Genomic DNA, 60948 nt, shown 5'->3' with positions numbered 1-60948 from the left:
TAGCCCCTACGGTTTGGAAATTATGGTCATTTGTTTGAGGGGAGTCCTCACTATGAGAAATAGGCTGCAATAATCCTGTGCCTCTCTCTGCTGCGTGTGTAAAAAGAGGCACATGTTTTGGCGGGAAAAAGTACACAGGCTCTCTGATTGGTGGATTCAAATTCAGCAGCTCCCAGGCTGACCTAGAAACTTACTTCTCTCTCCCTGTGCATTTTTTTGCTGATTTTTTCATTTAACAAGTATATTTGAGGGACCCTCAGCATGTTCAGCATTTTTTCAGCTGTCCATTTTGCTTTTCCAATTTTTCTGTTTAACTTATTACTATTGTGCTAAATAATACTATTTCTGCTATTTTATAAGATTTGTGCCTAATATAGTATTTCTGCTAAATTACAATATTTCTGCTTTTTATACTATTTGTGCTAAAACATAGTATTTCTACTAAATGTAGTATTTATGCTTAATCATACTATTTCTGCTTTTTATGGGATTTGTGCCTAATATAGTATTTCTGCTTTTTATAGGATTTTTGCTCAAACATAGTATTTCTACTAAATGTAGTGTTTATGCTTAATCATCCTATTTCTGCTTTTTATAGGATTTGTGCTTAATATAGTATTTCTGCTAAATTATAGTATTTCTGCTTTTTATAGTATTTGTGCTAAAACATAGTATTTCTACTAAATGTAGTATTTATGCTTAACACTGGAATTCCCAGCTTCTACCGTTCTACCTTTAAAAGCCGGAGAGCAGTCAAGTCAAGAAGGCTTCTACCTGAGACCCCCGCGGAGTCATCATTTTGCGTTTCTACCTTTAAAAGCCGGAGAGCAGTCAAATGCTGGAAGTGGAAGCTAAATTGGCTAGTCATTCATATGTATATTGGGTCGTTACCTAGGAATTCTGGAGGGAGGGGATTGGGGGAGAAATCAACACACATGAGTCTAGGTCCTTTGTTGCTGACATTTATTGATAAAAACAGTAGTTTCATTTCATGTTATTTCCTTTTTCATTTCAAGCAAGGAAGTGGATGTAGTTAGTAAGTAAGATATTTCAGACATTATTCTGACACAGAGGAGGAGATACTGGAATTATAATTAGTATCTATGCATGCATTTGTGATTTTGTTTGACCTTCCCATTGCTCACAATTTGAATTTGTTCACACTGCAGATGAGTGTCTCAGTCCCCAAACAAGCTCTCTTTTTCGGTGGAGAAGCAGTCTCCTCATCCGCAGTGAGTGTGGAGAAATCAACACACATGAGTCTAGGTCCTTTGTTGCTGACATTTATTGATAAAAACAGTAGTTTCATTTCATGTTATTTCCTTTTTCATTTCAAGCAAGGAAGTGGATGTAGTTAGTAAGTAAGATATTTCAGACATTATTCTGACACAGAGGAGGAGATACTGGAATTATAATTAGTATCTATGCATGCATTTGTGATTTTGTTTGACCTTCCCATTGCTTACAGTACAAAAAACCAACCATTTGTACACATATGTACTAATAATAATAAAAAGTGAGTGCAACACTGCAACCCATCACCCCGTCGTTCAGTGGTCGTTGATCAGTGGTCCATTGTGGCACCATTCAGAGCACTGGTACAATAGTACCAGCAAGATATGGGAAGACATTGCAAATGTACTTGGATTTTAGGTTGCAAGCCACCCAAAACTTGATCCCAAACTTGTCAGGTTTACTTGCAATATACTGCAGGAAACCCGTCACCCCGTCGTTCTGTGGTCCATTGTGGCACCACTGATCAACGACCACTGAACGACGGGGGTGTGACCCCGCTGATCAGTGTGACCTGACCCCACTGATCAATTGTGATCAAGGGTATATATATGATACAATCTCACTGCACTTAGCCTAACCCTTCATTGCCCTGAAGAATCCTGTGGTGTACGGACCTCCTCTCCAAGGAAAGAAAATGCAGAGAAGACTCACCACCCAGCAGGCGTTGGAAATGATCCTGGCGGAAGTCGACCCTTGTGACTCGGATGGAGAAGACCTAGAAGTTCAGCCGGATTCGGACTCAGAGCTGTCTGATCAGTCTTCCGGTTAGTTTCATTTCATGTTATTTCCTTTTTCATTTCAAGCAAGGAAGTGGATGTAGTTAGTAAGTAAGATATTTCAGACATTATTCTGACACAGAGGAGGAGATACTGGAATTATAATTAGTATCTATGCATGCATTTGTGATTTTGTTTGACCTTCCCATTGCTCACAATTTGAATTTGTTCACACTGCAGATGAGGAGACTGCTTCTGCACCTAAAAAGAGAGCTTGTTTGGGGACTGAGACAGCGAAAGATGGCACAGTGTGGCGTGAAGAACATGTGGGGACCCGTCTCCCTTTCACCCCTATAGAACCGTACGCTGCAGATGGAGAGCCAACGGCTAAGGCCAGGAGAAGTATCTTGAGTCGCCTTCAGAGCTTCCTGTGTTTCATCACTCTTGACATGCTTCGTAGCATTCAAGAATGGACTATTCAACATGCACAGCAAACGGAGCATGTTTGTTGGTTCATGGACCTCCCTGAACTAATGGCATTTATTGCTATTGTCATCTTGCGGGGGGTTTACAGGGTTCCATCTGTAAATGACTGCTGGTCAGCAAACCTGGGAAACCCACAGATAATTGGAACTATGGCACGAAACCGCTTCCAAGACATCATGCAACACCTACGCTTTGATGACAAGTCCACCCGCTGTGATCGAGCAAAGACTGATAAGTTCGCAGCAATTTCCAGTGTGTGGGGATCATTTGTCACCAACTGCATCACGTGCTACAACCCTGGTCTACATATCACCATCAATGAACAGCTTTTCCCATCAAAAACTCGGTGCAGTTTCCTGCAGTATATTGCCAGTAAACCGGACAAGTTTGGGATCAAGTTTTGGGTGGCTTGCGACCTAAAATCCAAGTACATTTGCAATGTCTTCCCATATCTTGGCAAGGACCCCAATCGTCCCACTGGGGAGAGACTTTCCGAAAATGTAGTTATGAGGCTGATGGAACCATTCCTGGACAAGGGCAGAAATGTTACCACTGACAATTTTTTCACATCGCTTTCACTTGCGCAAAAACTTCTTAGACGGAAAACCACCATCCTCGGCACAGTCAACAAGATTCGCAGGGAAATTCCTCAATCCACTAGACAGACAGATCGCAATGAATTCACCACTCAGGTATGTTGCAGGTCTTTTGTGGTTCTATGTTTATGTGTTTCATTGTGTGTAAAAGGGCTATGGAATTAACAATTTATCTTATTTCTTAGGTGTTTTCAACCTCTGCTGCCACGCTGACGGCGTATGCGGCCAAACGGAAGAAGACAGTATATATTCTTAGCAGCATGCACAGCGTGGTTCAGACCGAAAACACTACCAAAAGGAAGCCAAACACTGTCACCCTTTACAACAAGACAAAGTGTGGCGTGGATGTGATGGACCAGATGGTTCGGGAGTACACTGTCCGCAAAGGAACACGGCGCTGGCCAGTTGCCGTGTTTTATAACATGATTGACATGGCAGCACTGAATGCACATGTGCTGTATCAAGAATGCACCGGGACGAAGGAAAGACGGGTGGACTTCCTGGTAGCCCTTGCAACCGAATTGGCTCACTCTCATGTAGCTGCGAAGAAGGAAAGAAAAGAACAGTTGCTTCGGACACAACCCTCCACACCGAGCCCTGGAAAAAGGGCCACGTGTCAGGTCAAACACAGATGCAAAAAAAATCAGGCCACTGTGCGATGTGTTCACTGCTACAGGTACACATGTGGTAAATGCAGGCGACAGATACCGTGGCAGTGCCAGGATTGTGAGTGATTGCTGAAAATGTTGTAATGTACTCACTCAATTTTTGTTATTATTTGTAAACATGTGTACAAACGGTTGGTTTTTTTTCTATTTTCATCAATAAATGTCAGCAACAAAGGACCTACATGTGTGTTGAGTTCTCCCTAAGATGGCATACTGAAACACTCCAAGTGTTTGCAAGTAAACCTGACAAGTTTGGGATCAAGTTTTGGGTGGCTTGCAACCTAAAATCCAAGTACATTTGCAATGTCTTCCCATATCTTGCTGGTACTATTGTACCAGTGCTCTGAATGGTGCCACAATGGACCACTGATCAACGACCACTGAACGACGGGGTGACGGGTTGCAGTGTTGCACTCACTTTTTATTATTATTAGTACATATGTGTACAAATGGTTGGTTTTTTGTACTGTAAGCAATGGGAAGGTCAAACAAAATCACAAATGCATGCATAGATACTAATTATAATTCCAGTATCTCCTCCTCTGTGTCAGAATAATGTCTGAAATATCTTACTTACTAACTACATCCACTTCCTTGCTTGAAATGAAAAAGGAAATAACATGAAATGAAACTACTGTTTTTATCAATAAATGTCAGCAACAAAGGACCTAGACTCATGTGTGTTGATTTCTCCACACTCACTGCGGATGAGGAGACTGCTTCTCCACCGAAAAAGAGAGCTTGTTTGGGGACTGAGACACTCATCTGCAGTGTGAACAAATTCAAATTGTGAGCAATGGGAAGGTCAAACAAAATCACAAATGCATGCATAGATACTAATTATAATTCCAGTATCTCCTCCTCTGTGTCAGAATAATGTCTGAAATATCTTACTTACTAACTACATCCACTTCCTTGCTTGAAATGAAAAAGGAAATAACATGAAATGAAACTACTGTTTTTATCAATAAATGTCAGCAACAAAGGACCTAGACTCATGTGTGTTGATTTCTCCCCCAATCCCCTCCCTCCAGAATTCCTAGGTAACGACCCAATATACATATGAATGACTAGCCAATTTAGCTTCCACTTCCAGCATTTGACTGCTCTCCGGCTTTTAAAGGTAGAAACGCAAAATGATGACTCCGCGGGGGTCTAAGGTACTACCCCGAAATGACTGCTCTCCGGGGGTGTAAGTGTTAATCATAGTATTTCTATATATTTCTGCCAGGTCCCCAGGCAGCCAATCCTCTGTGAGGACTGAGAAATTCAAATTTTCAAATCAGGGCCTGCACGGCTTCCCAGCCAATCATATATGTGTCCTGAGGCATTCAAATTTGCATATTGGGGCCTTCATGGCTTCTAAGCCAGCCAATCATATCTGAGGGCTGAGGAATTCAAATCCACAAATCAGGGCCTGCACGGCTTCCCAGCCAGCCAATCATATATGTGGTCTCAGGCATTCATATTTGCATATTGGGGAATTCGTGGCTTCTAAGTCAACAAGTCATCCATGTCATATATCTCTAAAAATTCACATTTTAATGATAAATTGTTAACACTGGAAGATTCCCCCATCTCTTCTGAACAAAACAGTGTAAGAATGACCGCTCTAGCCCCTACGGTTAGGAAATTATGGTCATTTGTTTGAGGGGAGTCCTCACTATGAGAAATAGGCTGCAATAATCCTGTGCCTCTCTGTGCTGCTGCGTGTGTAAAAAGATGCACCTGTTTTGGCGGGAAAACGTAAACAGCCACTCTGATTGGTGGATTCAAATTCGGCAGCTCTCTCCGTGTGTGTGTGTGTGTGTGTGTGTGTTTAGTGGGAGAGAGAGGACCCTGCCCTTATTTGGCAGCATGTCATTGTAGGATTTAAATTGAATATAGTTAGACTGGTTGACTGGATTAGAGCCTGTGTTTGTGTGTCCCTCTGTGCATTTGTGTTTCAATATGCCTCCATATGTGTAATTTTGTAAATTATTACTATTCGGCTAAATCATAGTATTTCTGGTACTTTTCGGTACTTGTGCTAAATACAGTATTTCTGCTAAATCATACTATTTCTGCTTTTCATAAGATTTGTGCCTAATATAGTATTTCTGCTAAATTATAGTATTTGTTCTTTTTATAGGATTTGTGCCTAACATAGTATTTCTGCTAAATTATAGTATTTCTGCTTTTTATACTATTTGTGACTAATATAGCATTTCTGCTTTTTATAGGATTTGTGCCTAATATAGTATTTCTGCTTTTTATAGGATTTGTACCTAATATAGTATTTATGCTTTTTATAGGATTTGTGCTTAATATAGTATTTCTGCTAAATTATAGTATTTCTGCTTTTTATAGTATTTGTGCTAAAACATAGTATTTCTACTAAATGTAGTATTTATGCTTAATCATAGTATTTCTATATATTTCTGCCAGGTCCCCAGGCAGCCAATTCTCTGTGAGGACTGAGAAATTCAAATTTTCAAATCAGGGCCTGCACGGCTTCCCAGCCAATCATATATGTGTCCTGAGGCATTCAAATTTGCATATTGGGGCCTTCATGGCTTCTAAGCCAGCCAATCATATCAGGGCTGAGGAATTCAAATCCACAAATCAGGGCCTGCACGGCTTCCCAGCCAGCCAATCATATATGTGGCCTCAGCCATTCAAATTTGCATATTGGGGAATTCGTGGCTTCTAAGTCAGTAAGTCATCCATGTCATATATCTCTAATAATTCATATTTTAATGATAAATTGTCAACACTTGAAGATTCCCCAATCACTTCTGAACAAAACCGTGTAAGAATGACCGCTCTAGCCCCTACAGTTAGGAAATTATGGTCATTTGTTTGAGGGGAGTCCTCACTATGAGAAATAGACTGCAATAATCCTGTGTCTCTCTGTGCTGCGTGTGTAAACAGAAGCACCTGTTTTGGCGGGAAAAAGTACACAGCCACTCTGATTGGTGGATTCAAATTCAGCAGCTCTCTCCCTCTTTGTGTTTGTGTGTGCGTGTGTGTGTGTGTGTGTGTGTGTGTGTGTGTGTGTGTGTGTGTGACAGAGAGAGAGAGAGAGAGAGAGAGAGAGAAAGCCTTTTAATGGGATGATCTCATTGTAAGATTCAAATTCAATATATTTAGACTGGTTGACTGAATTGGATCTTGTGTGTGTGTCTCTCTGTGCATGTGTGTTTCCTCATGTGTACATATTTGTAATTGTGTGGCTGTTATAGATTTTTTTGCAGATTTTTGTCATTTAACAAGTATATTTGAGGGACCCTCAGCATGTTCAGCATTTTTTCAGCTGTCCATTTTGCTTTTCCAATTTTTCTGTTTAACTTATTACTATTGTGCTAAATCATACTATTTCTGCTATTTTATAAGATTTGTGCTTAATATACTATTTCTGCTTTTATAAGATTTGTGCTTAATATAGTATTTCTGCTAAATGTAGTATTTATGCTTAATCATATTATTTCTGCTTTTCATAGGATTTGTGCTTAATATAGTATTTCTGCTAAATTTAGTATTTCTGATTAATTATAGTTTTTCTACTAAATCATAGTACAGTATTTCTGCTTTTTATAGGATTTGTGCTAAAACAAAGTATTTCTACTAAATGTAGTATTTATGCTTAATCATACCATTTCTGCTTTTTATAGGATTTGTGCTTAATATAGTATTTCTGCTAAATTATAGTATTTCTCCAAATTATAATATTTGTGCTAAAACATAGTCTTAATTTAAAATTACAATATTCATAGTTCATCACAGTGTCTCTGGTAAATCACAATATTTCTGCTCTGTTGTACTATTTTCCTAAATCATAGTGTTTCTGTAATGTTTAAGTATTTTTGGCTAAATATATTCTTTCTGTTATCTTATACTATTTCTCCTAAATTCTTGTATTTTTGAGAAGTTATCATGGTTCTGGTAAGTTACAATATTTCTGCTAAATTCTGCTATGCTATTGTATTTCTGCCAAGTATTATGTTTCCTCTAAGATATTGCAGTTCTGCTAAGTTATTCCATTTTAGCAAACTTCTTTTGCTTCTGCAAAGTTTTTACAATTTCTGCAACTTTTCAGCTTTTTCAGCTACTTTTTGCATACAGCTTCAGCTTTAAGCATCCACACTGCATTTTCGCAGGAAATGCAAATTTTTCTAGTTATTATTATTATTATATTTTATCTATTCCGTACGTTTTTTGTAATCCTACTCCTTCAAAACCGTTCAACTTAGAAAAACCATTCAAACACCGTTAGATTCCTATTCTTTTGGACAACACTGCTTCTATTTTTCATATTTTTAACATTTATATTTTTAATTTTATTCAACTTTATTCAACAAAAATTTCCCAAAATTTCCCATGTATTTCAATGGGGAGACCCTTCAAATTCTCATTCAACTTATTCATTTTTAAACTCTTACTACTTCCACATACATTGACATAGAGCCACCATTCAAACTTTAAAACGAAGACAAGACATTCAACTATTCAACTTGTATTTATCTTTTCAATATCTATTATACTTTTTCTTCAGTTCCAGTTTAAGTTTCATGATGTTTTTTCAGCCGTTTCAAAATTTATAATGGGTGTGTATGGGACGGAATGTTGGGGCTAGAGTGAGACAGCTCAACTGCTAGAGTGAGAGGAGCAAAAAAATTAATCTTAAAATCTTTTTTAAAACTGCTGCTGTGTCCACAGCGTTTGCTCTACAGGTATGATTTTACCCTCAAAACGTAGCCATGGCTGTCCTCTTTCATCCAATGTGTTTACTATTGTCCTAGGTGTTACGGTTCTTTCATAAATGTCACCAATGCACAGCCTCCTCCTTCCAACTCTTCCATAGACTCTAATGTTAAAATGGCTCAGAAGGTTCGTTTGAAAATCAGAAGAGCATGGTGTCTTTACACTGTCACCACGTCCATATAATAAACTCCACAGGCATGAAAACTGAGAATTTGGTAGACTAGAAGCTGCTGTCGCTCACGGTGAAAGAATTTTGTCAATACGACTTGTACTTTTAATTTGGGAACGATTTGTTTCGGCCTGACTTTTCTGTTCATTTTAAGCAGCAAAAGTGAGGCGCATGTCTGTGTCGTGTGTATGGAGCCATTGTCACTATAGCAACCAGGCTCACACCTGCCTGCTTAACGAGCTCTCTCTCACTCTGCCAAGGTTAAACCTAAAAATGTTAGATTGTAGTAAGATTAACTTTTTCAAAAGTACAATAAGACAGATTTGACAGGGTTTTGCCACAGATTAATAGTTTGTCACTAGTTAGTATATGCCAACTAAGTAGAGCATTGTGATTGGCACAAAGGTTTTTCAGATCTGGGCAGTTGGAGTCAGTTGATGACTTCAAAATCATCCTTTCTGACTGGATAATTAAAGCTCTCAGCATCTATCGGTCTGTAGTTAATTTCCCCACCTTTTAACTAACGTTTCACTAACCTAATCTCATTTAATGTCTCTGTTTATAGTCTGTATAGTTTATCTCCCCACGAATATACTCAAAGTAGTCTTAAAATAAAACCCACAAAACAGTTCAAGATTTAATACTTTTTATTTGCTCATTTAATGCCAGTTGCCCTGTTTTTCTGTATGTCACTCATTCGCTTATACTTGGGCAAAAAGGACCAATTTTTACACTAGTATAGTGTATTTTTTCCCTCTATCTCTCTATGTCTGTCACACACAGAGACCAACACACAGACATGTATATGCTCATTATTGCTGTTCAAACTGATGGTCAAATTTCCAAGCACCACCTGAACGCCTCATCTGTTTTTAACCTATCACTGGACCAACTGTCGTCATTCCGCTTTGCTCTCTGCTGTGGTAAGTACAGTACACTCAGTACTGCAGTGTTTTATTTTTATGATGGAAAAAATACATGTTTGACATTTAAACTCACATATCAAGTCCAACAGAGTTAAAAACAATTCAAAGAAGAAAGAAAGAAAAAAGAATAACCTTCGCTATCATTTATATACGTTTATTACGTTTTGCTGTTAGCAGCAGTGCTAACGCTAGCTTCAATGCTAATGCTAGCAACAATGCTAACGCTAGCTATAGTGCTAACACTAGCCTTAGCAGTTGTTAACTGACAAAAATAATATTCCTGTGATATTTCTTGCCGGTCAGTGAGACAAAAGTAAGAAATTAGCTTTATTATTGCCATTGTGGCTCAGTTTTAACAGTAAGAGTGCTAGCGCTAGCAGCATTGCTAGCGCTAGCAGCATTGCTAACGCTAGCTGCAATGCTAACGCTAGCTGCAATGCTAACGCTAGCTGCAATGCTAACACTAACTGAAGTGCTAATGCTAGCCGGAATGCTAGCGCTAGCAGCAATGCTAAGGCTAGTAACAGTCTAACAGTAGCCTTACATAAGTGGCAATACTTCAGTTAACTAGTTTGAATTGTAAAATGACTGCTGTATCAGTTGGTGTGCTATATTACTCTATAATTACCCTGCTGACTAGAAGTTCAGTGTATCATGTCGTGTGGGCTTTGTATTTCTGTTAGTCTGATAACACTGTACAGACAACTAACGTATTATTTCTCGTTTCTTTCAGGAACCTGACTGACACTGTGCTTTGCCTGGTAGGTGTGCACATACTGTAAGAGAAGTAGACCAAAATAAAAAAATTATATGACTAATATAAGCTGTAAAGTGATGGGTTCAAACTTTGTGCTAGACCTTTTAAACACAATTTTATAATAAATACACATAAGTGCAGCTTAACAATTGGGCTAAAATATTTTTTTCGTACATTTTTGTAGTCACACTACATGTGATTAATTAATGATTCACTCAATCATATTTGTATTTAAAAATATTATTGCTGAATTTAATTAAATATTTATTCTTTTAAAAAGTGCCCAATTATGCAACTTTTTGCACATGGCAGCCGACAACAGTTTAGCTTGAATATTTGTTTTGTCCTTTTGCAGTAGTCACATTTAGTTCATACAATTACCATGTGATATAATTTTAATAAAATTATTTTTTTTTCTTGTTTTTTGTTCAGAGTGTGTAGAAGAAGAAGAACAAGGACCAGATCTCCAGTCTTCTCTCTCACATCCCAACCCCCCAACCCCTCTATCCTCTGTCCTGCTCCACCTATTGTCTCTGCCTTCTTTCCATCTGTATTTCACTCTGTGGTTTGTGAGAAATTTTGCCAAACCAACAATCCTTTTGCGGTTTGATTTAAAGCCGTGTCTCTCCTGCTCTGTCTGTTCTCTCTGCTAAATTTTCTCTCTACCTGTTTTTCACTCTTGGCTTGCTGCTGAAAAACGCCAAGCCAACAAAGCAATAAAGAGTGCATATTTTGCCTCAACCTATGAACAAACTGAACAAACAAAGAAAAATCTGCGGTTTGATTTAAAGCCGTGTCTCTCCTGCTCTGTCTGTTCTCACTGCTAAATTTTCTCTCTACCTGTTTTTCACTCTTGGCTTGCTGCTGAAAAACGCCAAGCCATTAAAGCAATAAAGAGTGCATATATTGCCTCTACCTGAGAACAAACTGAACAAAGAAAACTAATTCACGGTTTGATTGTGATTTCCCAGCCGTGTCTCTCCTGCTCTGCCTGTTCTCTCTTCTAAATTTTCTCTCTACCTGTTTTTCACTCTTGGCTTGCTGCTGAAAAATGCCAAGCCAATAAAGAGAGTGCATAATATTCTCTCAACTGAAGAACAAACTGTCAAACGAAAGACAACTGTTTAAGACAAATAAAAACTGAAATATAAAAACAAAGACAACATCTCCTGGTGTGTGCCACTCTTATCTTGTGAACATATTTTCTAAAGACTAAGAAACACTTGCAGGTGTGTGAAAATGCCAAGGAAGCAGAAAAAGTCACAAGCTGCAAAACAACGCTGGAAAAAGTTTCATGAGTTTCACAAAGTACCAACATGTGAACAAGCTGAGTTTGATTTTCCTCAGAGCTCTGCAGAAGACAGTGTGTCTACAAAGACCAATTCTGACAGTGTCAAACAGGCAGGTCAACATGTTCCTGCACATGTACAACAGGTATCTTATGCTGATGCTGTAAAGAGTGGACTGCAGCATAAAGTTAATGAACAACATGAGGTGTCAAGTGCCCCACAGGTGGGTTATGCTGACTTTTTGAAAAGAGGCTGTCACAGTGATGTGGCAGGACCATCTCATGCAGAAAGAGTGAACCTTGAAAACCAGCCCTCTGTTATACATGTCTGTGCATCTCGCAGCCAGGCTCATCCTAAATATGGAGACTCCAGAAACAAGCAGTGCACATGTAACTCACTCACATTTCTTGCTTTCCTTCATGAGAATGAAAACATGACTACAGCTGACCTTAATCTGGTCTTGGATAAAGGTGATGTGATGTACAAAGAGGCCAAGAAAAGATTTCCTAAAAATATTCATTTGGCAACCGATGAGCTGCCAGACAAAGTTGATGCTCGCTGGTCTATGTATGATGTCGACATGACACAGCCTTCCCGGTATGGGACATTTGAAGAACCTCCAGAGGAAGCAGTAGATACCTTTCTCAGCTTAGAAGCAGGACTGAGCTGCCTGTTGTCAGATGTGCAGTATGCCTTATTGATTATGAGTGGATTGTGTATCGCAGTGTTCAGATCCACATCAGGCAAATATGGTTTCTTTGATCCACACTCCAGAACACCCAGTGGTCTTCCTCTATTACTACAGTCACGTAATCGTGGTACAGCTGTGATGCTGAAATTCACACTCCTCAGTGACATGATTAAGAGGATCCAAGATTCTTATGAAATGATGGAGATATCACCCTCTTGTAACTATGAACTGAAGCCTGTGCAGTTCTACAGTATGAGCACAGTCAACCTGAGTGATACTATCACAGACACAGTCTGCAGACCAACAGCTGCCACTGCTGTGGCATCTACTCACTCTGATACAACTGTTGATGAAGCAAACTCCTCTACTCCAAGGAGAAACACAACGACTGATCTGACTGAGAACATCTTTTGTCAAATGTCCATTTGTACGCCACCGGTGAAACAAAAAGAAGTTCACGTGACTCAGTTCACATCATATGAAGATCAGAATGAACCTCCTAATATACCAACTGAAGAACTATGCAGTGAATTAAGTTTCCTTCCATCAAGTGATGCTTTTTCATGTCAATCAAATGCTGCCATAACAAATGTTGCTGCCTGTGACCTTTCTGATATAGTTTTACAAAAACTGAAAAAAGTTAATAAACAACAAAGGCACAAAATGAAAAGAAGATTAATGGCATCAGAGAAACCCAGAAATCAGAGAAAAGAAAACCAAAAAAGGAGAGAACAACAAAAGTATGCTTCAAATAAAGATTACAAAGAAAAGAAAAAATCTTGCGCAAGCGAGACATAAAAAAACAATCCTGAAGTTAAACAAAAACAACAACAGTATATGAAAAGACGTTACTGTGAAAATGATGAATTCAGAAAGAAACAAAAACAATATGTTAAAAAACGTTTTTCTGAGAATGCTACAGTTAGAAAGAAACAACAACAATATATTAAAAGACGCTACTGTGAGAACGATGAATTCAGAAAGAAACAACAACAATATATTAAAAGACGCTACTGTGAGAACGATGAATTCAGAAAGAAACAACAACAATATATTAAAAGACGCTACTGTGAGAACGATGAATTCAGAAAGAAACAACAACAATATATTAAAAGACGCTACTGTGAGAACGATGAATTCAGAAAGAAACAACAACAATATATTAAAAGACGCTACTGTGACAATGCTGACTTTAGACAAAAACAAAAAAACTATATAACTAAAAGGTATCAAGAAAACCCTGAATTCAGAGAGAGACAGAGATCTCGAGTGACTCAGCGTTATGCACGTGACAATGCATTCAGAGTAAGACACAGACAACTAATGAAACAACTAATGCGAGACAGGTATCAAAGTAATCTTGCATTCAGGATTATGCACAACATGAGATGTGCAATGAAAATAAAAAGGAAATACAGATGGGTGAACAGACAAACCCAAGAGAGTGACAACAGTGTGATCAACGAGGCCATATCTGTGTTCAAATCACAAATCAAAGCTGGACCATCATACCCATGTACTGTATGCTTCAAGGCTTCATTTCCAAACCAAGTGCGACCCTGCACAAGGTCAAAGTATGTCAAAAACCCACATGTAGTTGCAACATGTTTGACAGGAAAGTTTGTTCATGTTTGTGATGAAAACTGCAGAAATGAGCAGTGCAAAGTGCCTGATGAGAGAAAGAGAGAGTGGATATGTCACACCTGCCACGATCATCTTAAAAATGGATCCATGCCAGCACTTGCTGTTGCCAATAAGTTGGATCTTGCTGATATTCCAGCTGAACTTTCTGATCTCAACATACTGGAGAGACATCTCATAGCCAAGTGCATACCATTTGCCAAGATCATTCCTCTTCCCAAAGGCAGACAAAGAGCAATTAGAGGAAATGTGGTCTGTGTCCCATCAGAGGTACAGGAAACTGTTGAAACACTACCTCGACTGAGAATTAATTCTCAGGTGATCAGAGTAAAATTGAAGAGACGCTTGTCTTACAAAGGTCATCAGCTGTTTCAGACTGTAAGCTGGTCTAAACTTGTGCAAGCACTGCATAAACTCAAGCAGATTCATCCACAGTATAAGGATGTGAGCATCAGAGATGATGCTGAGCTGTGTGATCCAACTCTTCCTGATGAAGATGATGAGGATGATGATGATGAAAACATGAATGAGGACGATTATGATGAGGCTGATTTAATGGAAATTGACAGCTGTGAGAAAAATGCACTGAGTGAAGCACAAAATATAAATGAACAGGACATTGACATGTTACCCTGTGATGGTGAACAATCGCATGAACAGATGAGAGATGATTCAGAGCAAGCAGATGGACTGACTAATGGTGGTTTTGCACTCGAGTCCTGTTTGCAGCCCCCTGATGTGGCTGAGGAGATATTATGTTTCAGTGAAGGAATCTACTCTGTTGCTCCTGCAGAGAGAAACAATCCAATAAGTTTTTTCAAAACACCTAAACTGGAGGCCATGGCCTTCCCTGTGCAGTTTCCTACAGGCCAAAACACACTTGATGAAAGAAGGCTGATCAAAGTATCCCCCAGTGGGTATTTCAAATCAAGACTTTTCTGCATTGATGATCGTTTTGCCAAAGACACAAACTATTTATTCTTTGCACAGTTTGTGACTGAAATACACTTGGCTACATCCAGCATGACAGTACAGTTAAGGAAGGCAAAGCCTCTGACCAGAGATGGTAGAAAAATAACCTCAGGCATGTTACAAGATAAACATGAGGTGGAGAAACTGGTGCGAAATAAAGATGCAGTGAGATTCATGCAGCCTCTGAGAGGAACCCCAGCCTATTGGGAGAAAACAACAAGAGATCTTTTTGCCATGATCAGACAGTTGGGAACTCCCACGTTCTTTTGCACATTTTCAGCTGCTGAAATGCGCTGGCCTGAAGTGATCGAGGCAATAACAAGGCAGCAAGGTGAACAAGTGAATTTTGAAGGACTCGACTGGTCAGCAAAGTGTGACATCCTGAGAAGCAATCCTGTCACAACAATGCGCATGTTTGACAAGAGAGTTGAAGCATTATTCAGAGATTTACTCTTATCTCCTGCAGAGCCACTTGGCAAAGTCATTGACTACTTTTACAGAGTTGAGTTTCAGCACAGAGGAAGCCCACACATACACTGCCTCCTGTGGGTAGAAGGTGCTCCTGTGTTTGAGGAGGATGATGAGCAAACTGTTCTTGATTTTATAAACAAATACATCACAGCTCAGCTGCCTGATCCACATAAACAACCTGAACTGTACAAAAAAGTAACAGAAGTGCAAAAACACAGTAAGAACCACACAAAGACGTGCTTTAGGAGTTTAAGCTCCGGGTGCCGTTTTGGTTTTCCCAAACCACCCTGCAATGAGACAATGATCACAAGACCCAGTGAGGATGATGCACTGGAAGTAGAAACGGCAAAGAACAAGCTCAGACCACTGAACCAGCTGCTGAATGAACCTGAAACTGCTTCCATGAGTTTAGAGCAGCTCTTGGAAAGATGCAAGTTGACACATGCAGAATATGAGAGATACCTGAATAAAATGAACATGAGGAGTACGATCATACTAAAGCGTGATCCAAAAGACTCTTGGATAAACGGCTATAATCCACATCTGCTTGAAGCCTGGAACAGTAATATCGACATAAGCTTTGTTTTAGATGCTTTTGGTGCTGCAAATTATTTAATGAAATATATATCAAAAAAAGAGGGCGGGCTATCTGAGTACCTGAAAACTGTCATTGAGAACTCCCATAAGGACAGTGTAAATGAGTGCGATGAAATGAGAGCCGTCATGCAGGCATATTCAAAGAAGCGAGAGATCAGTGCACAGGAGTGTGTTGCTCGTGCATGTGGTCTTCACATGAAGCAATGCTCACGTGCTGTAATATTCATTCCAACTGATGATAATCCTGTGAAAATGAGTCGTCCCCTGTCAGTTCTGGACAACACAACACCTGAGTCTTCCAATGTTTGGATGACATCTTTGAATGACAAATACAAAGCCAGACCTGAAACACCAGAGTATGAGGAGATGTGCATGGCAGACTTTGCTGCTACTTGCAGGATTGTCTATGGCCAACAGAAAAAAGGTAAAGATGTTTTGCCCCTTCTCAATGAGATGGGGTTTGTGCAAAGGCGCAAAAACAATAAGCCTGCTATCATCAGATTTCACCGCTGCTCACAAGAAAAACATCCAGAGCAATATTACGGAAGACTGCTTAAACTGTACCTTCCTCATCGTTCAGACCACGAACTGAAAACACCATCGTTGCCAACCTATCAGGCTTTCTATGGTGCTGGCTGTGTACAGCTACCAGGTACTGACCATCTTGAGTACGTGCAACACATTGTCAAAAGAAACAGAGAAAAATATGAGAAAAACAGTGAGGAGATCGAGAGCGCTGTTGAGGAATATGAGCAGAACAGAGGTGTGACTGACGAATGGTGTAATCTGGCACCTGAATCAGATCTCGTAAGGTTGCCACTTGTCGAACAAGAAAGAGAGCGAGACAATGAAAATGAACAGGAAGATGTGCCCGACTACAGCCGTCAGGCTGATGCTTCAACAGAAGTCAGAGCCATCAGGGAACCCCCTGCTATTGATCCCACATTGTTACGTCAGATGTTTCAGAATCTGAACAAGAAGCAAGCCTGCATATTTTATGCAGTTAGAGACTGGTGCATTAAAAGAGTCTGTGCTCTAAATCCAGAGCAGTTTTTCTTTTATATTAATGGTGGTGCTGGAACAGGAAAATCACATCTTATCAAATGCATCTACTCAGAAGCATCTAAGATACTGAGCAAAGTGCCCAGATATGCAGACGACGTTGACATATCAAAACCCACCGTCCTGTTAACTGCTTTCACTGGGACTGCAGCTTTTAACATTTCTGGAACAACACTGCATTCTCTTCTCAAGCTGCCTAGAAGCTTAAAACCTCCCATTCAGGGACTTGGCAATCAGCTGGATGAAGTCAGATCAGAACTTTTGAATGCTGAAATAATCGTCATTGACGAAGTGTCTATGGTGTCAAGACATCTGTTTGCATATGTAGATGCAAGACTCAAACAGATCAAAGGGACTCGGAGACTCTTTGGAGGCATGTCAGTCATTGCTGTCGGAGACTTCTATCAGCTACCCCCAGTGCGACAGTCTAAACCTCTCTGTGTGCACGACCCGTCTGAGATCGACCTGTGGCGGGAGCATTTTCAGATGATCACTCTGACTGAGATTATGCGTCAGAAAGATGATGTTGTCTTTGCTGAGATGCTGAACAGAATTCGTGTAAAAGGAAAGTTGGATGAGCTTTGCGAAGCAGATAGAAATTTGTTGTTACAGGCCATAACTGAACCAGCCCATTGTCCGACTGATGCATTGCACATTTTTGCAACTAATAAAGAAGTGGATGCACACAACTCTTCAACACTGGCTCTGCTCCACACTCATATCATTGACATCCATGCAGATGATTATAGAAAAGATCCTAGAACTGGCAGAATGGCACTTCAAGACAGACCATTGAAAGGAGGTAAAAACGAGTTACCAGACACACTGAAAGTTGCAGAAGGAGCTCGTGTCATGCTCACCAGAAACATTGACATACAAAATGGTTTGGTTAATGGAGCTTTTGGAAAACTACTTAGAGTAGTTCACTCTGAAAACGACCAACACATCATCAAACTTGGACTTAAAATGGATAATGAGACATCTGGAAAGAATAACCGCACACCAGCAGACGATATGGTGTACATTGAGAGAGCAGAGGAGAATCTGAAGCAGAAAGGAGTGGTACGAAGACAGTTCCCAGTGAAGCTGGCCTTTGCATGTACAATACATAAGGTACAGGGTATGACAACTACATCAGCTGTTGTCTCTCTTAAGAGCATTTTTGAGCCCGGCATGGCCTACGTAGCTGTCAGTAGAGTGACGTCTCTCAGTGGACTGTATCTTCTTGATATGGAGGAGAAAAAAATATTCACCAACCCAGAAATCACTGCAGCGCTTGAGAACATGAGACAAGCCAACCTTGATGACATGATGCCTCTTCTACACGTGAGGCAAACACTGAGCAGGTCAGAGGTTTTCACCATTGTTCATCATAATACAGAGGGACTGCCAGCTCACATTAATGACATCAAAAGTCACCATGAATTGTGTCTAGCAGATGTTTTGTGCCTAACAGAAACACACCTGCGGGGCTCTTTTGTCGCAGAGAGTCTCCACTTGGAAAATTACAATTTGTTCAAACGCAACAGACACCTGTCCTACACAAACTTTCCCCAGATGGCAAACAGAAGTGGTGGTGGAGTTGCTGTTTATGTGAAAAGTGACATTCAAGTGCATGAAAAACAGTACATCCATAATGTAACTGACCTTGAATTTCTGGCTTTAAAGGTTGAAGCACCAGTCAGTGCTCTGATTGCAGTTGTATACAGACCTCCAGACTACACTCTGAGGCCATTCCTGAAAAACCTGGTAAGCCTATTAGACTCATTGGAGATCATGGACTGTCATCCCATCATAGTTTGTGGTGATTTTAATGAGAATGTTTTATCCAGTGCAAACAAACTAATCCTGGAGCTGTTTGAGTCTAGGGGATACGCACAGGTCATCACTGCCCCTACCACAGAGAAGAACACACTGCTTGACCTAATTTTCATTTCTCAGTCAGATCGATGTCTCCATTCTGGAGTCATGAAGACATACCATAGTTACCATGACCCAGTATACTGTGTATTGTCCTGTGATGATTCATGATCTAGATCTTTGAATACAGTAAGTAATATCTATATTTTTGAATGACTTAAGAAAGTAGAGCGATATTTAAAAGTTGACGCCCTGCATTGCAGTATAATGTTTGAATTGTTTACATAAAATACAATTACATGAATTAAGTAATGATATCAGTAAAAGATGACAATTTTATTTATTACAGAAAATCTAAAATTCACTAACAGTAACCTATAAATGTCAGAAAAATCAAATATAGCAGTTTGAAACGAACAGTGTAGGCATATCCTCTCTGCAGCCAGGCTTCAACATCCTGCCAGGCTGCCCCAGTCTCACTGTGGCTGGGAGGGAGGGAGGGTGGACCAGAGGATTGCCTACACAACACATAAATGTTCAACAGCTTCTTCATTGTTTCTGAGAGAACAATAATGACTAAAGGTTGCTTTTTAAAAAAACAAACAAACAAACAAACAAACCTAATTACAGCAATAATGACAGTTAAGCCACTTTATGTGTGCCTCTATTTTGAAATAATATTTACAAAAATATTATTATTTTGGTTTGTTATAAACTTTAAACTTTTTCAAAAGTACACAATTATATTTTTGGACAAATTTTTCTATGAAACATAAATTTTTATGAGCTTTTATCATGTTTCTGGCCAGTGCAATCATCAGGGTGGGTCTGGGTTGATAACTGCACATTTCTGGCCAGAAATGTTTCAGCAGTGTTACATATGTAGTGCATATGTTACACTTGCTTTCTGTTACCAGCTGATACCCTACATTTGTATAGACATTTGATGGTGTGAGGTTGGGGAGTTGAGTGGGAGGGGGGGGGGGGGGGGAGGGTACGGTGGGAGTCGAGGGGGGGGGGGTTTCCTTTCCTGTTAGGTTTCCTTTGTTTTTCTTTTTTTTTCTTTTTAAGAGAGACACAGTCCTCCTGTGTCTTCTCCAAGCTTCACATGTAAAATCCAACAATGTGAAGCACATAGCAGCCAGAAACTGTAATGCCACAGATCAGAGAAACTTCATCATCACCATCTTCATCGCCATACGATCAGAGCGTGAGACTTCACATCTGGAGCACAGGAGAGATTCTGTGATAAGTCTTCCTTCTAGCTTGTCCCACAAGCAGTCGGTGAGATTTACTAACAACAAAAAGGGTTAATGACATTATTTCCATGAAAACATGTATTCATTCTTTGTGAAGTGTTTAAATTGTGTTTTCACTTGACCTTAGGAGTGTTAGAGTGTATTGTAATGTCTGTACTCAGGTGTTTCCCTCTGTGATCCATCCCCTTCAGAGCCGAGACACTCAGGACTGAACAGACTGCACAGTTTCTGTGACTGAGCCTCCAAAACACCTTCTTTGAAACCACTCATGATAGAAGGGCTTCATATTTGCAGCAGCACTACTACAGGTATTCAGTTTATTACAGGATGTGTTTGTTTCTTAGGACCAGCTCTGAGTGCACACTACCTAATATATACACCTTTCTGTTTATTACAAACCAACTACTCTGGATCATACGGCCAGTTGGCAGGAATGTTGCTGCAGGAAAACATCCCTGGAGATCACCATCATTGTCAGACTGACTGTGCCTCCTCTGTGCAGTGTCAAGATCCTCCCTAAATGAGTGTGTAAGTTAACATTTTCATTATTTTATTCCCTTTGACAAGACAAGTATCACTGATATTTACATTTACAACTACATATTCCTGTTTTCTGCTCTTCTTTTAAAGTCCTCAGCTATCCTGCTTCTGTGCTGCTTGCCACACATCAAACACTGGCCGGATGACAGGGAGGATCCACTCTGAAGTCACTGGACATGATGAGGATCATATGGGACTTCATAGTTTCACAGAAACGTTGTGCTCTGTGATTACAGGTTTTAAATGGACATAATGACTGCCTCTCTCTGATCAACAGGCTAAAGGATTGTTGTCATTGTTAGTGCTCTGTACAATGTATGCTTATTTAGTATTTCATCACAGAGCAAACCTTTTTTTCTTTAACATATTTTTATTTTTTTATTTGTGGGGATAGGTTAATTGATTAATCCAAATTGTCACTAGGTGTGAATGTGCGAGTGAATGTGAGTGTGAATGGTTGTCTGTCCCTGTGTGTTGGCCCTGTGACAGACTGGCGACCTGTCCAGGGTGTACCCTGCCTTTCGCCCTATGACAGCTGGGATAGGCTCCAGCGCCCCCCGCGACCCTGGAAAGGATAAGCGGAAGCGAATGGATGGATGGATGGATATTTTTATTTTGTTCTAATGTTGAATTAACTGTGGGGATTTTTTTTAAGTGGGCACTCGGGATGTCATATGACCAGAAATGTGGTAACTGGAATTCAACAGTATGGAAGAAAAAATCTGCTAAGAACAAAACACACACAAAACCCCCCAAGAAAATTCAAATTCATTCCATGTAATCCAATCTAAAACATTTTAAACTGCTGAACAGCAACACAAACAGCGTTAAAAAACAGTGTTAACAGAATGATTATGATGATTTTGTACCAAAGTTTCAGGTCACATGGCACACCTAGTGTGTAGTGTGGGGTATCAGCTGGTAAGTATAGGTTTTTTTTTTTCATATTTGTGTCCTTAGAGTTCAGATAGATAAAGCCTTGTGTATAATAATTAGTCATAATCACAACTCAAAGTCAGGGACTAACTAATTTTGGGACTTTGTGTCTGAGCCCAGGTTAAAACAATGTGTAAAAAAGCATTTAGTGGCATGGCTGAACAATGCTGTATTGATACTTATTTATCCATGTTCACAAAAAGGACTAATGTGTTTATTTGATTATTTGCATGTGTTAAACTGTGTCACCACCTTACGCTTTCATTTGACTTTACTCAAAAATCTCTATACAGTTCTCTTTTACCACTGTGTGGACTCTGTTTACATTAAAACATAAAGAAGAATGAGTAATAAAAAGATGTGTAGACAGATTAAGTAGGACGATAGAAACAGCTGTTTAGCCATGTTCTAAGAAACCAACACAATTTAAAGGTTCAGGATTGTGGTTTTAAAAGTTGAATTTTCATGTATTTCATATCTTGCTTATTATTTTTTATTTAGTTATTTAATTTAGTTATTTTTATTTATTCTACTAGTCCTTTTCAGAAAGAAGCTGTAAAATATGACTTAAGATTTTTATGTTATTTTCTATGACATACAAAATAAATTGATGTATGTAATACTATTAAACATGATATACACATGTGTATATGTCTGAAAAACATTATGCTGTATATTAAAGTTTGTATTTTCTCCAGAATTTTTGTTCAACTCTAAATTTTCTTTTGTCATTACTCATCTTTTTATTATTTACATTTTAAACATGTTTAGCTTTTTTCCAACTTCTTCTGTGTGAACATCAGCTTTCAAAAGTTCTGCACTTTTGTTTTCAGGTGAAAATTTCTGTATTTTCCAGCTCATTCGGAATTTTTAACTTAACATTCAGCAATTAATTCATTTCAGTGCATACATTCAGATTCAAGCATTCACACTGCAGTTTCTTCAGAAAATGCACTTTCTAGTTATTATTATTATTATATATTCCGTACGTTTTTTGGCATCTCACTCCTTCAAAACCGTTCAACTTAGAAAAACCATTCAAACACCGTTAGATTCCTATTCTTTTGGACAACACTGCTTCTATTTTTCATATTTTTAACATTTATATTTTTAATTTTATTCAACTTTATTCAACAAAAATTTATAATGTATTTCAATGGGGAGACCCTTCAAATCCTCATTCAACTTACTCATTTTTAAACTCTTACTACTTCCACATACATTGACATAGAGCCACCATTCAAACTTTAAAACGAAGACAAGACATTCAACTATTCAACTTGTATTTATCTTTTCAATATCTATTATACTTTTTCTTCAGTTCCAGTTTAAGTTTCATGATGTTTTTTCACCCGTTTCAGAGTTTATAATGGGTGTGTATGGGACGGAATGTTGGGGCTAGAGTGAGACAGCTCAACTGCTAGAGTGAGAGGAGCAAAAAAATTAATCTTAAAATCTTTTTTAAAACTGCTGCTGTGTCCGCAGCGTTTGCTCTACAGGTATGATTTTACCCTCAAAACGTAGCCATCGCTGTCCTCTTTCATCCAATGTGTTTACTATTGTACTAGGTGTTATGGTTCTTTCGTAAATGTCACCAATGCACAGCCTCCTCCCTCCAACTCTTCCATAGACTCTAATGTTAAAACGGCTCAGAAGGTTGGTTTGAAAATCAGAAGAGCATGGTGTTTTTACACTGTCACCACGTCCATATAATAAGCTCCACAGGCATGAAAACTGAGAATTAGGTAGACTAGACATTGCTGTCGCTCACGGTGAAAGAATTTTGTCAATACGACTTTTACTTTTCATTTGGGAGCGATTTGTTTCGGCCTGACTTTTCTGTTCATTTTAAGCAGCAAAAGTGAGGTGCATGTCTGTGTACGTGTGTATGGAGCCCTTGGGTGCAGTCACTATAGCAACCAGGCTCACACCTGCCTGCTTAACGAGCTCTCTCTCTCACTCTGCCAAGATTCATCTTAAACACTTCTCTTTCAACTGCTGCTGTGTCCACAGTGTTAAAGCCATCATTTTACCCTCAAAACGTCGCCATCGTTGTTCTTTTTCCAACATCTTGTCTTTCAAAGCTCAGAGATGTAAACTTTTTAAACTGTGTGGGTCCAAGTGGAGGGATCACATTTGAGTCATTCAGTGATTCAAAGAATATGACCTTTTAATATTCATTCAGATGTTTTCTGACTCTAAATTTTCTTTTCTCATTACTCATCTTTTTCTAATTTACATTTTAAACATTTTCAGCTTTTTTCCAACTTCTTCTTCTGTGTGATTGTCAGCTTTTAGCAGTTCAGCTTTTTTGTTTTCATGTGCAAATTTCTGTATTTTTCATCTCGTTCAACATTTATAACTTAAAATTCAGCAATTAATTCATTTCAATGCATACATTCAGATTCAAGCATTCACACTGCAGTTTCTTCAGAAAATGCACTTTCTAGTCATTAGTGTGAATGCTTGAAAAGCATTCACAGTATTGTTATTCGAATCTTTATTAGTGTGAATGCTTGAAAAGCATTCACAGTATTGTTCTTCTAATCTTTATTATTATTATTATATTTTATCTATTCCGTACGTTTTTTGTAATCCTACTCCTTCAAAACCGTTCAACTTAGAAAAACCATTCAAACACCGTTAGATTCCTATTCTTTTGGACAACACTGCTTCTATTTTTCATATTTTTAACATTTATATTTTTAATTTTATTCAACTTTATTCAACAAAAATTTATAATGTATTTCAATGGGGAGACCCTTCAAATCCTCATTCAACTTACTCATTTTTAAACTCTTACTACTTCCACATACATTGACATAGAGCCACCATTCAAACTTTAAAACGAAGACAAGACATTCAACTATTCAACTTGTATTTATCTTTTCAATATCTATTATACTTTTTCTTCAGTTCCAGTTTAAGTTTCATGATGTTTTTTCACCCGTTTCAGAGTTTATAATGGGTGTGTATGGGACGGAATGTTGGGGCTAGAGTGAGACAGCTCAACTGCTAGAGTGAGAGGAGCAAAAAAATTAATCTTAAAATCTTTTTTAAAACTGCTGCTGTGTCCGCAGCGTTTGCTCTACAGGTATGATTTTACCCTCAAAACGTAGCCATCGCTGTCCTCTTTCATCCAATGTGTTTACTATTGTACTAGGTGTTACGGTTCTTTCATAAATGTCACCAATGCACAGCCTCCTCCCTCCAACTCTTCCATAGACTCTAATGTTAAAATGGCTCAGAAGGTTCGTTTGAAAATCAGAAGAGCATGGTGTCTTTCCACTGTCACCACGTCCATATAATAAACTCCACAGACATGAAAACTGAGAATTTGGTAGACTAGACATTGCTGTCGCTCACAGTGAAAGAATTTTGTCAATACGACTTTTACTTTTCATTTGGGAACGATTTGTTTCGGCCTGACTTTTCTGTTCATTTTAAGCAGCAAAAGTGAGGCGCATGTCTGTGTACGTGTGTATGGAGCCATTGGGTGCGGTCACTATAGCAACCAGGCTCACACCTGCCTGCTTAACGAGCTCTGCCTGCCACTGTACCAAGATTCATCTTAAACACTTCTCTTTCAACTGCTGCTGTGTCCACAGTGTTACAGCCATCATTTTACCCTCAAAACGTCGCCATTATTGTTCTCTTTCCAACACCGTATCTTTCAAAGCTCAGGCATTTAAACTTTTTAAACTGTGTGGATCAAAGTGGAGGGATCACATTTGAGTCATTCAGTGATTCAAAGAATATGACCTTTTAATATTCATTCAGATGTTTTCTGACTCTAAATGTTCTTTTCTCATTTCTTAGGGTTTTCTAATTTACATTTAAAACATTTTCAGTTTTTTTCCAACTCCTTCTTCTGTGTAACCTTCAGCTTTTAGCAGTTCAGCACCTTTGTTTTCAGGTTAAATTCGTTTTTTTTTTTTTGTTTTTTTTTTATCTCATTCAATATTTTTAACTCAAAATTCAGCAATTAATTCATTTCACTGCATACATTCAGATTCAAGCATTCACACTGCAGTTTCTTCAGAAAATGCACTTTCTAGTTCTATTTTATTCTGTATTCCGTACGTTTTTTGTACTCCTACTCCTTCAAAACCGTTCAACTTAGAAAAACCATTCAAACACCATTAGATTCCTCTTCTTTTGGACATGACTGCTTCTATTTTTCTCATTTTTAACATTTATATTTTTAATTTTATTCAACTTTATTCAACAAAAATTTCCCAAAATTTCCCATGTATTTCAATGGGGAGACCCTTCAAATCCTCATTCGACTTACTCATTTTTAAACTCTTACTACTTCCACATACATTGACATAGAGCCACCATTCAAACTTTAAAACGAAGACAAGACATTCAACTATTCAACTTGTATTTATCTTTTCAATATCTATTATACTTTTTCTTCAGTTCCAGTTTAAGTTTCATGATGTTTTTTCACCCGTTTCAGAGTTTATAATGGGTGTGTATGGGACGGAATGTTGGGGCTAGAGTGAGGCAGCTCAACTGCTAGAGTGAGAGGAGCAAAAAAATTAATCTTAAAATCTTTTTTAAAACTGCTGCTGTGTCCACAGCGTTTGCTCTACAGGTATGATTTTACCCTCAAAACGTAGCCATCGCTGTCCTCTTTCATCCAATGTGTTTACTATTGTCCTAGGTGTTATGGTTCTTTCGTAAATGTCACCAATGCACAGCCTCCTCCCTCCAACTCTTCCATAGACTCTAATGTTAAAACGGCTCAGAAGGTTGGTTTGAAAATCCGAAGAGCATGGTGTCTTTACACTGTCACCACGTCCATATAATAAACTCCACAGACATGAAAACTGAGAATTAGGTAGACTAGAAGCTGCTGTCGCTCACGGTGAAAGAATTTTGTCAATACGACTTTTACTTTTCATTTGGGAACGATTTGTTTCGGCCTGACTTTTCTGTTCATTTTAAGCAGCAAAAGTGAGGCGCATGTCTGTGTACGTGTGTATGGAGCCATTGGGTGCGGTCACTATAGCAACCAGGCTCACACCTGCCTGCTTAACGAGCTCTGCCTGCCTCTGTACCAAGATTCATCTTAAACACTTCTCTTTCAACTGCTGCTGTGTCCACAGTGTTAAAGCCATCATTTTACCCTCAAAACGTCGCCATCGTTGTTCTTTTTCCAACATCTTGTCTTTCAAAGCTCAGAGATGTAAACTTTTTAAACTGTGTGGGTCCAAGTGGAGGGATCACATTTTAGTCATTCAGTTATTCAAAGAATATGACCTTTTAATAGTATTTCATATGTTTTCTGACTCTAAATGTTCTTTTCTCATTTCTTAGGTTTTTCTAATTTTCAATTAAAACATTTTCAGCTTTTTTCCAACTTCTTCTTTTGTGTAACCTTCAGCTTTTAGCAGTTCAGCACTGTTGTTTTCAGGTTAAATTCGGGTTTTTTTTTTTATCTCATTCAACATTTTTAACTTAAATTCAGTAATTATTTCATTTCAATGCATACATTCAGATTCAAGCATTCACACTGCAGTTTCTTCAGAAAATGCACTTTCTAGTTATTATTATATATTCCGTACGTTTTTTGGCATCTCACTCCTTCAAAACCGTTCAACTAAGAAAAACCATTCAAACACCATTAGATTCCTATTCTTTTGGACATGACTGCTTCTATTTTTCATATTTTTAACATTTATATTTTTAATTTTATTCAACTTTATTCAACAAAAATTTCCCATGTATTTCAATGGGGAGACCCTTCAAATTCTCATTCAACTTACTCATTTTTAAACTCTTACTACTTCCACATACGTTGACATAGAGCCACCATTCAAACTTTAAAACGAAGACAAGACATTCAACTATTGAACTTGTATTTATCTTTTCAATATCTATTATACTTTTTCTTCAGTTCCAGTTTAAGTTTCATGATGTTTTTTCACCCGTTTCAGAGTTTATAATGGGTGTGTATGGGACGGAATGTTGGGGCTAGAGTGAGGCAGCTCAACTGCTAGAGTGAGAGGAGCAAAAAAATTAATCTTAAAATCTTTTTTAAAACTGCTGCTGTGTCCACAGCGTTTGCTCTACAGGTATGATTTTACCCTCAAAACGTAGCCATCGCTGTCCTCTTTCATCCAATGTGTTTACTATTGTACTAGGTGTTATGGTTCTTTCATAAATGTCACCAATGCACAGCCTCCTCCCTCCAACTCTTCCATAGACTCTAATGTTAAAATGGCTCAGAAGGTTGGTTTGAAAATCAGAAGAGCATGGTGTCTTTCCACTGTCACCACGTCCATATAATAAACTCCACAGGCATGAAAACTGAGAATTCAGTAGACTGGACATTGCTGCCGCTCACGGTGAAAGAATTTCGTCAATACGACCTATACTTTTCACTTGGGAGCGATTTGTTTGGGCCTGACTTTTCTGTTCATTTTAAGCAGCAAAAGTGAGGCGCATGTCTGTGTACGTGTGTATGGAGCCATTGGGTGCAGTCACTATAGCAACCAGGCTCACACCTGCCTGCTTAACGAGCTCTGCCTGCCACTGTACCAAGATTCATCTTAAGCACTTCTCTTTCAACTGCTGCTGTGTCCACAGTGTTACAGCCATCATTTTACCCTCAAAATGTCGCCATTATTGTTCTCTTTCCAACACAGTGTCTTTCAAAGCTCAGACATTTAAACTTTTTAAACTGTGTGGATCAAAGTGGAGGGATCACATTTTCTTCATTCAGTGATTCAAAGAATATGACCTTTTAATATTCATTCAGATGTTTTCTGACTCTAAATGTTCTTTTCTCATTTCTTAGGGTTTTCTAATTTACATTTAAAACATTTTCAGCTTTTTTCCAACTTCTTCTTCTGTGTAACCTTCAGCTTTTAGCAGTTCAGCACCTTTGGTTTCATGTTAAATTTGGTTGGTTTTTTTTGGGTTTTTTTTAAATTTCATTCAATATTTTTAACTCAAAATTCAGCAATTAATTCATTTCAGTGCATACATTCAGATTCAAGCATTCACACTGCAGTTTCTTCAGAAAATGCACTTTCTAGTTATTAGTGTGAATGCTTGAAAAGCATTCACAGTATTGTTCTTCTAATCTTTATTATTATTTTTTCCTATTCCGTACGTTTTTCGCCGACTATCTCCTTCAAAACCGTTCAACTTAGAAAAACCATTCAAACACCATTAGATTCCTCTTCTTTTGGAATGGTGTGCTTCTACTTTTCTCATTTTTAACATTTATATTTTTAATTTTATTCAACTTTATTCAACAAAAATTTCCCATGTATTTCAATGGGGAGACCCTTCAAATTCTCATTCAACTTACTCATTTTTAAACTCTTACTACTTCAACATACGTTCACATAGAGCCACCATTCAAACTTTAAAACGAAGACAAGACATTCAACTATTCAACTTGTATTTATCTTTTCAATATCTATTATACTTTTTCTTCAGTTCCAGTTTAAGTTTCATGATGTTTTTTCACCCGTTTCAGAGTTTATAATGGGTGTGTATGGGACGGAATGTTGGGGCTAGAGTGAGGCAGCTCAACTGCTAGAGTGAGAGGAGCAAAAAAATTAATCTTAAAATCTTTTTTAAAACTGCTGCTGTGTCCGCAGCGTTTGCTCTACAGGTATGATTTTACCCTCAAAACGTAGCCATGGCTGTCCTCTTTCATCCAATGTGTTTACTATTGTACTAGGTGTTATGGTTCTTTCATAAATGTCACCAATGCACAGCCTCCTCCCTCCAACTCTTCCATAGACTCTAATGTTAAAATGGCTCAGAAGGTTCGTTTGAAAATCAGAAGAGCATGGTGTCTTTCCACTGTCACCACGTCCATATAATAAACTCCACAGGCATGAAAACTGAGAATTCAGTAGACTAGAAGCTGCTGTCGCTCACGGTGAAAGAATTTTGTCAATACGACTTTTACTTTTCATTTGGGAACGATTTGTTTCGGCCTGACTTTTCTGTTCATTTTAAGCAGCAAAAGTGAGGCGCATGTCTGTGTACGTGTGTATGGAGCCATTGGGTGCGGTCACTATAGCAACCAGGCTCACACCTGCCTGCTTAACGAGCTCTGCCTGCCACTGTACCAAGATTCATCTTAAACACTTCTCTTTCAACTGCTGCTGTGTCCACAGTGTTACAGCCATCATTTTACCCTCAAATTGTCGCCATTATTGTTCTCTTTCCAACACCGTATCTTTCAAAGCTCAGGCATTTAAACTTTTTAAACTGTGTGGATCAAAGTGGAGGGATCACATTTGAGTCATTCAGTGATTCAAAGAATATGACCTTTTAATATTCATTCAGATGTTTTCTGACTCTAAATGTTCTTTTCTCATTTCTTAGGGTTTTCTAATTTACAATTAAAACATTTTCAGCTTTTTTCCAACGTCTTCTTCTGTGTAACCTTCAGCTTTTAGCAGTTCAGCACCTTTGTTTTCAGGTTAAATTCGTTTTTTTTTGTTTGTTTTTTTTAATCTCATTCAATATTTTTAACTCAAAATTCAGCAATTAATTCATTTCAGTGCATACATTCAGATTCAAGCATTCACACTGCAGTTTCTTCAGAAAATGCACTTTCTAGTTATTATTATTATTATATATTCCGTACGTTTTTTGGCATCTCACTCCTTCAAAACCGTTCAACTTAGAAAAACCATTCAAACACCGTTAGATTCCTATTCTTTTGGACAACACTGCTTCTATTTTTCATATTTTTAACATTTATATTTTTAATTTTATTCAACTTTATTCAACAAAAATTTATAATGTATTTCAATGGGGAGACCCTTCAAATCCTCATTCAACTTACTCATTTTTAAACTCTTACTACTTCCACATACATTGACATAGAGCCACCATTCAAACTTTAAAACGAAGACAAGACATTCAACTATTCAACTTGTATTTATCTTTTCAATATCTATTATACTTTTTCTTCAGTTCCAGTTTAAGTTTCATGATGTTTTTTCACCCGTTTCAGAGTTTATAATGGGTGTGTATGGGACGGAATGTTGGGGCTAGAGTGAGGCAGCTCAACTGCTAGAGTGAGAGGAGCAAAAAAATTAATCTTAAAATCTTTTTTAAAACTGCTGCTGTGTCCGCAGCGTTTGCTCTACAGGTATGATTTTACCCTCAAAACGTAGCCATGGCTGTCCTCTTTCATCCAATGTGTTTACTATTGTACTAGGTGTTATGGTTCTTTCATAAATGTCACCAATGCACAGCCTCCTCCCTCCAACTCTTCCATAGACTCTAATGTTAAAACGGCTCAGAAGGTTGGTTTGAAAATCAGAAGAGCATGGTGTTTTTACACTGTCACCACGTCCATATAATAAACTCCACAGGCATGAAAACTGAGAATTAGGTAGACTAGACATTGCTGCCGCTCACGGTGAAAGAATTTCGTCAATACGACCTATACTTTTCATTTGGGAGCGATTTGTTTCGGCCTGACTTTTCTGTTCATTTTAAGCAGCAAAAGTGAGGCGCATGTCTGTGTACGTGTGTATGGAGCCATTGGGTGCAGTCACTATAGCAACCAGGCTCACACCTGCCTGCTTAACGAGCTCTGCCTGCCACTGTGCCAAGATTCATCTTAAGCACTTCTCTTTCAACTGCTGCTGTGTCCACAGTGTTACAGCCATCATTTTACCCTCAAATTGTCGCCATTATTGTTCTCTTTCCAACACCGTATCTTTCAAAGCTCAGGCATTTAAACTTTTTAAACTGTGTGGATCAAAGTGGAGGGATCACATTTTAGTCATTCAGTGATTCAAAGAATATGACCTTTTAATATTCATTCAGATGTTTTCTGACTCTAAATGTTCTTTTTTCATTTCTTAGGGTTTTCTAATTTACATTTAAAACATTTTCAGTTTTTTTCCAACTTCTTCTTCTGTGTAACGTTCAGCTTTTAGCAGTTCAGCACCTTTGTTTTCAGGTTAAATTCGGTTTTTTTTGTGTTTTTTTTAAATCTCATTCAATATTTTTAACTCAAAATTCAGCAATTAATTCATTTCAGTGCATACATTCAGATTCAAGCATTCACACTGCAGTTTCTTCAGAAAATGCACTTTCTAGTTATTTTTTCCTATTCCGTACGTTTTTCGCCGACTATCTCCTTCAAAACCGTTCAACTTAGAAAAACCATTCAAACACCATTAGATTCCTCTTCTTTTGGAATGGTGTGCTTCTATTTTTCTCATTTTTAACATTTATATTTTTAATTTTATTTAACTTTTTTCAACAAAAATTTCCCATGTATTTCAATGGGGAGACCCTTCAAATTCTCATTCAATTTAATCATTTTTAAACTCTTACTACTTCCACATACGTTGACATAGAGCCACCATTCAAACTTTAAAACGAAGACAAGACATTCAACTATTCACCTTGTATTTATCTTTTCAATATCTATTATACTTTTTCTTTAGTTCCAGTTTAAGTTTCATGATGTTTTTTCACCCGTTTCAGAGTTTATAATGGGTGTGTATGGGACGGAATGTTGGGGCTAGAGTGAGGCAGCTCAACTGCTAGAGTGAGAGGAGCAAAAAAATTAATCTTAAAATATTTTTTAAAACTGCTGCTGTGTCCGCAGCGTTTGCTCTACAGGTATGATTTTACCCTCAAAACGTAGCCATCGCTGTCCTCTTTCATCCAATGTGTTTACTATTGTCCTAGGTGTTATGGTTCTTTCATAAATGTCACCAATGCACAGCCTCCTCCCTCCAACTCTTCCATAGACTCTAATGTTAAAATGGCTCAGAAGGTTGGTTTGAAAATCAGAAGAGCATGGTGTCTTTACACTGTCACCACGTCCATATAATAAACTCCACAGACATGAAAACTGAGAATTTGGTAGACTAGACATTGCTGTCGCTCACAGTGAAAGAATTTTGTCAATACGACTTTTACTTTTCATTTGGGAACGATTTGTTTCGGCCTGACTTTTCTGTTCATTTTAAGCAGCAAAAGTGAGGTGCATGTCTGTGTCGTGTGTATGGAGCCATTGGGTGCAGTCACTATAGCAACCAGGCTCACACCTGCCTGCTTAACGAGCTCTGCCTGCCACTGTGCCAAGATTCATATTAAACACTTCTCTTTCAACTGCTGCTGTGTCCACAGTGTCACAGCCATCATTTTACCCTCAAAACGTCGCCATCGTTGTTCTTTTTCCAACATCTTGTCTTTCAAAGCTCAGAGATGTAAACTTTTTAAACTGTGTGGGTCCAAGTGGAGGGATCACATTTTAGTCATTCAGTGATTCAAAGAATATGACCTTTTAATATTCTTTCAGATGTTTTCTGACTCTAAATGTTCTTTTTCTAATTTACAATTAAAACATTTTCAGCTTTTTTCCAACTTCTTCTTCTGTGTAACCTTCAGCTTTTAGCAGTTCAGCACTTTTGTTTTCAGGTTAAATTCGGGTTTTCTTTTTTAATCTCATTCAAAATTTTTAACTTAAATTCAGTAATTATTTCATTTCAATGCATACATTCAGATTCAAGCATTCACACTGCAGTTTCTTCAGAAAATGCACTTTCTAGTTAGTGTGAATGCTTGAAAAGCATTCACAGTATTGTTCTTCTAATCTTTATTAGTGTGAATGCTTGAAAAGCATTCACAGTATTGTTCTTCTAATCTTTATTATTATATTTTCTTATTCCGTACGTTTTTTGAAGTCCTACTCCTTCAAAACCGTTCAACTTAGAAAAACCATTCAAACACCGTTAGATTCCTATTCTTTTGGACATGACTGCTTCTATTTTTCTCATTTTTAACATTTATATTTTTAATTTTATTCAACTTTATTCAACAAAAATTTATAATGTATTTCAATGGGGAGACCCTTCAAATCCTCATTCAACTTACTCATTTTTAAACTCTTACTACTTCCACATACGTTGACATAGAGCCACCATTCAAACTTTAAAACGAAGACAAGACATTCAACTATTCAACTTGTATTTATCTTTTCAATATCTATTATACTTTTTCTTCAGTTCCAGTTTAAGTTTCATGATGTTTTTTCACCCGTTTCAGAGTTTATAATGGGTGTGTATGGGACGGAATGTTGGGGCTAGAGTGAGGCAGCTCAACTGCTAGAGTGAGAGGAGCAAAAAAATTAATCTTAAAATCTTTTTTAAAACTGCTGCTGTGTCCGCAGCGTTTGCTCTACAGGTATGATTTTACCCTCAAAACGTAGCCATCGCTGTCCTCTTTCATCCAATGTGTTTACTATTGTACTAGGTGTTACGGTTCTTTCATAAATGTCACCAATGCACAGCCTCCTCCCTCCAACTCTTCCATAGACTCTAATGTTAAATTGGCTCAGAAGGTTGGTTTGAAAATCAGAAGAGCATGGTGTCTTTCCACTGTCACCACGTCCATATAATAAGCTCCACAGGCATGAAAACTGAGAATTCAGTAGACTAGAAGCTGCTGTCGCTCACGGTGAAAGAATTTTGTCAATACGACTTGTACTTTTAATTTGGGAACGATTTGTTTCGGCCTGACTTTTCTGTTCATTTTAAGCAGCAAAAGTGAGGTGCATGTCTGTGTCCGTGTGTATGGAGCCATTGGGTGCAGTCACTATAGCAACCAGGCTCACACCTGCCTGCTTAACGAGCTCTGCCTGCCACTGTGCCAAGATTCATATTAAACACTTCTCTTTCAACTGCTGCTGTGTCCACAGTGTCACAGCCATCATTTTACCCTCAAAACGTCGCCATCGTTGTTCTTTTTCCAACATCTTGTCTTTCAAAGCTCAGAGATGTAAACTTTTTAAACTGTGTGGATCCAAGCAGAGGGATCACATTTTAGTCATTCAGTGATTCAAAGAATATGAACTTTTAATATTCATTCAGATGTTTTCTGACTCTAAATGTTCTTTTCTCATTTCTTAGGGTTTTCTAATTTACAATTAAAACATTTTCAGCTTTTTTCCAACTTCTTCTTCTGTGTAACCTTCAGCTTTTAGCAGTTCAGCACTTTTGTTTTCAGGTTAAATTCGGTTTTTTTTTTTTTTATCTCATTCAAAATTTTTAACTTAAATTCAGTAATTATTTCATTTCAATGCATACATTCAGATTCAAGCATTCACACTGCAGTTTCTTCAGAAAATGCACTTTCTAGTTATTATATTTTATTTTTCCGTACGTTTTTTGAAAGCCTACTCCTTCAAAACCGTTCAACTTAGAAAAACCATTCAAACATCGTTAGATTCCTATTATTTTGGACAACATTGCTTCTATTTTTCTCATTTTTAACATTTATATTTTTAATTTTATTCAACTTTATTCAACAAAAATTTCCCATGTATTTCAATGGGGAGACCCTTCAAATTCTCATTCAACTTACTCATTTTTAAACTCTTACTACTTCAACATACGTTCACATAGAGCCACCATTCAAACTTTAAAACGAAGACAAGACATTCAACTATTCAACTTGTATTTATCTTTTCAATATCTATTATACTTTTTCTTCAGTTCCAGTTTAAGTTTCATGATGTTTTTTCACCCGTTTCAGAGTTTATAATGGGTGTGTATGGGACGGAATGTTGGGGCTAGAGTGAGGCAGCTCAACTGCTAGAGTGAGAGGAGCAAAAAAATTAATCTTAAAATCTTTTTTAAAACTGCTGCTGTGTCCTCAGCGTTTGCTCTACAGGTATGATTTTACCCTCAAAACGTAGCCATGGCTGTCCTCTTTCATCCAATGTGTTTACTATTGTCCTAGGTGTTACGGTTCTTTCATAAATGTCACCAATGCACAGCCTCCTCCTTCCAACTCTTCCATAGACTCTAATGTTAAAATGGCTCAGAAGGTTCGTTTGAAAATCAGAAGAGCATGGTGTCTTTCCACTGTCACCACGTCCATATAATAAACTCCACAGGCATGAAAACTGAGAATTCAGTAGACTAGACATTGCTGTCACTCACGGTGAAAGAATTTTGTCAATACGACTTTTACTTTTCATTTGGGAACGATTTGTTTCGGCCTGACTTTTCTGTTCATTTTAAGCAGCAAAAGTGAGGCGCATGTCTGTGTACGTGTGTATGGAGCCATTGGGTGCGGTCACTATAGCAACCAGGCTCACACCTGCCTGCTTAACGAGCTCTGCCTGCCACTGTACCAAGATTCATCTTAAGCACTTCTCTTTCAACTGCTGCTGTGTCCACAGTGTTACAGCCATCATTTTACCCTCAAATTGTCGCCATTATTGTTCTCTTTCCAACACCGTATCTTTCAAAGCTCAGGCATTTAAACTTTTTAAACTGTGTGGATCAAAGTGGAGGGATCACATTTGAGTCATTCAGTGATTCAAAGAATTTGAACTTTTAATATTCATTCAGAGGTTTTCTGACTCTAAATTTTCTTTTGTCATTACTCATCTTTTTATTATTTACATTTTAAACATGTTTAGCTTTTTTCCAACTTCTTCTGTGTGAACATCAGCTTTCAAAAGTTCTGCACTTTTGTTTTCAGGTGAAAATTTCTGTATTTTCCAGCTCATTCAGAATTTTTAACTTAACATTCAGCAATTAATTCATTTCAGTGCATACATTCAGATTCAAGCATTCACACTGCAGTTTCTTCAGAAAATGCACTTTCTAGTTAGTGTGAATGCTTGAAAAGCATTCACAGTATTGTTATTCGAATCTTTATTATTATTAGTGTGAATGCTTGAAAAGCATTCACAGTATTGTTCTTCTAATCTTTATTATTATATTTTCTTTTTCCGTACGTTTTTTGAAAGCCTACTCCTTCAAAACCGTTCAACTTAGAAAAACCATTCAAACATCGTTAGATTCCTATTATTTTGGACATGACTGCTTCTATTTTTCTCATTTTTAACATTTATATTTTTAATTTTATTCAACTTTATTCAACAAAAATTTCCCATGTATTTCAATGGGGAGACCCTTCAAATTCTCATTCAACTTACTCATTTTTAAACTCTTACTACTTCAACATACGTTCACATAGAGCCACCATTCAAACTTTAAAACGAAGACAAGACATTCAACTATTCAACTTGTATTTATCTTTTCAATATCTATTATACTTTTTCTTCAGTTCCAGTTTAAGTTTCATGATGTTTTTTCACCCGTTTCAGAGTTTATAATGGGTGTGTATGGGACGGAATGTTGGGGCTAGAGTGAGGCAGCTCAACTGCTAGAGTGAGAGGAGCAAAAAAATTAATCTTAAAATCTTTTTTAAAACTGCTGCTGTGTCCGCAGCGTTTGCTCTACAGGTATGATTTTACCCTCAAAACGTAGCCATCGCTGTCCTCTTTCATCCAATGTGTTTACTATTGTCCTAGGTGTTATGGTTCTTTCGTAAATGTCACCAATGCACAGCCTCCTCCCTCCAACTCTTCCATAGACTCTAATGTTAAAATGGCTCAGAAGGTTCGTTTGAAAATCAGAAGAGCATGGTGTCTTTCCACTGTCACCACGTCCATATAATAAACTCCACAGACATGAAAACTGAGAATTCAGTAGACTAGACATTGCTGTCACTCACGGTGAAAGAATTTTGTCAATATGACTTTTACTTTTCATTTGGGAACGATTTGTTTCGGCCTGACTTTTCTGTTCATTTTAAGCAGCAAAAGTGAGGCGCATGTCTGTGTATGTGTGTATGGAGCCATTGGGTGCGGTCACTATAGCAACCAGGCTCACACCTGCCTGCTTAACGAGCTCTCTCTCACTCTGCCAAGGTTAAACCTAAAAATGTTAGATTGTAGTAAGATTAACTTTTTCAAAAGTACAATAAGACAGATTTGACAGGGTTTTGCCACAGATTAATAGTTTGTCACTAGTTAGTATATGCCAACTAAGTAGAGCATTGTGATTGGCACAAAGGTTTTTCAGATCTGGGCAGTTGGAGTCAGTTGATGACTTCAAAATCATCCTTTCTGACTGGATAATTAAAGCTCTCAGCATCTATTGGTCTGTAGTTAATTTCCCCCACCTTTTAACTAACGTTTAACTAATCTAATCTCATTTAATGTTTCTGTTTATAGTCTGTATAGTTTATCTCCCCACGAATACACTCAAAGTAGTCTTAAAATAAAACCCACAAAACAGTTCAAGATTTAATACTTTTTATTTGCTCATTTAATGCCAGTTGCCCTGTTTTTCTGTATGTCACTCATTCGCTTATACTTGGGCAAAAAGTACCAATTTGTACACTAGTATAGTGTATTTTTTCCCTCTATCTCTCTATGTCTGTCACACACAGAGACCAACACACAGACATGTATATGCTCATTATTGCTGTTCAAACTGATGGTCAAATTTCCAAGCACCACCTGAACGCCTCATCTGTTTTTAACCTATCACTGGACCAACTGTCGTCATTCCGCTTTGCTCTCTGCTGTGGTAAGTACAGTACACTCAGTACTGCAGTGTTTTATTTTTATGATGGAAAAAATACATGTTTGACATTTAAACTCACATATCAAGTCCAACAGAGTTAAAAAGAATTCAAAGAAGAAAGAAAAAAGAATAACCTTCGCTATCATTTATATATGTTTATGATGTTTTGCTGTTAGCAGCAGTGCTAACGCTAGCTTCGATGCTAATGCTAGCAACAATGCTAACGCTAGCTATAGTGCTAACACTAGCCTTAGCAGTTGTTAACTGACAAAAATAATATTCCTGTGATATTTCTTGCCGGTCAGTGAGACAAAAGTAAGAAATTAGCTTTATTATTGCCATTGTGGCTCAGTTTTAACAGTAAGAGTGCTAGCGCTAGCAGCATTGCTAACGCTAGCTGCAATGCTAATGCTAGCTGCAATGCTAACGCTAGCTGCATTGCTAACACTAACTGAAGTGCTAATGCTAGCCGGAATGCTAGCGCTAGCAGCAATGCTAAGGCTAGTAACAGTCTAACAGTAGCCTTACATAAGTGGAAATACTTCAGTTAACTACTTTGAATTGTAAAATGACTGCTGTATCAGTTGGTGTGCTATATTACTCTATAATTACCCTGCTGACTAGAAGTTCAGTGTATCATGTCGTGTGGGCTTTGTATTTCTGTTAGTCTGATAACACTGTACAGACAACTAACGTATTATTTCTCGTTTCTTTCAGGAACCTGACTGACACTGTGCTTTGCCTGGTAGGTGTGCACATACTGTAAGAGAAGTAGACCAAAATAAAAAAATAATATGACTAATATAAGCTGTAAAGTGATGGGTTCAAACTTTGTGCTAGACCTTTTAAACACAATTTTATAATAAATACACATAAGTGCAGCTTAACAATTGGGCTAAAATATTTTTTCCGTACATTTTTGTAGTCACACTACATGTGATTAATTAATGATTCACTCAATCATATTTGTATTTAAAAATATTATTGCTGAATTTAATTAAATATTTATTCTTTTAAAAAGTGCCCAATTATGCAACTTTTTGCACATGGCAGCCGACAACAGTTTAGCTTGAATATTTGTTTTGTCCTTTTGCAGTAGTCACATTTAGTTCATACAATTACCATGTGATATAATTTTAATAAAATTATTTTTTTTTCTTGTTTTTTGTTCAGAGTGTGTAGAAGAAGAAGAACAAGGACCAGATCTCCAGTCTTCTCTCTCACATCCCAACCCCCCAACCCCTCTATCCTCTGTCCTGCTCCACCTATTGTCTCTGCCTTCTTTCCATCTGTATTTCACTCTGTGGTTTGTGAGAAATTTTGCCAAACCAACAATCCTTTTGCGGTTTGATTTAAAGCCGTGTCTCTCCTGCTCTGTCTGTTCTCTCTGCTAAATTTTCTCTCTACCTGTTTTTCACTCTTGGCTTGCTGCTGAAAAACGCCAAGCCAACAAAGCAATAAAGAGTGCATATTTTGCCTCAACCTATGAACAAACTGAACAAACAAAGAAAAATCTGCGGTTTGATTTAAAGCCGTGTCTCTCCTGCTCTGTCTGTTCTCACTGCTAAATTTTCTCTCTACCTGTTTTTCACTCTTGGCTTGCTGCTGAAAAACGCCAAGCCATTAAAGCAATAAAGAGTGCATATATTGCCTCTACCTGAGAACAAACTGAACAAACAAAGAAAACTAATTCACGGTTTGATTGTGATTTCCCAGCCGTGTCTCTCCTGCTCTGCCTGTTCTCTCTTCTAAATTTTCTCTCTACCTGTTTTTCACTCTTGGCTTGCTGCTAAGTTGTGCCAAGCCAATAAAGAGAGTGCATAATATTCTCTCAACTGAAGAACAAACTGTCAAACGAAAGACAACTGTTTAAGACAAATAAAAACTGAAATATAAAAACAAAGACAACATCTCCTGGTGTGTGCCACTCTTCTCTTGTGAACATATTTTCTAAAGACTAAGAAACACTTGCAGTGTGTGAAAATGCCAAGGAAGCAGAAAAAGTCACAAGCTGCAAAACAACGCTGGAAAAAGTTTCATGAGTTTCACAAAGTACCAACATGTGAACAAGCTGAGTTTGATTTTCCTCAGAGCTCTGCAGAAGACAGTGTGTCTACAAAGACCAATTCTGACAGTGTCAAACAGGCAGGTCAACATGTTCCTGCACATGTACAACAGGTATCTTATGCTGATGCTGTAAAGAGTGGACTGCAGCATGAATTTAATGAACAACATGAGGTGTCATGTGACCCACAGGTGGGTTATGCTGATTTTTTGAAAAGAGGCTGTCACAGTGATGTGGCAGGACCATCTCATGCAGAAAGACTGAACCTTGAAAACCAGCCCTCTGTTATACATGTCTGTGCATCTCGCAGCCAGGCTCATCCTAAATATGGAGACTCCAGAAACAAGCAGTGCACATGTAACTCACTCACATTTCTTGCTTTCCTTCATGAGAATGAAAACATGACTACAGCTGATCTTAATCTGGTCTTGGATAAAGGTGATGTGATGTACAAAGAGGCCAAGAAAAGATTTCCTAAAAATATTCATTTGGCTACCGATGAGCTGCCAGACAAAGTTGATGCTCGCAGGTCTATGTATCATGTCAACATGACACAGCCTTCCCGGTATGGGACATTTGAAGAACCTCCAGAGGAGGCAGTAGATACCTTTCTGAGCTTAGAAGCAGGACTGAGCTGCCTGTTGTCAGATGTGCAGTATGCCTTACTGATTATGAGTGGATTGTGTATCGCAGTGTTCAGATCCACATCAGGCATATATGGTTTCTTTGACCCACACCCCAGAACACCCATTGGTCTTCCTCTACTACTACAGTCACGTAATCGTGGTACAGCTGTGATGCTGAAATTCACACTCCTCAGTGACATGATTAAGAGGCTACAAGATTCTTATGAAATGATGGAGATATCACCCTCTTGTAACTATGAACTGAAGCCTGTGCAGTTCTACAGTATGAGCACAGTCAACCTGAGTGATACTATCACAGACACAGTCTGCAGACCAACAGCTGCCACTGCTGTGGCACCTACTCACTCTGATACAACTGTTGATGAAGCAAACCCCTCTACTCCAAGGAGAAACACAACCACTGATCCGACTGAAAATATCTTTTGTCAAATGTCCATTTGTACGCCACTGGTGAAACAAAAAGAAGTCCACATGACTCAGTTCACATCATATGAAGATCAGAATGAACCTCCTAATATACCAACTGAAGAACTATGCAGTGAATTAAGTTTCCTTCCATCAAGTGATGCTTTTTCATGTCAATCAAATGCTGCCATAACAAATGTTGCTGCCTGTGACCTTTCTGATATAGTTTTACAAAAAGTGAAAAAAGTTAATAAACAACAAAGGCAAAAAAGGAAAAGAAGATTAATGGCATCAGAGAAACCCAGAAATCAGAGAAAAGAAAACCAAAAAAGGAAAGAACGACAAAAGTATGCTTCAAATAAAGATTACAAAGAAAAGAAAAAATCTTGCACAAGCGAGACATATAAAAACAATCCTGAAGTTAGACAAAAACAACAACAGTATATGAAAAGACGCTACTGTGAAAATGATGAATTCAGACAGAAACAACAGCAATATATTAGAAGACGTTACTGTGAAAATGATGAATTCAGACAGAAACAACAGCAATATATTACAAGACGTTACTGTGAAAATGATGAATTCAGAAAGAAACAAAAACAATATGTTAAAAAACGTTTTTCTGAGAATGCTACAGTTAGAAAGAAACAACAACAATATATTAAAAGACGCTACTGTGACAATGCTGAATTTAGACAAAAAAAAAAAAACTATATAACTAAAAGGTATCAAGAAAACCCTGAATTCAGAGAGAGACAGAGGTCTCGAGTGACTCAGCGTTATGCACGTGACAATGCATTCAGAGTAAGACACAGACAACTAATGAAACAACTAATGCGAGACAGGTATCAAAGTAATCTTGCATTCAGGATTATGCACAACATGAGATGTGCCATGAAAATAAAAAGGAAATACAGATGGGTGAACAGACAAACCCAAGAGAGTGACAACAGTGTGATCAACGAGGCCATATCTGTGTTCAAATCACAAATCAAAGCTGGACCATCATACCCATGTACTGTATGCTTCAAGGCTTCATTTCCAAACCAAGTGCGACCCTGCACAAGGTCAAAGTATGTCAAAAACCCACATGTGGCTGCAACATGTTTGACAGGAAAGTTTGTTCATGTTTGTGATGAAAACTGCAGAAATGAGCAGTGCAAAGTGCCTGATGAGAGAAAGAGAGAGTGGATATGTCACACCTGCCACGATCATCTTAAAAATGGATCCATGCCAGCACTTGCTGTTGCCAATAAGTTGGATCTTGCTGATATTCCAGCTGAACTTTCTGATCTCAACATACTGGAGAGACATCTCATAGCCAAGTGCATACCATTTGCCAAGATCATTCCTCTTCCCAAAGGCAGACAAAGAGCAATTAGAGGAAATGTGGTCTGTGTCCCATCAGAGGTACAGGAAACTGTTGAAACACTACCTCGATTGAGAATTAATTCTCAGGTCATGAGAGTAAAATTGAAGAGACGCTTGTCTTATAAAGGTCATCAGCTGTTTCAGACTGTAAGCTGGTCTAAACTTGTGCAAGCACTGCATAAACTCAAGCAGATTCATCCACAGTATAAGGATGTGAGCATCAGAGATGATGCTGAGCTGTGTGATCCAACACTTCCTGATGAAGATGATGAGGATGATGATGATGAAAACATGAATGAGGACGATTATGATGAGGCTGATTTAATGGAAATTGACAGCTGTGAGAAAAATGCACTGAGTGAAGCACAAAATATAAATGAACAGGACATTGACATGTTACCCTGTGATGGTGAACAATCGCATGAACAGATGAGAGATGATTCAGAGCAAGCAGATGGACTGACTAATGGTGGTTTTGCACTCGAGTCCTGTTTGCAGCCCCCTGATGTGGCTGAGGAGATATTATGTTTCAGTGAAGGAATCTACTCTGTTGCTCCTGCAGAGAGAAACAATCCAATAAGTTTTTTCAAAACACCTAAACTGGAGGCCATGGCCTTCCCTGTGCAGTTTCCTACAGGCCAAAACACACTTGATGAAAGAAGGCTGATCAAAGTATCCCCCAGTGGGTATTTCAAATCAAGACTTTTCTGCATTGATGATCGTTTTGCCAAAGACACAAACTATTTATTCTTTGCACAGTTTGTGACTGAGATACACTTGGCTACATCCAGCATGACAGTACAGTTAAGGAAGGCAAAGCCTCTGACCAGAGATGGTAGAAAAATAACCTCAGGCATGTTACAAGATAAACATGAGGTGGAGAAACTGGTGCGAAATAAAGATGCAGTGAGATTCATGCAGCCTCTGAGAGGAACCCCAGCCTATTGGGAGAAAACAACAAGAGATCTTTTTGCCATGATCAGACAGTTGGGAACTCCCACGTTCTTTTGCACATTTTCAGCTGCTGAAATGCGCTGGCCTGAAGTGATCGAGGCAATAACAAGGCAGCAAGGTGAACAAGTGAATTTTGAAGGACTCGACTGGTCAGCAAAGTGTGACATCCTGAGAAGCAATCCTGTCACAACAATGCGCATGTTTGACAAGAGAGTTGAAGCATTATTCAGAGATTTACTCTTATCTCCCGCAGAGCCACTTGGCAAAGTCATTGACTACTTTTACAGAGTTGAGTTTCAGCACAGAGGAAGCCCACACATACACTGCCTCCTGTGGGTAGAAGGTGCTCCTGTGTTTGAGGAGGATGATGAGCAAACTGTTCTTGATTTTATAAACAAATACATCACAGCTCAGCTGCCTGATCCACATAAACAACCTGAACTGTACAAAAAAGTAACAGAAGTGCAAAAACACAGTAAGAACCACACAAAGACGTGCTTTAGGAGTTTAAGCTCCGGGTGCCGTTTTGGTTTTCCCAAACCACCCTGCAATGAGACAATGATCACAAGACCCAGTGAGGATGATGCACTGGAAGTAGAAACGGCAAAGAACAAGCTCAGACCACTGAACCAGCTGCTGAATGAACCTGAAACTGCTTCCATGAGTTTAGAGCAGCTCTTGGAAAGATGCAAGTTGACACATGCAGAATATGAGAGATACCTGAATAAAATGAACATGAGGAGTACGATCATACTAAAGCGTGATCCAAAAGACTCTTGGATAAACGGCTATAATCCACATCTGCTTGAAGCCTGGAACAGTAATATCGACATAAGCTTTGTTTTAGATGCTTTTGGTGCTGCAAATTATTTAATGAAATATATATCAAAAAAAGAGGGCGGGCTATCTGAGTACCTGAAAACTGTCATTGAGAACTCCCATAAGGACAGTGTAAATGAGTGCGATGAAATGAGAGCCGTCATGCAGGCATATTCAAAGAAGCGAGAGATCAGTGCACAGGAGTGTGTTGCTCGTGCATGTGGTCTTCACATGAAGCAATGCTCACGTGCTGTAATATTCATTCCAACTGATGATAATCCTGTGAAAATGAGTCGTCCCCTGTCAGTTCTGGACAACACAACACCTGAGTCTTCCAATGTTTGGATGACATCTTTGAATGACAAATACAAAGCCAGACCTGAAACACCAGAGTATGAGGAGATGTGCATGGCAGACTTTGCTGCTACTTGCAGGATTGTCTATGGCCAACAGAAAAAAGGTAAAGATGTTTTGCCCCTTCTCAATGAGATGGGGTTTGTGCAAAGGCGCAAAAACAATAAGCCTGCTATCATCAGATTTCACCGCTGCTCACAAGAAAAACATCCAGAGCAATATTACGGAAGACTGCTTAAACTGTACCTTCCTCATCGTTCAGACCACGAACTGAAAACACCATCGTTGCCAACCTATCAGGCTTTCTATGGTGCTGGCTGTGTACAGCTACCAGGTACTGACCATCTTGAGTACGTGCAACACATTGTCAAAAGAAACAGAGAAAAATATGAGAAAAACAGTGAGGAGATCGAGAGCGCTGTTGAGGAATATGAACAGAACAGAGGTGTGACTGACGAATGGTGTAATCTGGCACCTGAATCAGATCTCGTAAGGTTGCCACTTGTTGAACAAGAAAGAGAGCGAGACAATGAAAATGAACAGGAAGATGTGCCCGACTACAGCCGTCAGGCTGATGCTTCAACAGAAGTCAGAGCCATCAGGGAACCCCCTGCTATTGATCCCACATTGTTACGTCAGATGTTTCAAAATCTGAATAAGAAGCAAGCCTGCATATTTTATGCAGTTAGAGACTGGTGCATTAAAAGAGTCTGTGCTCTAAATCCAGAGCAGTTTTTCTTTTATATTAATGGTGGTGCTGGAACAGGAAAATCACATCTAATCAAATGCATCTACTCAGAAGCATCTAAGATACTGAGCAAAGTGCCCAGATATGCAGACGACGTTGACATATCAAAACCCACCGTCCTGTTAACTGCTTTCACTGGGACTGCAGCTTTTAACATTTCTGGAACAACACTGCATTCTCTTCTCAAGCTGCCTAGAAGCTTAAAACCTCCCATTCAGGGACTTGGCAATCAGCTGGATGAAGTCAGATCAGAACTTTTGAATGCTGAAATAATCGTCATTGACGAAGTGTCTATGGTGTCAAGACATCTGTTTGCATATGTAGATGCAAGACTCAAACAGATCAAAGGGACTCGGAGACCCTTTGGAGGCATGTCAGTCATTGCTGTCGGAGACTTCTATCAGCTACCCCCAGTGCGACAGTCTAAACCTCTCTGTGTGCACGACCCGTCTGAGATCGACCTGTGGCGGGAGCATTTTCAGATGATCACTCTGACTGAGATTATGCGTCAGAAAGATGATGTTGTCTTTGCTGAGATGCTGAACAGAATTCGTGTAAAAGGAAAGTTGGATGAGCTTTGCGAAGCAGATAGAAATTTGTTGTTACAGGCCATAACTGAACCAGCCCATTGTCCGACTGATGCATTGCACATTTTTGCAACTAATAAAGAAGTGGATGCACACAACTCTTCAACACTGGCTCTGCTCCACACTCATATCATTGACATCCATGCAGATGATTATAGAAAAGATCCTAGAACTGGCAGAATGGCACTTCAAGACAGACCATTGAAAGGAGGTAAAAACGAGTTACCAGACACACTGAAAGTTGCAGAAGGAGCTCGTGTCATGCTCACCAGAAACATTGACATACAAAATGGTTTGGTTAATGGAGCTTTTGGAATACTACTTAGAGTAGTTTACTCTGAAAATGACCAACACATCATCAAGCTTGGACTTAAAATGGATAATGAGACATCTGGAAAGAATAACCGCACACCAGCAGACGATATGGTGTACATTGAGAGAGCAGAGGAGAATCTGAAGCAGAAAGGAGTGGTACGAAGACAGTTCCTAGTGAAGCTGGCCTTTGCATGTACAATACATAAGGTACAGGGTATGACAACTACATCAGCTGTTGTCTCTCTTAAGAGCATTTTTGAGCCCGGCATGGCCTACGTAGCTGTCAGTAGAGTGACGTCTCTCAGTGGACTGTATCTTCTTGATATGGAGGAGAAAAAAATATTCACCAACCCAGAAATCACTGCAGCGCTTGAGAACATGAGACAAGCCAACCTTGATGACATGATGCCTCTTCTACACGTGAGGCAAACACTGAGCAGGTCAGAGGTTTTCACCATTGTTCATCATAATACAGAGGGACTGCCAGCTCACATTAATGACATCAAAAGTCACCATGAATTGTGTCTAGCAGATGTTTTGTGCCTAACAGAAACACACCTGCGGGGCTCTTTTGTCGCAGAGAGTCTCCACTTGGAAAATTACAATTTGTTCAAACGCAACAGACACCTGTCCTACACAAACTTTCCCCAGATGGCAAACAGAAGTGGTGGTGGAGTTGCTGTTTATGTGAAAAGTGACATTCAAGTGCATGAAAAACAGTACATCCATAATGTAACTGACCTTGAATTTCTGGCTTTAAAGGTTGAAGCACCAGTCAGTGCTCTGATTGCAGTTGTATACAGACCTCCAGACTACACTCTGAGGCCATTCCTGAAAAACCTGGTAAGCCTATTAGACTCATTGGAGATCATGGACTGTCATCCCATCATAGTTTGTGGTGATTTTAATGAGAATGTTTTATCCAGTGCGAACAAACCAATCCTGGAGCTGTTTGAGTCTAGGGGATACGCACAGGTCATCACTGCCCCTACCACAGAGAAGAACACACTGCTTGACCTAATTTTCATTTCTCAGTCAGATCGATGTCTCCATTCTGGAGTCATGAAGACCTACCATAGTTACCATGACCCAGTATACTGTGTATTGTCCTGTGATGATTCATGATCTAGATCTTTGAATACAGTAAGTAATATCTATATTTTTGAATGACTTAAGAAAGTAGAGCGATATTTAAAAGTTGACGCTCTGCATTGCAGTATAATGGTTGAATTGTTTACATAAAATACAATTACATGAATTAAGTAATGATATCAGTAAAAGATGACAATTTTATTTATCACAGAAAATCTAAAATTCACTAACAGTAACCTATAAATGTCAGAAAAATCAAATATAGCAGTTTAAAATGAATAGTGTAGGCATATCCTCTCTGCAGCCAGGCTTCAACATCCTGCCAGGCTGCCCCAGTCTCACTGTGGCTGGGAGGGAGGGAGGGTGGACCAGAGGATTGCCTACACAACACATAAATGTTCAACAGCTTCTTCATTGTTTCTGAGAGAACAATAATGACTAAAGGTTGCTTTTCAAACAAACAAACAAACAAACAAACAAACAAACAAACAAACAAACAAACAAACAAACAAACAAACAAACAAACAAACAAACCTAATTACAGCAATAATGACAGTTAAGCCACTTTATGTGTGCCTCTATTTTGAAATACTATTTACAAAAATGTTATTATTTTGGTTTGTTATAAACTTTAAACTTTTTCAAAAGTATACGATTATATTTTTGGACCAATTTTACTATGAAACATAAATTTTTATGAGCTTTTATCATGTTTCTGGCCAGTGCAATCATCAGGGTGGGTCTGGGTTGATAACTGCACATTTCTGGCCAGAAATGTTTCAGCAGTGTTACATATGTAGTGCATATGTTACACTTGCTTTCTGTTACCAGCTGACACCCTACATTTGTATAGACATTGGATGGTGTGAGGTTGGGGAGTTGAGTGGGGGGGGGGGGGGGGGGGGGGGTTTACGGTGGGAGCTGAGGGGGGGGGTGTTAGGTTTCCTTTTTTCTTTTTCTTTTTTAAGAGAGACACAGTCCTCCTGTGTCTTCTCCAAGCTTCACATGTAAGATCCAACAGTGTGAAGCACATAGCAGCTAGAAACTGTAATGCCACAGATCAGAGAGGCTTCATCATCACCATCTTCATCGCCGTACGATCAGAGCGTGAGACTTCACATCTGGAGCACAGGAGACATTCTGTGATAAGTCCTCCTTCTAGCTTGTCCCACAAGCAGTCGGTGAGATTTACTCACAACAAAAAGGGTTAATGACATAATTTCCATGAAAACATGTATTCATTCTTTGTAAAGTGTTTAAATTGTGTTTTCACTTGACCTTAGGAGTGTTAGAGTGTATTGTAATGTCTGTACTCAGGTGTTTCCCTCTGTGATCCATCCCCATCAGAGCTGAGACACTCAGGACTGAACAGACTGCACAGTTTCTGTGACTGAGCCTCCAAAACACCTTCTTTGAAACCACTCATGATAGAAGGGCTTCATATTTGCAGCAGCACTACTACAGGTATTCAGTTTATTACAGGATGTGTTTGTTTCTTAGGACCAGCTCTGAGTGCACACTACCTAACATATACACCTTTCTGTTCATTACAAACCAACTACTCTGGATCATATGGCCAGTTGGCAGGAATGTTGCTGCAGGAAAACATCCCTGGAGATCACCATCATTGTCAGACTGACTGTGCCTCCTCTGTGCAGTGTCAAGATCCTCTCTAAATGAGTGTGTAAGTTAACATTTTCATTATTTTATTCCCTTTGACAAGACAAGTATCACTGATATTTACATTTACAACTACATATGTTCCCGTTTTCTGCTCTTCTTTTAAAGTCCTCAGCTATCCTGCTTCTGTGCTGCTTGCCACACATCAAACACTGGCCGGATGACAGGGAGGATCCACTCTGAAGTCACTGGACGTGATGAGGATCATATGGGACTTCATAGTTTCACAGAAACATTGTGCTCTGTGATTACAGGTTTTAAATGGACATAATGACTGCCTCTCTCTGATCAACAGGCTAAAGGATTGTTTTCATTGTTAGTGCTCTGTACAATGTATGCTTATTTAATATTTCATCACAGAGCAAACCTTTATTTATTTAACATTTTTTTTATTTTGTTTTAATGTTGAATTAACTGTGGGGATTTTTTTAAGTGGGCACTTGGGATGTCATATGACCAGAAATGTGGTAACTGGAATTCAACAGTATGGAAGAAAAAATCTGCTGAGAACGAAACACATACAAAAACCCCCAAGAAAATTCAAATTCATTCCATGTAATCCAATCTAAAACATTTTAAACTGCTGAACAGCAACACAAACAGTGTTAAAAAACAGTGTTAACAGAATGATTATGATGATTTTGTACCAAAGTTTCAGGTCACATGGCACACCTAGTGTGTAGTGTGGGGTATCAGCTGGTAAGTATAGGTTTTTCATATTTGTGTCCTTAGAGTTTAGATAGATAAAGACTTGTGTATAATAATTAGTCATAACCACAACTCAAAGTCAGGGACTAACTAAATTTGGGACTTTGTGTCTGAGCCCAGGTTAAAACAATGTGTAAAAAAGCATTTAGTGGCATGGCTGAACAATGCTGTATTGATACTTATTTATCCATGTTCACAAAAAGGACTAATGTGTTTATTTGATTATTTGCATGTGTTAAACTGTGTCACCACCTTGGGCTTTCATTTGAGTTTACTCACAAATCTCTCTACAGTTCTCTTTTACCACTGTGTGGACTCTGTTTACATTAAAACATAAAAAAGAATGAGTAATAAAAAGATGTGTAGACAGATTAAGTAGACCGATAGAAACAGCTGTTCAGCCATGTTCTAAGAAACCAACACAATTTAAAGGTTCAGGATTGTGGTTTTAAAAGTTGAATTTTCATGTATTTCATATGTTGCTCATTATTTTTTATTTAGTTATTTAATTTAGTTATTTTTCTTTATTCTACCAGTCCTTTTCAGAAAGAAGCTATAAAATATGACTTAAGATTTTTATGTTATTTTCTATGACATACAAAACAAATTGATGTATGTAATACTATTAAACATGATATACACATGTGTATATGTCTGAAAAACATCATGCTGTATATTAAAGTTTGTATTTTCTGCAGAATGTTTGTTCATCTTTTAAGTTCATTTCAATTAGAAGAATATGAACTTTTAATATTCATTCAGAGGTTTTCTGACTCTAAATTTTCTTTTGTCATTACTCATCTTTTTATTATTTACATTTTAAACATGCTTAGCTTTTTCCAACTTCTTCTGTGTGAACATCAGCTTTCAAAAGTTCTGCACTTTTATTTTCAGGTTAAAAATTCTGTATTTTCCAGCTCATTCAGATTTTTAACTTAACATTCAGCAATTAATTCATTTCAGTGCATACATTCAGATTCAAGCATTCACACTGCAGTTTCTTCAGAAAATGCACTTTCTAGTTTATTCTGTATTCCGTACGTTTTTTGAAAGCCTACTCCTTCAAAACCGTTCAACTTAGAAAAACCATTCAAACACCATTAGATTCCTATTCTTTTGGACATGACTGCTTCTATTTTTCTCATTTTTAACATTTATATTTTTAATTTTATTCAACTTTATTCAACAAAAATTTCCCATGTATTTCAATGGGGAGACCCTTCAAATTATCATTCAATTTACTCATTTTTAAACTCTTACTACTTCCACATACATTGACATAGAGCCACCATTCAAACTTTAAAACGAAGACAAGACATTCAACTATTCAACTTGTATTTATCTTTTCAATATCTATTATACTTTTTCTTCAGTTCCAGTTTAAGTTTCATGATGTTTTTTCACCCGTTTCAGAGTTTATAATGGGTGTGTATGGGACGGAATGTTGGGGCTAGAGTGAGACAGCTCAACTGCTAGAGTGAGAGGAGCAAAAAAATTAATCTTAAAATCTTTTTTAAAACTGCTGCTGTGTCCACAGCGTTTGCTCTACAGGTATGATTTTACCCTCAAAACGTAGCCATGGCTGTCCTCTTTCATCCAACGTGTTTACTATTGTACTAGGTGTTATGGTTCTTTCATAAATGTCACCAATGCACAGCCTCCTCCCTCCAACTCTTCCATAGACTCTAATGTTAAAATGGCTCAGAAGGTTCGTTTGAAAATCAGAAGAGCATGGTGTCTTTCCACTGTCACCACGTCCATATAATAAACTCCACAGGCATGAAAACTGAGAATTTGGTAGACTAGACATGGCTGTCGCTCACGGTGAAAGAATTTTGTCAATACGACATGTACTTTTCATTTGGGATTGATTTGTTTCGGCCTGACTTTTCTGTTCATTTTAAGCAGCAAAAGTGAGGCGCATGTCTGTGTACGTGTGTATGGAGCCATTGGGTGCGGTCACTATAGCAACCAGGCTCACACCTGCCTGCTTAACGAGCTCTCTCTCTCACTCTGCCAAGATTCATCTTAAACACTTCTCTTTCAACTGCTGCTGTGTCCACAGTGTTAAAGCCATCATTTTACCCTCAAAACGTCGCCATCGTTGTTCTCTTTCCAACACCGTGTCTTTCAAAGCTCAGACTTTTAAATTTTTTAAACTGTGTGGATCCAAGCAGAGGGATCACATTTTAGTCATTCAGTGATTCAAAGAATATGAACTTTTAATATTCATTCAGATGTTTTCTGACTCTAAATGTTCTCTTCTCATTTCTTAGGGTTTTCTAATTTACAATTAAAACATTTTCAGCTTTTTTCCAACTTCTTCTTCTGTGTAACCTTCAGCTTTTAGCAGTTCAGCACTTTTGTTTTCAGGTTAAATTCGGTTTTTTTTTTTTAATCTCATTCAAAATTTTTGACTTAAATTCAGTAATTATTTCATTTCAGTGCATACATTCAGATTCAAGCATTCACACTGCAGTTTCTTCAGAAAATGCACTTTCTAGTTATTATTATTATATTTTATTCTGTATTCCGTACGTTTTTTGTAATCCTATAACTTCAAAACCGTTCAACTTAGAAAAACCATTCAAACACCGTTAGATTCCTATTCTTTTGGACAACACTGCTTCTATTTTTCATATTTTTAACATTTATATTTTTAATTTTATTCAACTTTATTCAACAAAAATTTATAATGTATTCCAATGGGGAGACCCTTCAAATCCTCATTCAACTTACTCATTTTTAAACTCTTACTACTTCCACATACATTGACATAGAGCCACCATTCAAACTTTAAAACGAAGACAAGACATTCAACTATTCAACTTGTATTTATCTTTTCAATATCTATTATACTTTTTCTTCAGTTCCAGTTTAAGTTTCATGATGTTTTTTCACCCGTTTCAGAGTTTATAATGGGTGTGTATGGGACGGAATGTTGGGGCTAGAGTGAGACAGCTCAACTGCTAGAGTGAGAGGAGCAAAAAAATTAATCTTAAAATCTTTTTTAAAACTGCTGCTGTGTCCGCAGCGTTTGCTCTACAGGTATGATTTTACCCTCAAAACGTAGCCATGGCTGTCCTCTTTCATCCAATGTGTTTACTATTGTCCTAGGTGTTATGGTTCTTTCATAAATGTCACCAATGCACAGCCTCCTCCCTCCAACTCTTCCATAGACTCTAATGTTAAAATGGCTCAGAAGGTTCGTTTGAAAATCAGAAGAGCATGGTGTCTTTACACTGTCACCACGTCCATATAATAAACTCCACAGGCATGAAAACTGAGAATTCAGTAGACTAGAAGCTGCTGTCGCTCACGGTGAAAGAATTTCGTCAATACGACATGTACTTTTCATATGGGAACGATTTGTTTCGGCCTGACTTTTCTGTTCATTTTAAGCAGCAAAAGTGAGGTGCATGTCTGTGTCGTGTGTATGGAGCCATTGGGTGCGGTCACTATAGCAACCAGGCTCACACCTGCCTGCTTAACGAGCTCTGCCTGCCACTGTGCCAAGATTCATCTTAAACACTTCTCTTTCAACTGCTGCTGTGTCCACAGTGTTAAAGCCATCATTTTACCCTCAAAACGTCACCATCGTTGTTCTCTTTCCAACACCGTGTCTTTCAAAGCTCAGGCATTTAAACTTTTTAAACTGTGTGGATCAAAGTGGAGGGATAACATTTGAGTCATTCAGTGATTCAAAGAATATGACCTTTTAATATTCATTCAGATGTTTTCTGACTCTAAATGTTCTTTTCTCATTTCTTAGGGTTTTCTAATTTACATTTAAAACATTTTCAGTTTTTTTCCAACTCCTTCTTCTGTGTAACCTTCAGCTTTTAGCAGTTCAGCACCTTTGTTTTCAGGTTAAATTCGTTTTTTTTTTTGTTTTTTTTTAATCTCATTCAATATTTTTAACTCAAAATTCAGTAATTAATTCATTTCAGTGCATACATTCAGATTCAAGCATTCACACTGCAGTTTCTTCAGAAAATGCACTTTCTAGTTAGTGTGAATGCTTGAAAAGCATTCACAGTATTGTTCTTCTAATCTTTCTTATTATCTATTATTCCATATTCCGTACGTTTTTTGGCATCTAACTCCTTCAAAACCGTTCAACTTAGAAAAACCATTCAAACACCGTTAGATTCCTATTCTTTTGGACATGACTGCTTCTATTTTTCTCATTTTTAACATTTATATTTTTAATTTTATTCAACTTTATTCAACAAAAATTTATAATGTATTTCAATGGGGAGACCCTTCAAATTCTCATTCAAATTCCTCCTCTTTAAACTGTATCTACTTCCACATACATTGACATAGAGCCACCATTCAAACTTTAAAACGAAGACAAGACATTCAACTATTCAACTTGTATTTATCTTTTCAATATCTATTATACTTTTTCTTCAGTTCCAGTTTAAGTTTCATGATGTTTTTTCACCCGTTTCAGAGTTTATAATGGGTGTGTATGGGACGGAATGTTGGGGCTAGAGTGAGGCAGCTCAACTGCTAGAGTGAGAGGAGCAAAAAAATTAATCTTAAAATCTTTTTTAAAACTGCTGCTGTGTCCGCAGCGTTTGCTCTACAGGTATGATTTTACCCTCAAAACGTAGCCATCGCTGTCCTCTTTCATCCAATGTGTTTACTATTGTCCTAGGTGTTATGGTTCTTTCGTAAATGTCACCAATGCACAGCCTCCTCCCTCCAACTCTTCCATAGACTCTAATGTTAAAATGGCTCAGAAGGTTCGTTTGAAAATCAGAAGAGCATGGTGTCTTTCCACTGTCACCACGTCCATATAATAAACTCCACAGGCATGAAAACTGAGAATTCAGTAGACTAGACATTGCTGTCACTCACGGTGAAAGAATTTCGTCAATATGACTTTTACTTTTCATTTGGGAACGATTTGTTTCGGCCTGACTTTTCTGTTCATTTTAAGCAGCAAAAGTGAGGCGAGAGAGTGATATTATACCCCTTTCGTCAAAAAAAGTGACAGGTTACTTCCGGAGCTCATTAATTATTCATGAGCTCCGGAAGTCCGGAAGTAGGAAGCAATCCCTTAATTGATTTATGACCCCTAATTAAATTATCCCCTAATTAAATTATTCATGAGCTCCGGAAGTCCGGAAGTAGGAAGTAATTAAATAATAAAAATATGATATTCATAAAAATATGATATTCATAAAAATATGATATTCATAAAAATATAATTGATTATTTAGAAAGTTTCTTATATATCAAAATAGCATTCTTTTATTTCTTTAAGCAATTAAAAAATTTATTTATTTTTTTATGCTCAAAAAACGCCATCTGGTGGCGGGTCAGTGTGTGTGTGTGTGCGCGCGCCCGCGCGCGCCCGAGGCTGTGTGTCTGGGCGCGCGGGGGCGCGCCCGTGTCTCCGGACCGTGCTCTCTCGGGCTCCGTGCTCATGTGTTTAAAAATGTATTAAACCATATTAAAATTGTTTAGTTAAACTTGTGCTTTTGTAACGTTCAGTATGGCCACAAACACATGCTGCATGCCTTGGGGGAAAACTTTATTTAGATTTATATGCATTTGTAGATTTAGAATAAAACTCATACTCAGAAAAAACTCGCGATCCCCGCAGCCCCCTTAACCTAATCCTTAGATACATAAGCAGGGAAAACTCCTTAAAAAACCCTCCGCTATTTCTCCAAAACCCTACAATAACTTGTTAGGGTACCCCCTCTATTCCCAAAACCTTATATTCGATAACAGGGAAAATCCTGAAAAAATCCTTAGTCTTTTTTCTCAAATTCAGCGCCCCGCGGCTCCCTTCATGCTCAGCCAAACAAAGCCAAAACTCCTTTTAAAAATTTCTCCGCGATTTCTCCAAAACCCCTAGAATAACTTGTTAGCTACCCCTCTATTCCTCAAAAAAAAGCGCTATAATCCAAAAACATTGGGAAAGCTCCTTACTCTTTTTTCTTCAAAAACTTGCCTCTTGCTAGCTACCTCTAAAATTCTACGCAGAGTCTAAGTTCTACCTCGCTCTTAATCGCACCGACCCGCAACAGCTTCCAGAGCACAATTTTTTCCTGCTTGTTCGCTCCCCGCTCTGGTCCCGAATGCGCTGCTTACCTCGTTTGAAAATTCCCCCCTTAGACCAACTCCGCCTCACTGCGCCCCGCTGCCAATCACATAACCCTTGCACCGCTCCCTTCGCACCCCGGTTAGCCAATCCGCTCCAGGTCTGATTTTACGATCTCCCGCTGATGTTAAGACTATCTTCGAACCCCCAGAAGACATCTGACTTCAGACGTATCAACAACTGGCTCCGCTCAGACTGCTTGCGAGCTCAACAGCCATGAAACCAGGGATCAACAACTACCTTCGCGTGCCCTATGTGCATATCACTCGGTAAGTGTTAATCTTCCTCTCTAACTACATTTTCGCATTTTCCTTTTTACCATTCTGTCAATCCTTTCATTTAAAAAAATAAATAAATATCACAATGGTTTGTAACAGGTACAATACACCATCCATCCATCCATTCGCCTCCACTTATCCTTTTCTCAGGCTCGCGCGGTGCGCTGGAGCCTATCCCACGTACAATACACTTTAAAATATATATAAGCTCCACTTTTAACTCCCGTAAAAGTTTATACATTACATGTCTACATCACCTATCATGGCCTCATCGGGTATCTCATATCATCTTGTTATTGTTATGTTATGCTCCTTTGATATTTTGCTAGTTTGCGTGTTTTAAAACTCTTTTTGTTTTTCTTTATATTTTTAGACCCAGATGTGTTAACCTGATCCCTGCGAAACACCAGCTCTGCGTGGATTTTGACCGCGAGTGACCGGATGTTGTTTCCGGCCTGAGGTTGCCTGAAATGCCGTGAGGCTCGTTTGAAAGATTGCGCCCGAGACCAACTCCGCCTCCAAGGCATGCCTACCTTTAGCTGCCACCAGTGAGATATCAGAGCCGGGCTCCACATATCCAATCAGGAGCACGAGCAAGACAGCTTTTGCAGACTCTCCAGAAATATACAAGTCCTTACCAACTGCTCTGCAACCCAGTGTTTCTGGTCCCCTCACTAACATCGCTTTTTGAGATATTTTTTATGAACCACCAAAAAAGCAATTTTACCCCACAGACTGGGTCTGAGGGCAGCAGCGGGGACAAATGATTGTAATGAAGCGACGGACATTTCATGGCTGGTCTTGCATAATCGTGAGTTATTATGTCATATGGTGATAAGTACATAGTTTTGCAAGAGGCATACAAGCACTGTGGAAAAAGTAATCATAAAACTGTTTTTGTGAACACCCTACGTTATGCTTTAAAAAATGTGATACATGTAATGTGATCATCAAAGAACATGATTTTTTTTTTTTAAAAACTTTTATTCTTATGCTTTTAAAGTATTTCAGATTATCTTAAAACACTTATTTGTATGTTATAATGTTTTTCTTACACCATGTGTAATTTTTATAGACACCTTATTCATTGTATCAATGTGTAATTATGTATCTTTGATAAATAAATAAAATATTTAATCTTGTATTTGTGTACTTTCTGGTGATTCAATAAAAAATTAGTCACATATCGCTCTGATAAACACAGATGGCTGAAAGAAATGTTTGATGGAACAAAGGAAACAAGTGTCTTGCTGCTAAACTTTTAAGTCACCATGGTTTAAATGAGAAAGTCTGTATGTAAAACATGAAAAACTCCATATCAGTGATATCTACAAAGGTGTACTCATTTCTTTGTAATGGTACTTTACTGTTCCAATGAAACAAAAAGAAGTACATTTTTCGGCCACCCTGACCTATTTTCAGGGGCAAGAATGTTGATGTTAGACTGTGTTTTAAATCAGGTTGTGATCTTAAACTAACTATCACAGCACTGATTTCAGTTGTAATGTCAATTAGAATCCCAATTTGGCTTTTCTCCAGTCAGTGTTATGGTGAAATTTAACTTGTTCTTTTGTGTAATTGCACATGGCCCAGCAAAGGACCCCTTAGTAAACTGTACAGCATAAGTTTTCAATTCACTTTTGTCAGAAAACTTCACAGTATGAGAAGTTACAGCACAGTTTCTCCAAACGTGTGGTTCTTTTTCAGCCAGCGTGCTTTTAGAGCATCTACATTAGCTCATGTAGTAAAAGTACAATCAGTAAGTGTACTTTAACATTTGAGATTCCGAGTCACTCTTGCTTAGATCATGTGAACTATATCATGAACCTTTTTTTGTATAATGCATCAAACGTGTTCAAATCAGTTTATTTTCAATTTATTTTAACTAATCTAGAGACAAGCAACTCCTTTTTAGCTTCTGTTATGTATTTACCTCTCACACCTTAATCTAGATGTTAGTGTTCTCAGAGTTAACATGTCTCATGTTGCCATGTTGTATTTCTAATACCCAGCCTCAGTGTTCGCCCTGTTGACCCTCAAATCCAAACACCAATGATCTAGATATTCACAAAATTCATAAGGAGATTCTTAAGGTCTTAAGTTTTGTTGTTTTTATGTTTTACAAAAAAAAAAAACTTCACATTTTTTATATTTTTAAACGAAAGTGACATGCAAGGATATTTTTCTTTAGTGATGTTGCTTCAGCAATCTCAAATACTAATTATTCTGGGAATTTTTATGGTCAAACTATGTGATTTTCCAAATGTGTGTGTGTGTGGAGTAAAATGACCTTGTTCTTATGATGTTGTCACCGTGAATCATTTAGGATTAACAACACAAATTGTATCGATAGCAGAAACAGTCTTATAACTTATAATTCTCACACGTTACCGCTAGTTTTACAAACGCAGTCTTCTTCAGCTCTGTTTATGTAGCTTTTATGAAACTGATTTTCCATAGTACAAGTAGAATTTAATTTTTCTTTGCTCTCCAGTATAAATGCAATAATTTGCAGGCTTTTTACTGAAACTCTCACAATGCAACACTCAATGCTCAGAGCTTCATATATCAACAGCTCTGAAAATATCTTCTTTTTTAAAGTAATGTAGGACAGGATCTCTCACTCTCTGTGTCTCAAAAAAACCCAACTAAACTGGCAATCACCACTAAACAAATGAAAGTAGTTTATGGCTTTTTTATCAGCTGCATTTCTTTCATTTATGTATTGATCCCATTGTTTATTGGTAATGCTTTTAGGTCACTGTTTTAGCATGTCTGCCTCACACTCCATTTAAACAGTTTAACAGATAGTGGGGTCTGGTAAGGAAGTTGGGGGGAAGCAGACAACTCCACAGGAAGAGTCTTTTTGTCTTTTCTCCACTGTAAAAGATAGCAAGGCAGTGTGAAACTTTCTTTGCGGGAAAGACAAAACTGAGAGCCATGCTAGGCTCAGTGAGAGACTCTGCTCACCCTCTGCCCCAGCGATGGCAGTCCCTCACCAAGCTTGATTTCTGTTCTTTGTCTTGATTAAAGAATGTTAGCTACCGCTCATCGCTTGTCTGCAGGCTTTATTAAATGGAAAACTTCCACAACAACCTCTAAACAGTGGTTTATGGCTTTTTGTCACCTGCAACACCATGTAACACTTGGATGTTAGATTCTTTTACCAGTCAGTGTTGTTAGCCCCAACCCCCAGGCTCCAGGTGTCTGAGCTCTAACCCTGGCTGCCAAATGTCCCCCTGAGGCCTTTGTGCCTTTTACCACCAGACTAAGTTTGTAGTCCTATCTACTAATATTATTTTATTTTTTTATTATAGCACAAGGTTCAGTTAGGTTACTACTTTGACTTCCTCAATTTGAGCACATTTCTGACCCGATACTTTATCAAGCTTTTACTCGAGTGTTTTTAACACTAGCAGCTGTACTTCTACTTAAGTGAAAATTGCCTGCAATTTTGCCACCTCAGTTGACACTTTTCTGGAGTTTGTACACTTTTTATATTGAAACGTTCAACGTTTTACGTGTTATCCTTGATCACAGTTCTAAACAAGTTAACTTTCTTCACTTCAAAGTAACCCAAAAAAAGAAACTATATGTCCAGTTCTCTTTACTCCAAACCTGGTTTAAGGCTATGCTGTTGTTGTGATATGGCCATACAAATAATATTAAGTTTAATTAATCTTAAAAAAAAAAAAGGCTGCTTCATGGCTACCTGTTCAGAGAATTTGCAGACTTTTATGGAAACTGTCACAATGTAACACTCTCACTGTCAAAACATGGTTGATCCATGTTTCTATGAACACTGATTAATATATCAACAGCTCTGAAAATCCTTTTTTTTTAAAGTAAAGCAGAACAGGATCTCTGTATCTCTAAAAATCCCAACAAAACTGGCAATCACCTCTAAACAAATGGAAGTAGTTTATGGATCTTTATCACCTGCAACACCATGTAACACCTAGATGTTAGACTCTTTTACCATCACATTTGCAAGGGTTTATGTGTTATCCTTGATCACAGTTCTAAATAAGTTAACTTTCTTGACATAAAAGTAGCCCAAAGAAGACAAATATATGTCCAGTTCTTTTTTACTCCAAACCTACTGATCGGAAAACATTATGTGATGCTGGAAGTTTTCATCCTATCCATCTGCAAAACAAGTTTACCTGTAAGTCAACACATTAGACGTAAGCAAATTTGTGAAATTCCTGAACAATGTGCTTTGTGGAGTAGCAGTAGTACTAGAACTAGTACTAGTAGTCCTAGTATTCTGCAGCAACCAGGCTTCAAGAGTGATCACTCTTGTGGCTTTAAAATGGTTAAAACATGTCACAGTCTTAACCGCAAATCAGAAATGTTGGTAAATTTAAAAAGGAATTTAAACGTCAGCTTTGACATAGACACAGACTTTATTAATGCCACACTCAGGAAATTCACATGTTACACATGATTTAGCTCACCTGCTAAATCCCCAGAGCAATAACCACATCAGCATCATTAGCCTGAGTGTTGATCCTCCAGGTGAGTGAGTGAGTGTGTGTGTGTGTGTGTGTGTGTGTGTGTGTGTGTGTGTGTGTGTGTGTGTGTGTGAGATCAGAGGTGAAGCTGCTTTCTGCAAAGTCTCATCAACAACATCTTTAGAAACAAACATCAACAACCAGGAAGAGTCTAAAAGCACTAAATATGAAACAGACCATTTACCATACCCAACACTGAGCTC

At 38.2% G+C, this 60948-nt stretch overlaps 1 protein-coding gene and 2 long non-coding RNA genes across 3 annotated transcripts; all 3 read left to right on the top strand.

Annotated features, from left to right (window-relative positions):
• The first annotated feature begins 8863 nt into the window (after window positions 1-8863).
• LOC143419361 (uncharacterized) lies at window positions 8864-11426 on the top strand. Its single transcript, XR_013099325.1, has 2 exons — window positions 8864-10361; window positions 10790-11426. It is a non-coding gene; the product is annotated as an uncharacterized LOC143419361 (long non-coding RNA).
• A 6029-nt stretch (window positions 11427-17455) lies between these two features.
• Window positions 17456-22363, top strand: LOC143419863 (ATP-dependent DNA helicase PIF1-like). Its single transcript, XM_076887578.1, has 4 exons — window positions 17456-18829; window positions 20391-20507; window positions 20624-20727; window positions 20830-22363. Exons 1-2 carry the CDS (start codon window positions 17456-17458, stop codon window positions 20409-20411), a joined length of 1395 nt encoding a protein of 464 aa, XP_076743693.1. The 3' UTR covers window positions 20412-20507; window positions 20624-20727; window positions 20830-22363.
• Window positions 22364-48370: 26007 nt separating this feature from the next.
• Window positions 48371-49823, top strand: LOC112434798 (uncharacterized). The gene is made up of 3 exons (XR_003024227.2): window positions 48371-48902; window positions 49019-49122; window positions 49227-49823. It is a non-coding gene; the product is annotated as an uncharacterized LOC112434798 (long non-coding RNA).
• Window positions 49824-60948: the final 11125 nt, after the last annotated feature.

Source organism: Maylandia zebra, linkage group LG1 (assembly GCF_041146795.1).
Source record: "Maylandia zebra isolate NMK-2024a linkage group LG1, Mzebra_GT3a, whole genome shotgun sequence".
Lineage (NCBI taxonomy): Eukaryota > Metazoa > Chordata > Actinopteri > Cichliformes > Cichlidae > Maylandia > Maylandia zebra.
Note: the sequence above shows the minus strand (reverse complement) of the source record. Positions and strands in the feature narration are given on the sequence as shown.

Excerpts from the sequence above, each read along its gene's own strand:
- LOC143419863 (XM_076887578.1), top strand. The coding sequence starts at position 17,456 with ATGTCAGTCATTGCTGTCGGAGACTTCTATCAGCTACCCCCAGTGCGA. Across the intron at positions 18,830-20,390 it reads GGCCATTCCTGAAAAACCTG|AGCCGAGACACTCAGGACTG; the intron begins GTAAGCCTATTA and ends CATCCCCTTCAG.